General features: G+C 50.9%; 5 protein-coding genes and 1 pseudogene across 6 annotated transcripts; 5 read left to right on the top strand and 1 right to left on the bottom strand.

The window, feature by feature from the left end:
* Positions 1–11,285: 11,285 nt before the first annotated feature.
* Positions 11,286–11,667, bottom strand: LOC142437713 (superoxide dismutase [Cu-Zn]-like; annotated as a pseudogene).
* Positions 11,668–31,908: 20,241 nt separating this feature from the next.
* S100A2 (S100 calcium binding protein A2) lies at positions 31,909–37,406 on the top strand. 2 transcript variants are annotated; one of them, XM_075540383.1, is made up of 3 exons: positions 31,909–31,966; positions 35,128–35,275; positions 37,181–37,406. In XM_075540383.1, exons 2-3 carry the CDS (start codon positions 35,135–35,137, stop codon positions 37,322–37,324), a joined length of 285 nt encoding a protein of 94 aa, XP_075396498.1. In that variant the 5' UTR covers positions 31,909–31,966; positions 35,128–35,134; the 3' UTR covers positions 37,325–37,406. The 2 variants fall into 2 exon arrangements, with proteins under 2 accessions (XP_075396498.1, XP_075396497.1); XM_075540382.1 differs by lacking the exon at positions 31,909–31,966 and adding an exon at positions 33,521–33,636.
* Positions 37,407–50,273: 12,867 nt separating this feature from the next.
* S100A3 (S100 calcium binding protein A3) lies at positions 50,274–51,198 on the top strand. The gene is made up of 2 exons (XM_075540381.1): positions 50,274–50,414; positions 50,882–51,198. The coding sequence occupies exons 1-2, from the start codon at positions 50,274–50,276 to the stop codon at positions 51,044–51,046; spliced, it is 306 nt and encodes a 101-aa protein (XP_075396496.1). The 3' UTR covers positions 51,047–51,198.
* A 1,517-nt stretch (positions 51,199–52,715) lies between these two features.
* Positions 52,716–55,322, top strand: S100A4 (S100 calcium binding protein A4). Its single transcript, XM_075562241.1, has 3 exons — positions 52,716–52,810; positions 53,701–53,856; positions 55,024–55,322. Exons 2-3 carry the CDS (start codon positions 53,716–53,718, stop codon positions 55,186–55,188), a joined length of 306 nt encoding a protein of 101 aa, XP_075418356.1. The 5' UTR covers positions 52,716–52,810; positions 53,701–53,715; the 3' UTR covers positions 55,189–55,322.
* Positions 55,323–55,845: 523 nt separating this feature from the next.
* Positions 55,846–61,863, top strand: S100A5 (S100 calcium binding protein A5). Its single transcript, XM_075562253.1, has 3 exons — positions 55,846–55,997; positions 59,501–59,652; positions 61,601–61,863. Exons 2-3 carry the CDS (start codon positions 59,515–59,517, stop codon positions 61,742–61,744), a joined length of 282 nt encoding a protein of 93 aa, XP_075418368.1. The 5' UTR covers positions 55,846–55,997; positions 59,501–59,514; the 3' UTR covers positions 61,745–61,863.
* An 855-nt stretch (positions 61,864–62,718) lies between these two features.
* S100A6 (S100 calcium binding protein A6) lies at positions 62,719–64,337 on the top strand. The gene is made up of 3 exons (XM_075562229.1): positions 62,719–62,871; positions 63,664–63,817; positions 64,114–64,337. The coding sequence occupies exons 2-3, from the start codon at positions 63,680–63,682 to the stop codon at positions 64,246–64,248; spliced, it is 273 nt and encodes a 90-aa protein (XP_075418344.1). The 5' UTR covers positions 62,719–62,871; positions 63,664–63,679; the 3' UTR covers positions 64,249–64,337.
* The last annotated feature ends 4,772 nt before the right edge of the window (positions 64,338–69,109 follow it).

Below are 69,109 nucleotides of genomic sequence, written 5' to 3'. Positions count from 1 at the left end.
TTAAGTCCCAGAGCTTAAATGTCGCACTACATGCCGTGTGAGGTAAGGGTCCAACTTCATTATTTTGTTTGTGATCGTGGCAAAGTTAAATGGCTTACTATGCCTCCTTTATCCACAACCTTTGCTAACTCCCACCCATTCAGTGAATTCAGTGAATGGGTGGGAGCATGTATAGAGGACTGTAGGTCAGGAATGGGACAGGTCAGGAATGCCGTTGGGCCGAGTAAGAGTGAGACATTTCAGCAGCAGGGCTAGGACATCCTGCAACCATCAGCAAGAAGAGTCTCCGACCCAGAGCCTGGATGGTGGAGGCACCAGAGACACCAGGCAGCAGGGTGGAGGAGCAGCACCAAGACAGTAAGGCTGGGCGGTGGGAGAGCTCCCTGCTCACGGAGGCTGAGAAGCCGAGGACCAGATGACATGCTTGCCAACATGGTCGAGAAGAAACACCGTGGACCTAAGAACTGGATGCGTCCCACTTCGTGTCCTAGTGAACCCCCACAATCGTGAATGTGGTCTGTGAGTTCTGTTTGGCCACTGTAATTAGTTATTGAAGCCAGCAGCGAAGTCGAGTGCCATGGGTGTGGGTGGTTGGTGTGTCATAATAGTGTTTGGGAAGATGGAGGGGTCCCATGTGCCTCCAACTCGATTTTCTCAGTGACCATCCAGGTTTCCCAGGACCATTTGTTGAGAAGGTTGCTCTTGCCCTGCTGAAGAGTCTTGACACCATGTCACACATCTCTTGACTCTGTATGTGCGGGCTCATTTGGGGGCTTGTTATTTTGTTCTAACATACAGTTACAGATGTGTCTGTTTTTACGCCAGCACCACACTGCTATGATTTGTAGCTGTGTAGTTTCCTGACAGGTTTGAAATCAGAAAGTGGGAGTCCTCTGGCTTTGCTCTTGTTTTCCAATCATCCTTTGGCTGCTTAATTTTTAATCTGCTAGTAGGGTGGTTTGCATGGATATAGTTTCCATTGTTAAAACCATTCTTGCATTTATGACAGAAACCCAATTTAGCCATCAGGCACTTAAAAGTCTATGACACTAGATTCCCTCTTCTAATATTTTATTTCAGGTTTTTCATCTAGGATCATCACTGGGTTGGCGTTCCGTTTTCTTCTCTTGTGTGCTTCGCTTCTGGTGCGAGAATCTCAGATGGCCTCCTTGGCGCACAGACGTACATGAAGGCTATCATGTAACAGAGACCCAAAATAACTGTGACTTGAACAAGGCAGAAGCTTAACTTTCTTTTTAAAAAATTTATTTATTGAGGGGAAAAAAAGGGAAAACGAGCTGATTCCAGGAACCCAAGTGGAAGGTGAATTATGAGAGTGACGAGTGCAACGAATGTATAAGGGTGCTTTGCTCAATTGATGTATGTACAGATTGTGATAAGAGCCTTATGAGCCCCAATAAAAAGATTTTTTAAAAATTTATTTATTAATTAATTATTTTTAATTGTTGTATTAGGGGCTCCTACAACTCTCATCAAAATCCATACATACATCGATTGTGTAAAGCACATCTGTACATTCACTGTGCAGAAGTTTAACTTTCTGTTATGCTCTGCTGTCCTCAGTCTGTATGGTCCAAATAACTCATCCAATTTCTAAGCAATAGGGTGGAGGAACATATATAGAGGACTGTAGGTCAGGAATGGGACAGCTCTGCCGTTGGGCTGAGTAAGAGTGAGCCATTCAGCAGCAGGGCTAGGACATCCTGCAACCGTCAGCAAGAAGAGCCTTCCTTTTTCCCAGAACTTAGTCGTGCAGCTGCACCTAGCTGTCAGGAAGGCTGGGAAGTGTGGCCTTAATTTGAACTTAAAAACAGGAATTCTTTGGCTGTGAGAGAAGAGGGGAAAGTGAGTAATGGACTACCTAGAATTATCCACCACCAAGTTATTTTATACCTGCCTTACAAGATCGAGTGGACAGGATTTCCAATTTCTCTATTATTTTCCTTTGATTATTTGGTAAACTTCTCCATAAAAGCCATCCGGGGCTGTTTGATTTTTAATATTTTGGGGGGTAGATAAATAGTCCTGATAAATTTCTTTGCAATTTCTCTTTCTCAATCAGTTTTGGTAAGTCATGAGCAACGATATGTAAGAAGCAATTCCCCCAGGACCCCGGTTCGTACAGCATGGATCCCTTCCAAACAAAGCAGGCTTCAGGAGCATTGGTGGGCGGCCCAGTAGCAAAGTTCTCTCTTGCCAAACAAAACATGCTTAAAACATGTCTCTGCAATCAGTGAATGGCTACACACCAGCTCCCTCAGTCACACACTCATCTGAGTCCCATTTGGGGGCCTTCAAACAGAACGTCCACTCAAAATAGTGACCTCTGAGGGCATCTTAAATTCAAGGCCAAGAGATCAATGCAGAAGATTATGGCTGCTCTGTTTTTGGATTCCAAAGAAGGTGATCTTGATAGATTTTCTCAGAGGACACAAGGTGATCATGAGGGCTTACTTTGAGGTTTTGAGAAAAATGAAAGCTGCATAGGTAATAAAAAGACCAGGAAAGTGCTGCTGAGGAATTTTCTTCCATCGCAACAATGCACCTACTCATTCTTTGGGTTGTCCTATGAGATTTCTTTTTTTTTTTTGGGGGGGGGTGAAGCCTTATCCCACCCACTCTAAAGATTGATCTTGCCTTTCAGACTTCTTTTTGTTCCCCAAACTCAAAGCACATTGAAAAAGAACACGATTGAGTCTCTCAAGAATGCCCAATCACCCTCTTGGACAGTGTGTAAATCAAAGAATGTAGAGTTTTTCAGTGAAAAGTTAGAGAAGAAAACACTGCATTTAGAACTGTCTGAGCCCCACTCATCTGTGGACAATGGAGCATCCCCCCACTGAGGGGTCGCAGGGACGGAATGAGTCAATCAGGGTGCAGTAGAGCACCGATGGATCACACAATAGACCTCTGATCCCTTGAGGCCTCCTCACCCCCCACTGTCATGACCCAGTGCTGCCTCCCACTCTGGACTGGTCAGTTGTGTGTACATAGGTATAGGCAAGAGATGAAGCTCATGACACGTGGAACCCAGGAATGGGAATAGCAATACCAAAAGGGTAGGTGGAAGGGGGAGAGAGGAGGAGAGAAAGGGGGTACCGATCACAATGAATGGCACATAACCACACCCCCCCATCCAGGGGGAAGAACAACTGAAACCAGAGGGGAAAGGAGACGGTGGTCGGTGTGAGATATGAAGACAATAACTATCTATAATCTAGTAAGGGGCCACGAGGGGGGGAGAAGGCAGGAGCTGATCCCAAGGGCTCAATAGAAAGTAAATGTCTAGAAAAGGATGATGGAATATATGTACAAATATGTCTGATACAATTGATGTATGGATTGTAACAAGAGTTGTAAGAACCCCCAATAAAATGATCTTAAAATAAAAAAGAGTGGTATGAGCGTGCGATGGAAGAGATGAGAGAGCGGGTCAAAACCATGGCCCATGCACACTATGACACACCATGTAACGTTAACGCTGAAGAATAATGAAGGGAAGCCTGAGTGAAATAAACCAGGCACCGAAGGACAACGATCGGATGACACTGTTAAAGAAAGTCCAGAAAATGTTCTCATGCTGAGAGTATCGTAGTGCTTCGACGATGCCAGGAGTGGGAGACGAAGACAGGGCACACCACTGACTAGAGGGTAGACAGGTAATCGTTTTTTCTTTAATTTTTATTTTTGACAGATAATAATTTGAGTCAAGGAGAAAGAAAAAAAAATGGTGTTGGTTGAAAACACCCCACCCCCTAAACATTGCATGATGTTAAAAAATTTGTCATTTTTGTTTGTCATTATGTCTGAGAGGCTTATGTAATTTCTAGTTAATTTGATATTTTTCTTATGTGGATATGGAAAAGAGTAATAAAAGAAGTGTGTAGACCTAGATGAAAGATTTATTGAGAAACAATAGCTCCAGGTTTTGATATTTTTGTTGATTAAAGGTTTCTACAAATTTATAGCAATACTTTTTGACTTATCTCTTTGTGTGTGTGTGTGTGTGTGTGTGTGCGTGCGCGTGTGCGTGTGTCTGTTTCTGCAAAGCGGTCTGTTTTATCCAGTTGTTTAGATTTCAACCTCAGCTGTTTCTGGGATGATCCTGGCTGGTCTGATTTAAGGGAGTGGCCTTTAAAGCTATTCTGCTTTAGACGTCTGTCACCACTGTCCCAGGGTCATTGCTAGGTGACCACTTTATATTGGCTTCTTGACTTGGAGTTCTCTGAATCATGACAGTCATGTAAATTCAAATCCCAAATCTTCAGGAAAGGAGGTTGTGTTAGTCTGGGTTGACTAGAGAAACAAATTCATAGATACTCATATGTGTATAAGAGAGAGCTTTATATAAAAGAGTAATTGTATATTAAGAACACATCCCAGCCCAGTCCAGATCAAGTGCATATATCTGATATTAGCCCATATGTCTGATATCCATCTGTAAATTCCTCATCAGACTCACGCAACACATGCAATGACATCGAGTGCAGGAAAATCAGAGGCCAGTGGGTGGAAAGACTTGTGGATCCAGTTGTGGTGGAAGCATCTCAGTGCTGGCTCTCCACATGGCACCTCCAGATCCAAGGCTCTGGTTCCATCGGGGGTCTCCATGTGGCTTGTCAGCAGGAAGACAAGCCTGCCCTCCAGTGAGCTATTTCTCTCTTTTGAGCCTCCAAATGAGGTCATGAAGCTGTGACCTGATTGACAGACTAGACTCCACCCCTTCACAAGTTGACAGGAGATTATATAATGACCACAGAAGCCCATGATTAAAAATTTTTAAGGAAAACTATTTTCCCCCACCCATTGCCCCATGGGAGATTTTTCTTTTAGCTTACACTTCATTAAGGGGGTAACCCTTCGGCATTTTGTTTTGTGTTGGGGTCTTTGCAACCCTAGCTATTTGCAGATATAAAACCCAAACCAAATTCACCTCTAATCAATTCTGACTCATAGTGACCCTTTCCGGTGTAAATTTTTACAGGAGATGATACGGCTTCAGGGTTTGAACCACAGACCTCAAGTTTAGCAGTTCAATGTTTACCTAACAGCATTACCGGGGCACCTTTGCAGATAGAAAGATTCATTCCAATTTGTTATTAAGCATGGGATCGATCCCTGTGCTTCCTGATGCTGGAAGCCATCCCTGTCCAAGGTCAGCTGCAGCATTAGCTAATAGTTACTTGATTCTTAGTCCTCTCTTTGCTTTGGCCTCCAAGGATTTTCTTGACTTTCTTGTGAGTTCAGCTATTAATTAAAAATATAAGTTGGTCATATAAGCAGAACGACTGGAAATGAAATATAAACTTTTTCCTTAAGCGCAGTAATTAAATCAGAATATGTGTTGGTCAAAGGAATTGGGACAAACCTAAGAACTTTGGCACAGGGAATACATAGGCTAACTTAAATAGGTGAAGCTGAAATCAGCAAGTGGAATATACTAAGGATAAAACACTTGGATGTGTCAAAAGACTTCACCAAGAATATCGAGAGAGCCCACAGACCAGGAGAGGATTTTCAGCACTGACACAACAGACAAAGGGCATATTACTAAATTTTATAATACCCTCCTAGCCTGTAAAAAGAAGAAAACAGTTAACCCCAGAGTGTGGGGAGAGGTCAACCGCTTACAGACATCCTCCCCAGGGTAGTTAGTCACCAGACTGCAGGGTAGGCCTCTAGGGTAGTTAGTCAAGCAGACTATATGGCAGGCCTCACAATAAACTTCCTCCTTGAGGCCTGAGACCAAGCGTTCACACCCTACTGATAATGGTTCCTATGGAGATCTAGGGAATAGGTCAAAGTTAGGCCGCCATCCTGAACCTAGAATCCCTCCCTTTCCTATTGCGTGTGTGTCCCTGGACCACCCCCCTCTCATTACTGTATTACCTATAGGATAGCCCCTTCCAGTGACATATGTCCTCACCTGTACTTAGGGGGCTTGCATGTCCCCAGAGAATATAAAAGGGGCCGGGGCTACCATTAAACTCTCTCTCTCTCTCTCCCTCCACGTGGACCATCGAGTGGAGCGGAGGTGAGCTTGCTATCATGAAACGTGTCTGACTCCCATTTATTTCAATACTTCACTTCTGTCTCTCATGCTCTCTTTGACTTTACTATGATCTTTACTTATTATCGCTGTACAATTGCGCCTACCGGACCCGTAATGATGTGTTAGGGGCTGGCTTCCCCTGACATAGGGCGCCTATTACGTGGGCCCTGTAGGAAAAGAACTCTTTTGAGTTATATCTCATGTAACAATTGTACGGCCTCATCGGACAGTGAGGGTGAATCGGGACATTTGTTTGAGGTTTTTTTTTTTTTTAAGTGTGTTTTAGTCCGAGTGAGATATGGGTCAGGCAAAGAGCAAGGATACAGAGTATGGTATCACTCTTTGCCACCTCTTGAAGAAACAAAATGTATTGGTAAAGAATAAGAGAAGGAAAGAGTTTCTTCAATTGGTAAAGAAATGTAATCCTTCTTTTCTGGAGTCAGGAACCTTTGATATGGAGATCTGGGAAAAGGTAGCCATTAATTTAAGAAAAGCTCACAGGGAAGGACAGAGCATGCCCTTGAAGACCTGGGAGCTGTGGGTGCAGATTGAAGCAGTGTTGGAGCCACTGCAGGGTGAGAGAGTGAAGGATCAAGACCAGCAGAGCAGTGAGAAACCTCTTTCTAAGCTACGCAGACTTAAATCAGGTGAGAAGCAGGCAGAATGAGTTTCAGGCTGATGAGAAGAATTTAGGTATAGCTAGGAAAATGAAGTTCGAATCAGGAGATAGCAGAGTAGAAGCATCTGCCCCACCAGAGTATAGCGCAAGGAATTACAATACTACCAAGCAAGCCAGTGCTGGAGGAGAAGAGATTAGATCCAAAGGAATGCAAATAGAGAGATTTAACCTAACAAGTGAGGCTGGGAAAGTGAGAGGCAAAGCACCTTTGCTCTCAGGGGTGGAGAAGAGTATAGCTCAAGAAGCAGACTTAGAATTCAGAATGACTTATCCCGTTAGAATTATAGTCAAGGAGCCCGATGAGCAGTACCCCGAAGGGAGTCAAGAAAGGCGATACACTGCCTTTCCCTTTAAGCTACTGAAAGATCTCAAGCAAGCAGTATCTGGTTATGGTCCAGATTCACCATTTGTAATTGGTATGGTCAAGAATATGGCAGATATGGAAAACTGGATCCCGGCAGACTGGAAAGCTTTGATGAAGGTGTGCCTTTCCTCTTCAGAATCTTTGCAATATCAGATGCTGTGGAACGAGGCAGCCCTCGCACGAGCACGCAAAAACGCAGAAGAGGGCATAGATATAGGGGTTCATCAGCTGCTAGGAGATGAGAATTATATCACAACTGAGGCACAGTTAAACTTCGATGAGCAGACTTTTGCTCACGTTCGAGAAGTCTGTCTTAAGGCCTGGGACAGATTAATACCATCAGGAAGCAGGAGGCCTAGTTACGCAACAGTAAAGCAAAGGAATGATGAGCCTTACATAGATTTTACATCCAGGTTGCAGGATGCTGTCCACAAGAATGTAACGGACGAAGGGGCAGCGGATAATCTTATTCTTACATTAGCGTTCGAGAACTCGAATACCTCGTGCCAGGCTGCCATACGCCCTTTCAAAAAACAGCACGCTGTTTGATTATATCAGGCTTTGCAAAGACGTAGGGACAGATGAGCACAGAGCCAACCTCATGGCTGCTGCTTTGGCAAGTTACACCAGACCTAAAGGGAGATGCTTTACATGTGGAGCAGAGGGACATTACCAGAGAGACTGCAGGCAGATATTACAAAAGAACAGGACGATTCACAGCAGAAAAGACCCAGGGAAAGAGTCCGAGGGTACTGGACTTTGCCCCTGCTGCGAGAGAGGTAGTCACTGGGCAGAGCGTGGTCACCCAAAGTTTAGCAATGGAGGACATTTACCTGGATGTAATGCCCTGCCAAAAATCGTGCAGCGGGGCGTGCTCCGAGCCCCTTTGAACGGAGCGCAGGTCATAGAGAAAGGAGCTTGATCCAAGTCCTGCCTAACAGAGCTCAGAAGGCAAGGCCTCTGCCTAAAACAGCAGGAGTGTCTTTGAATGGCAGAACTCACTGGTATCTCCCAGCCTCACAGCAGGAGACCCGACCTAGCCAAACAGGCAAAAGCCCAGCCTCTGTTCTTGCTGCAGTTGGTTTGAGTAACCAAGAGAAAGCTCAGATTATCGCTGTACAATTGCGCCTACCGGACCCGTAATGATGTGTTAGGGGCTGGCTTCCCCTGACACCAGAGGAAGTGGGCAAAAGACCTGAGCAGACGTTTCACTAGGGAGGAGACCTGAATGGTCAATAAACATGAGAAGATACTCCTGATCATTAGCCATTGGAAAAATGCAAATTAAAACAATCACGCAATACCACCTAACTCTCTTGAGGATAGCCCAAATCAGAAAAACAGAGAGCAACAAATGTTGGAGGGGATGTGGCAAGATAGGAACTCTCCTCCACTGCTGGTGGGTGTTGTGCAGATGCGTATAGCCTCTGTGGAAAGCAATCTGGCGATATTTAAAGCAAATGGAGATTGAGCAACTATCCCTCTACTGGGCATAGACCCAGAAGAGGCAAGAAATAGACCACGACCAGTCATCTGCACTCCAATGCTTATTGTGGCACAATTCACAATCACAAAGAATTGGAAACAACCTAAATTTCCATCAATAAACGAGTGGATGAGTAAACTCTGGCACATACACACAATGGAGTACTACACAACACTAAAAAGCACTGATGATCTCATGAAGAGTTGGAGGAAATTATGCTAAGCAAAGTTAGCCAATCACAAAAGGACAAGTACATGAGTCCACTGAGGTAAGTAAAATCAGCACAGTAGGTATAGAAGAAAAGCCACTTATCTCCCACTAAAGGGGTTGAGGTACACAGGCAATCTGGGGGACAGACCTAACTGAAGGATGTACATGTTATCCCAACACAAAGAAGGGGAGGAGGAGGGGGGGAAAGAGGGAGACAATGGACCTGGGGGAGCAGGGCACTAATCCACAGGGGAAGGGTTTGTCTATGTCTCCACAGAAATGGGAGTGTGAGTGCAGACCCCACTAGGGCACGCCAAACCTTGAGGGCAACATAAGCATGTGAGCAACTCATGAACAGAGTGGGCTACAGGGCCAGCCCAACCAGAGCCAAATCGAGCCCTCCTAGAAGTCTGTGCTACAGAGGACAGCACTAACCTGCAGGTTGGGGAGCGGAGCCACCTGCCACGCCCACATGGAAGCAAACTAACAAGGAGAAAGAGAGAGTGAGGGACTCCACCCACACTGGCACGCCAAGCCCTGAGGACGATGTTCCTGCTTGGAGCTGCTAAGGCACAGAGAGGGCTCTAGGGCCAACAGCAGTTCAAGACGCGATGTCCCCTCACTGGAGCATACCACGACAGAGGACAATATTGGGGACACATGGCGGGGAGTGAGTCCTGTCTGACCCCTGCTCCTCCTCCCCCCAGGCCCTCAGAATGGGGCAAACCAAGAAGGGAACACAACAGATCAGCAATGGGAGCAAAGCCAAGCCACAAAGCCCCTGAGGAAGCCCCCAGATAGACTTCAGGCTAGGAGGGGCAGTTCCCCGAACCAGTAGGGAGAAAATCATAAATGTCAGTGCACAGACCTGGAATTATGTATCCTTTTTCATTTTTTTCTTTTCGCTTTTTATTCAATCTTTTGTTTTGTCCCCTTACTGTTGTTTTGCCGATCTATATAAGATAGGCATGGGAAGTAAGCCTGAAGAGAACGCAATGGACTGAGGTTCTGGTTCTGGAGGGACTTGGGGAAGAGGAGTTGCAGGAAGGAGCCATGAGCAAACAACACCATAGACAAGGGAACAACCAGGGAACTAAAATCAACAACGAGGAGAATGTAGAGATCCCGGTGGTGCTGGAGCTACAGTAATCTAGCTGAGAGGAATTACTAAGATGCAGAAGGGTAAGCATATTGGTGTTGCAGGAGTTAGGTAAAAGGAAACAGGAAAGATCTAGGAATCAAAGTTATAGATAGAGGTATAAACATAGATGTGCACATATGTAAATATATTCATTCATTCATAAAAATAGAGGCATTGGACTATGTATAAATACTTATATGACAATATATTGAGAAAGTGGATAGATGTTGGGACTCTGCTCAAGTCTTCCTTCAATGCAAGAAGACTTTGCTCTAACAACCTGGCTTTCTGTGATGCTCACTCTCCCCACACGATCACTGAAGACAAAATGTGTACTAAGCAAATGTGGTGAAGAAAGCTGATGGTACCCAGCTATCAAAAGATATAGCGTCTGAGGTCTTAAAGGATTGAAGTTAAATGAGCAACCATCTAGTGAGAAACAAACCCACATGGAAGAAGCACACCAGCCTGTGTGATCATGAGGTGTCCATGGGATCAGGTAATAGGCATCAGAAGACCCCCACCCCCCGAACAACAACATATTGTTGAGAACAAGGGGGGGGGTCAGAGCAGAGACCCAAAACCTATTTGTAAACAATTGGACACCCCCTCACAGAAGGGTCACAGGGAAGAGAAGAGTCAAGGCACAGTATAGTACTGAGGAAACACACATTGTTCCTCTGGTTCTTTGAAGTGTACTCACCCCCCATTATCATAACCCCAGTCCTGCCTTTCAGTTCTGGCTAGACCGGATCATGTGCACTGGTACAGATAATTGCTCATGAGACACAGAATCCAAGTCAGATAACCCCTAAGAAACAGAAATGGGAGTAGTGATTCCAGGAGGGAAGGGAGAAGTGTGTGTGGGAGGGGGTGTTGGAGAGGAGGAAGGGAGAACCAATCTAAATGATCGACACATAACCCCCCACCTTCTCACTCCCCCATCCCAGGGGACAACCAACAGAAAAGTGGGTAAAAGGAGACAGTGGTCGGTGTAAGATATGAAAATAATAATCTCTAATTTATCAAGAGGTCATGAGGGTGGGAGTAGGGGAGGGAGGGAAAAAAAGGAGTTGACACCTAGGGCTGAAATAGAAAGTAAATGATGATGGCAACATATATATAAATATGCTTGATACAATGGATGTATGGATTGTTAAAAGAGCTGTAAGAGCCCCCAATAAAACTATCTTAAAAAGAAAAAAAATAGTATCTGTTGGTTTTGATAAATCTGTATTATTTGTTTCCCCTTGGGATATGGTAGGTTCTTTAGATCTGAAGTCAAGTATTTGTTTTATTTTTCTGAAGGAATGTTTATTGGGAGAATCCGGATTACATCAAAGTCAAACGACTTCCATCATTTCCTGTCTGGGTTCTTCCTTCATTTCCACCTCAGCCCCAGTCATCCTCTTTTTCTTGGTTCACCTTGGCGTGCTCAGTGATGGATAGGCGTCTTCAATAAGCATGTCGGCCACATGTTGCCCAGGTCTCCAACCTGCCTCTGTGTATCCTTCGGCCCACCGTGTTTTTTGGATAGAGGATTAAAGTGAGGACCAGCCTGGTGTATTATCTCCAAACCGGTGAACCTGGAATCCGTGGATCCTTGTGCCAACCGGGTGATGCAGCCCGAGACCACCACCTGCTCGCTTCCCCTCTGCTCGAAGTCACCCTGCACCGGGCCGCCCTGCAGCAGGCGTATGGCTTTGCTTGCCATGACTTTCGGGGTGCACGTGGGGTCGGCTTCCTGAGGACTCCGAGAGAGCGTGACGCAGATGCAAAGCCCAGAGCTGCCGGGACTGCCGGGCGACCCAGCCAAGTGTTTGTTTTTAGATGATTGTTTCCGGCTTGGGCTGCATTCTTCTTCTTCACGGTCACAGCTATACGCTGGTGGAGGTTCCTGTTTTCCACAATGGCATTTCCACTGTGCGTTTCCATCTAATCTCTCTGTCTTGAGCCTGTGCCTGATGTTCCTGATTTTATTTCCAATTGTGTTTTAAAATATTTCCCGATAAGAATTTCATCTTTGTAATGTTTCGCAATTTTCTATTTCTTTGTTGAACTCTCCCACAGCCACCTTCTTCGCAGTTTTACCTTTTCTTTGAATATTTTTCTGTTAAAAAATGACTTTTTTAAACTTTAAAAACAGAGATCATGCTATCAGAGGTGTATTTTGAGACTGTGTAGAATTATGTCTCTTAGCTCTTCCTGAGTTTGTTTTTTCAGATATCCTCTTTTGAAAACGAAACTTGATGGTTTTCCTTAGCTTACATTTATTTGTTTTATCCATTTCCCCTCTTAAAACAAGCCAGCCAATAGCCAACAAACAAACAAAATTTGAAGCAAATTTCTCAAGCGCATTAATTTTTGGTGTTTATTTGTGTTGAATGGTGCGAGTCTTAAGAACTGTGTTGAGTAGACTGGGGTGGAATTCAGTAGGCGGGGGTGCCTCTTGGCACAGAGGAGTGCACCCCTTTTCAGTGTCTGGAGTTTGGAAGGTGGGGGTTACATCTCGGCAAAACATGGGAGGATGTGGTCTGATACTTTATGCCTTCTCTCCTGCTCCGCCCTGGTTCACTTCTGGTGGTTGTCCCTGGCAAAGAGGCTGCCTGAGTTATCCAACGCTGCTGTAGCAGAACTACTGCAGGTGGAGGCCTTCATGCTGCAGGTGGAGGCCTTCATGCTGCAGGTGGAGGCCTTCATGCTGCAGGTGGAGGCCTTCATGCTGCAGGTGGAGGCCTTCATGCTGCAGGTGGAGGCCTTCATGCTGCAGGTGGAGGTCTTCATGCTGCAGGTGGAGGCCTTCATGCTGCAGGTGGAGGTCTTCATGCTGCAGGTGGAGGCCTTCATGCTGCAGGTGGAGACCTTCATGCTGCAGGTGGAGGCCTTAAGGCACGGGACTGCATCGCCTTACAATGAAGGAAGCCAGAGGTGCAGATTCAGGTGTCAGCTCTAGGGGAAGGCTTCCTTCTCTGGTCGTCTCTAGGGCGCAGGCAGATCCTTGTCTCCACTGGACATCTGTGGGCCCAGTGTCCCTTGGAGATCTCCATGAGTCTTTGCAGCTACCTTCCTCTGGGTCTAGAGCAGCAGTTCTCAACCTGTGGGTCTCGACCCCTTAGGAGGTTGAATGACCCTGTCACAAGGGTCGCCTAAGACCATTAGAAAACACATATTTGCGATAGTCTTAGGAACTGAGACACTGCTCCTTTGTCTCCAGGTGGGTACCATATGAGTACCCGGCATGATGACATCATCGTGCCAACCGCATCACATACACCCTTTGGGAAACAGAAAGATTTCTCCCAAGTTGTCTCCCCCAAATAAATGCCAACTCAGCTGCTTGCTACACGTGGCATATGACTATACACTTGGAGGTCAACAGAAGTAGGTCAGGGGTTGTCCTCCCTAAAGGTCATCAGCCATCCAGAGCAAGCAGTCACCACTGTTTATCCCACAACTAGTGCCCACTCCCTTCTGATAAGGATTGTAGTTGATTGTTTGCCTGAAGGAGAGCCCAGGGAGGTCAAGCCCACCCAAAGGTGACCAAGGTTAGGCCGCCATATCGAATCGAGGGTCCGCCCCTTCTGTCACATGTACATCCCTAGTCCCTCCCCTTCCTATCATGTGAACATCCCTAGCTCATCCCCTTCCTGTTACACCTATGCCCATTGTACATCCCCCTCCTATTGCTTGTATGCCTATTGTACTGCCCCTTCCTGTGACGTGTGGTTACCTGTAATCACACCCCCCTCATTAGATATAACCCTTGGTTAGCAATAAATGAGGTCTCCAGCTGGCTGCTGGGTCTCTGCCCCACCTCACCTAGGCCCACGTTCTGTGCGGACCTGGTTGGTAAGATCATGGCCATCCAGGAGGTGAGCGTGCTATCATGAAATGTGTCTGACTTCTTTATTTCAATCTCTCTTTTATCTCTCATGCTCTCGATGACTTTATTGTAATCTTTATATATCTTAACTGTACAATTGCGCTTACTGGACCTGTGATGATTTGTTGGGAACCCTCTTTTCCCCCACAACACCCTGTACAGATACAGGTTCATGTGACAGGGTTGGCACCATAATGTGCTTATGTGGACCAGTCACACACATGTAGGGAGGAGCTACTATGTAGAAAGCAGCTGCCGTGTTGAAAACAGCTATTCTGTTAAAAGCAGCTACTGTGTTGAAAGCAGCAGTATTAGAGGTAAAATACCACTTTATTAATTATAATTAAATGTAAATGGGTAAATGTAAAATCATGTACTGTAGAACCATCAACTACTGCAATGTATATACCATGGGAGCTTAATCTGGATATTGATGGGTCTTTACACATTCAGCTGTGGTTGATGTGAATACTGCCCCCTTGTGATAGTAACAGGTATGTAAAAAAATCCAGAATGGTAAATCATAGGAAACGTAATGAACTGTATTGACTGAACTGTGCCGTGTATCGTCTTTTGTAGTAAGCTATTGTTATGTATTATTTTCATTAGCAAACCATATCATGACAGTGGATCATGTAGAGAAGAACATTAGGAAAAGCCAATATAGTGAGGATTTTTACAGTATGGTTTTACCTCAATAGTTACAGCAGGAATTGAGAAACCACAATGTGTTATTTGTTGTGGAGTTCTATCAGACGAATCTATGAAGCCAAACAAATTAAAACGCCATTTGGTAGCAAGCACCTGAGCTTTGCCGGCAAGGATGCCGACTATTTTAGAAGCAAAGCTGATGGACTCCAGAAAGCCAGACTTGACACTGGTGGCAAGTACCACAAACAAAACGTAGCAGCCGTTGACGCTTCCTATTTGGTGACACTCAGAATCTCCAGAGCTATGAAACCTCACACTGCTGAGGATTTACTGTTGCCAGGGGCCAAAGACACTGTTCCAGTTATGATCAGAAATGAATTTATTACAAAATCGAGTGTAATTCCCTTATCTGACAACACTCTCCACAGAAGAATAGATGACATGTCTGCTGATATTCTTGATCAGGCAATCCAGGAAATTAAATCTGCTCCACTGCCAATGTTTAGCATCCAGCTTGATGCATCTACAGACGCTGCAAACTGTTCACAGTTACTGGTCTACAGGAGGTATATCAATGATAGCGACTTTAAAGGTGAGTTTGTTTTTTGCAAACCTCTTGAAATGACAACTACTGCACGTGACGTATTTGACACAGTGGGTTCATTTCTGAGGGAGCATCAGATCTCTTGGGAGAAGGTTCATGGTGTTTGCACAGATGGTGCTCCAGCTGTGCTAGGATGTCCATCTGGATTTCAATGCTTGGTACTAATGAGTCACCAATGGTCATCGCTAAATCATCCGCATTCATGTATTTCAGTCCTGATCTTGAGGTCAGTTCTGTGCCTAGTGTGGTTTGTCCAGCCCCTTGTGTTCCGGTGTCGGCTGCCGACACATTTTTTTGAGACACAATTTAATCCATGACCGAGGCCATGCCACAAGGCCATAGGGTTCCCTGCCAGCATGCTTTCTTCATTAGTCCCCTCCTCTGCTGTCCTGAGTTGTCCAACAGTCTCCACAGGGAGACGCTTCCCTCATCCCACTCTCAGCCTCAAATATCATGGCTTCCACCAAAGAGCCATTGGCTATCTCTTTCAGGGGAATCTGTAAGGCTGTGTTCTGCCCAAGAGCTTAGAGCAGCGGTCTTCAAACTTTTAAACAGGGGGCCAGTTCACTGTCCCTCAGACCCATTGGAGGGCCGGACTATAGTTAAAAAACAAAACTATGAACAAATTCCTATGCACACTGCACATATCTTATTTTGAAGAAAAAAAACAAATGGGGCAAAAACACGCAGCGGGCCGGATAAATGTCCTCGGTGGGTCGCATGTGGCCCGCGGGCTGTATGAGGACGCCTGGCATGTTTCTGTTCCACTCCACTTCCTTGCTCAGGGCCACACATACTGCATTTGGCATGTCTCCTTCAGGATTTGTGGCTTGGAATTGTACCGGTTTCCCTTCTGTCACTTACCATGGTCTTTGACCCTCAGCACTCTGTTCTGTTCAGTTGATTTTATTAGGGTTTCAAGGTGGAGACAGAAGTTACCTCCCATCTTTTATGGGAAGATCTACAGACTGATCTTTACACTTTACGTCAGATCACGTCACTCCCTTACTTAGACATTTCCAATGCCTTTCTGTGTGTAAAATAAAGCCCTGACTTCCACTGTTCTGCCTGGTTTGACCTCAGGTAATTTGTCCGCTCCTGTCTATGTCATCTCTCTCTGACCTTCCTTGCTTCCTTCACACCCAATCCATTCTCACTCTGGGTTCCTGCTGGGCACAAGCATCCACACGCTCTCTGCGTGGGCAGCTCCTCATACTTCAGGTCGGCGATGAAAAGGCTTTCTCCTCTTTGAGCCCTTTCCCGAGAACCTTCCCAGGAGATGACCGCAACCCCTCGTGGTTCTCCATCAGCGCACCTGCTGGGTTTGGTCTCAGCACCTGCTGCGCTGTGGACTTACACACGCGCTCCTAGTTTTTTACTTGACTAGATACTCCACCAGGGCAAGGACTCTGTGTTTCATTCAACCACCTGTCAGAGTGCCTCCCCCAGAGTCACCACTCCCTAACCATCTGCTGAATATGCGAGTGGAGACAGCATTGAAGAGTTGTGTCCTGGAACGCCATGCTGAAGAGTCAAATGGGGTGATCAGCAGAGCGGCCGGACCTTTTCGTGTGTGTGTGTGTGTGTGTGTGTGTGTGTTAGCGAGCAGCACAGGAAGCACCGCACTGGAAAGGTTAGCTGGACCGTCAGGATGGGAAAAGGAGAGCCTGGGGCCCAAGAGGAGACTGGACAGGTGCTGGCTGTCCCGGGGCAGGGTGGGATGAGACAGTAGCTACAGGAGCAGGGAGAAGCATTCAGTGAGATGACCGTCATGGAAAACCCAGCAGCGCTTGGTGTGTGTCAGCGAGGCCTCAGAGTTGTCGGGCCGGATCCGGGTCTCTGGAGCAAGGCGGAGGGGTGACCATGTTGCGGCCTCAATGAGTGGGGGAGCAGTGAGGCCGCTAACAGAGCCTGGATCTCAGAGGTGGAGCTGGCTGAGTGCAGATGTACATTCTTTGATTTTTTAAAGAATTAATCCCAGAGAAGACCCCTGGTGGCACTGTGGGTTAGGCATTGGGCTGCTACCCTCAGGTTGGGGTTCAAGTCCAGCAGTCACTCAGTGGGAGAAAGATGAGGCTGTCAGTTCCTGTTACGATTTACAGAATCCCCATGTGACCTCTCCATAAGGCCTGGGAAACTCTCTGCAGGGTCATCATGCATCTGAATCGACTGGACGGCCAGGGATTTTTGCTTTGGTTGTGTGTGTGCTGGGTTGTAAACCAAGGGGCAGTGTTGTCTGAGAGTGAGGGAAGACAGTGAGAAAGGGGACAGATGGGAGAAAAAAAGACTAAAGGGCAGAGGACTAACAACAGCCCCACGAAGGAGTAGGGGGGAGAAGAGGAACCTGGCAAGTAGCCGGGAGAACTGTGGGTGAAAGAATGTCAAGGCCAAAGTGCTTCCGGTGTGGTGCTCAGTTACCGGGCTGACCAGAGTTCAAATCCAAGCTGTGCACTTAATCTCCTGAGCTTCTGTTTCCAGATTGACTAAGCACACACAGTGGTCACTGTCAAGGTGGATTGGGAGGATGAAACTGGGTTATACATACTCAGTACTGAGTGCAATGCTTACTCAGAGCCAGCAGTCAGCACATCTTACTGTCTTTCTGCCTACCTGCCTTCTTCGCGTCCTGGAAACTTAGGTTTCTCTTGCCAGGACTGGATAGGCCCAAGAAGTCATTCTTATCGCTTCACTCCGGGATGCAGTGGCATCCCTCGGGGGCAGGGGGGCAGGAGAGACAGATTATAGCGAGTGACACTGTCAGAGGGGGCGGTACCTACATGGCTGCCTGTAAGATTATTTGTAGTATTCAGCAGAAACAGTATTTTAAAAAAAAATACCTCCGCGGTTAGGTATGACCACAACAACATTTCTGTAAGCCAGCACACATGTATGCCTATAAGGCACAACCAAAACCAAACTCCCTGCCACCAAGCCCCGGTGCCGGCTCCCTGAGCCCCGCAGGGACCGGGCAGACTTGCTTCTGTGAGTTTCTGAGATTGTACAGCAGAAAGCCAGCCTTTCCTCCCCGAAGACTAACGCTCTGCGCTGCTTTATTGTCCCCCAGCTCCAACCTTCTCATGCGCTCTGGTCTTACCAACTGCGAACAATGATGTTTTTCATCAGGTGGTCTCCTGTGCTGGTCTGGCTGCAAGCATGCGCTGCTGCTTTGTTGCTGCCAGTGGTGTTTTGGTTGTTGGTTTAAAATAATTTTACTGGGGCCTCTTACAGCTCTTATAACAATCCGTACATCAATTATATCAAGCACACTTGTACATATGTTGCCATCATCGTTTCCAAAGCATTTTCTTTCTACTTGAGCCCTTGGTATCAGCTTCTGTTTTTTCCCTCCCATCTCCACCCTCCCACCCTTGTGAACCCTTGATAAATCATACATGATTATTATTGTTTTCATATCTTACACCTTGCGCTGTCTCCCTCACTCATGTTTCTATTGTTCATCCTCCTGTGTGTGTGTGTCAGGGGGTGGGCAGGTCGGTTATGCACTGCCAGTTTTAGCTACAATATTGTGGTAATTAGTATTTGTGATCTTGTATCAATAACCTTTCTTAGAATGAAGCAGTAGTTAAAGAAACATTTTTAAATGGCTTCTGTTCAGTTACTAATGTTACTGTTAAACAACCAGTAATATTGTAGCTCAATGTAGAAAGTTTTTATCATACAATTTACGGTTAGTAGTCAAGGGATCTAAGAAATATTATGATTAAGCAAATTACAACTACATTTGATAATAAAAATGTATTTCTATGATTAATGTTGATAATAACAACGACTAAAGATTCTATATGATCTAGTACTGGGCAAGGTGCGTAGGTGGGGGTATGACATCACTTACCTTAGAGGGTGACGTCAACCTTAGTTACATCACTGCAAGGATGGGTCTTGTTCTGTGAGACTGATTCTTGCTCATTCTTCTGACTGCATGGTAAGAATCGTGCAATTTCTTCTCAGAAAAATTGTCCCTTAGAGAATACAAATGCAAATCCGATGACGGGTTGATGAGTCGAGAGTTACGTGCAAGATCTAAAGAGGCAGAGGATCTTAAAGAGACTTAACAGTGCGCTGCGGTGACATGTCTATTCCCACGCAAGGATCCAAGGGATTGGTCTGGGTATCACCAAACTTCTGGATGCTTTGCCAGCTATGATGGAGACCATGCAGCGGTTTCCAAATTGGGAAAAAGAATGAAATAAGACCTTTTGTATTTGAAAGGCATCCTCATTGTTATTTTTTCCTCAAACTGTTAACATCTGCTATTAGCAGGTGAAAAACGGGAGCGCAAAGGGCCAATATTGACAGGGAACCAAACATCGTTTTCCTCGGGTCTTAGAAGGTGTACGGGGTTGGGATCATGGCTTCATGTTACCGAGGGTCACATCTTGGTAGTGATATCAGTTCCCATGGAATATCATGGACCTCTAGTAACACTCATTGAATGCCCGCTATGCATGTTACACGCATGAGCTCACTGACCTGAGAGGTAGCCCATGCTACAAAAGAGGAAACGGTGCTAGAGGGAGGTTGAAGGACGTCTGGAAGGTTACAGGACTAGTCTAGGGACTACAGTAAATTGCTTCCTTTTTCTGGACAGAAACTTTTAGGAATAGATAGTGCTGGGAACCGGGTCCACAGAGTGTTCGGCTGGGTTGATGAGAGAAACAAAGCCAGTGACACTCATAAATGTTTAAGAGAGAGCTTGATATCAAGAGGTAGTTATCTGTCAGGACAACATCCCAGCTCAGTGCAGATGAAGTCCACAGCTCCAATACTAGTCCATAAATCCCTCTGCAGAATCACGCAGCCACCAACAATGGGGCAGAGCACAGGAGATCACACGCGGGTGGGTGCAGAGTCATGTGGACCCAACGGCAGTGGAAGCATCTCTGGGGCTGGCGCGGGTCTCCGTGTGGTTTGTTACAGGAAGGTGAAGATAAAGGGGTGGGGGAGGTTCCCAGGACCCTCCTTGAGGAGGTCACTTCCACAAGAAGGTACCATCAGGCTGTGGCCTGATTGACAGGCTAGACTCCACCCCTGTACTTCAAGTTGATGCAAAATTATGTAACTAACACAGCCCTCCCCTTGTCAACTTGACAGTTTTACAATACTCTGTAGCCATACATAATTTTAAAAACAAAGACACTAGTAAAATTATATCTGGGCCTAACAGGATAAAGCTAAGATGCATAATGTATTAGCAAACAAAACAAAAATATTCTATACTTAACAATCCCAATTATGTGAAGACATACACCAAAATCCTATCAAAATATTCCCCTACCTGTGTAAGTTTGTCAGCCAGCCACTTCATGCCCATTTTGGGTTCCAATTTCTATATCGCCCCCTTATATCAACCCAGGGCTCTGAGGAGACAAGCATGTTCTTTGATGTGAAGGCCCTTCATTCCAGTTGGACCCTTGTGAGTCTGCATCCATAAGCAAAGTCAAATCAGGACAAGCAGTGCATAAAGTCAGCAATAATAAGCACCAATTCACAGGCTCAAAAATCTTCTCTTCATCTTGTTGGGTTCGGTTAACTCAACGTGGGCTGCTGCACTTAGCCTCACCGGAGTGTCCATTGGCTACCTCGCCTTTCGACCATGGGCCCCATCGCAAATTCTCAACAATGCTAGCCCCCTTGGCCTAGATCATGCCATACGCTCAGGTTCCTCACAACCCTTTAAATCTACGACCAGCCAGCCTGCTCTCAACTTCTCTAGTCCCTGTGAACCAGGTTCACGGGTGTCAGTGGCCAGACTCAACCTGTCTTTCGATTGTTGCTTTTCTCTCACTTCCATTCAACAAGTGGATCCAGGTGGTCACCTAGTGAGCATTTCAGGCTGCCCACAGGCTTCCTTTAACGTTCAGTCCTAGAGAGGAGAGTTTCTTCATGGCTCCAATTTTTTTTTCCAGGCACAAACCACTAGTTCAAAATTCAAAAATCCTAAACGGCTCCTTTTCCTTTCTTCAGTTTGTCTTATCAAGTCTTTTCAAATGTAAATGTACAGAGCACTCAAGGCACTGGGTGGGGCTTATCTTTTCAGAGCCTTTGCAGGCATGTCCTATACTCATTTAAAGATTGAATTTAATGGCTGAAGGTAGTGGGTTTACAAACTTTATTTATATTTCCCAATAATCACGTACAACACACATTATATGAGTAACAATAAGTTGAAGAAATCAGTATAAACCTAGTATAGTCAGATCCTAAATTCAGTTCTTTTTTTTAAAAAAAGATCATTTTATTGGGAGCTCTCATAGCTCTTATAACAATCCATACATCATTGTATCAAACATATTTATATACATGTTGCCATCATTATTTTCTAAACATTTACATTCTATTTTTTTTCATTTACATTCTATTTGAGCCTTTCCTATTTGCTCCTCTTTTTACCTTCTCTCCCCCACCCCACCCTCATGACCCCTTGATAAATTATAAATTATTTTCATATCTTATACCCATAGCTGTCTCCCTTCCCCTGTGGTTTCTTCCCCCTTCCTCTACCCAGCCTAAACTCAATTCTTAAAACAGTCAAATTCCATCTTATCTGAACTATCCCATTCATATGCAATATGGTCTGAGGCCTCTGGCTGCGGTTTGACCATGCATCATGGTCTCAGAGCTCAAGGGGCCATTTTGCCCTCTGAGCTCAAAATTTAAATTGCTCACATTCATTTTACCATTCAGACAGGTATAACCGAAGACAATTTCCAGCAATCAAAACCTTCACTTCCCATGTCCATTCCAGAAAACAATCCAGCAAACAGTGTGGCCTTATTTGGCTTCTGGCTAGCCAAAGAAAAACTACCCGTAAGGGCGATCTCAAGCAAGCAGCCGCTTTTCCTCTTCATGACGTGTTTCTCTAGTGCCCCACGACCCAGGTGTTAGCCAGGTTGGCTAGAGAAACAAATCCAGTGACACTCATACATGTGTCAGAGAGAGCGTTAGGTCAAGAAGTAGTCATATATGAGGGCAATGAATGTACAAATGTGCTTTACACAATTGATGTATGTATGAATTGTGATAAGAGTTGTATGAACCCCCAATAAAATGATTTAAAAAAAAAAAGAAACTTGGAGGAGGCTTCAAAATGTTTCCAGAAAATAGAATTAAAAGATAATGGATCGTTACACACACACACACACACACACACACACACACACACCACACTGAAGTAGTCATATATCAGGAAAACATCCCAGCCCAGTCCAAATCAAGTCCATAAGTCTCATATAAGCCCACAATCACTCTTCAGACTCAGGCAGCCACAAGCAACGATGCAGAGTGCAGGAAGATCATAGGCCGGTGGGTGCAGGGTTATGTGGATCCAATGGTGGTGGAAGCATCTCTAAGGCTGGCGTAGGTCTCCATGTGACTTGTCACAGGGAAGTGGCGGTAGAGAGGATCCTCTTTATGAGGAGGTCACCCCCACAAGGAGGCACCATCAGGCTGTGACCTGATTGACAGGCTAGACTCCACCCCTGCACTGCAAGTTGACGTGAAATGATGTAACCACCACACACACTAACCAATCACAGCACCTTGTTTCCACGGCAAAAGCAAATGGTCCAAAGGTAAGTTCACAAACTGAGCAGGACCAAACCCGGTTCTTCCCTGGGGTTGGCATATGGGCATTGGGTGTGCGAAGCTGGAGCAGTGTGGCCTTGTTCCTCGTTATATGGAGAGATCCCGCTGCCGTAAGAGAGAGTGAGACCAATAAGCAAAGAGAAAGATTGTTAAACAGCATCGAGCGGGCGATCGAAGGTGGCGAGTCCCCACTGTAGCTCCAAAGACTGTAGCTCCGGTGACTGATAACACAACACATCCTCTTTTTGGCTTCAGTGAGGGCGAGTTGCAATTTTTCCTCTTTTAGCTCAAAGATCTGGATGGACAGGATATGGTGGAATCAAGATTCAGACCTGGAGCCCAGGTCTCAATGTCTGCTCTGCTATAACTTTCTCCTTGTAATACTCATTGAGCTCTTAAAACATTGCTCCTTAAGCCACTTCATCAACACCCTATAATTTAAAAAAATCACTGCTTACTCTCCTGAGTCATCTTTCTTTTTCTGAAGCTGCCGTAAATCTCTTCCTGAGATTTATGAAGTTCCCTGGGTCTATCGACAAGACAGAACACATCTCTCCAGCCCGGTGTTTCTGGGAAGCTTGTCAGTCACTTTGCTTTGTGTTGGTTGCTGCTGGCAGCAGTTTCCATCCCCGGCCCTCCCCTCTGACAGATGACAGAGCCTGGTTGCAGACCCAGCTCTGTCTGACACCAGGCCTGTGTGCTTTCTGGGCCAACAGCCAGCTTCCAGGCCTTGGGAGGCGCCGTAGAGTCAGCAGGCTGACCTGACAGTGTCCGGGGCTCCAGAGTCTGGTTTGGGAATGACAGATTGACTTTTCATAGGGGGTTGTGGGTGGGGGTAGTGAGTCCCCAAGTCCGAAGTCCAGTAGTACAGGGGAGATGGCCTAAAGAAGGGGTACACTCCTTCTGCTCCGTTCCTACTAGATTAGAGAAGGTGGTGGGGTGGACCGTGGTGATCCAAGGCTGGTGAGGTTGGGGACACAAGGGACAGTTTGCTCCTGGCCAAGGCCTCCAGAGGAATGGCCCTCATCAGTGGGGTGGAAGGGGAGGGGTCAAGAAGGAGAAGGCTTCTGGGCTGGGAGGGTCTGGTCAGCGGTCTGTCAGTCCACCTCAGCTCCATCCTGGTCAGAGCTGCCTGGTGGGGCAACCCTTCCCCAACCCCACTTTCTGAGGCAGGCAGGGACGAAGATAAAAAGGAGAGGCTGGCGTATTGTGGGTTCTCAGGATGTTGACTGCTTACTTCGGAAGCCAAGCAGGGCTCTAGAGCATGCCACGTAGAAGCGGAAGCCGCAAGGTCTTTCTGGTTGTCACAGAAGAGACCCGGGGTGGTGGAACCGGTTAGGCTCTAGGACTACTGGCTGAGAGGAGGGTGGTTGGAACTTACCCGGAGGCTGCTGGGAAGGCAGGACTGGTGAGTGATCTGCCTTACAAACCTTAGGGGGCAGTACTTCTACCCCGCACACAAGGGCTCGCCATGAGTTGGAATCGAGGAGACAGCAACTAACAACACTTCTCTCCTGCGGTTTCCCCAACGGACCTTCCCCACCGTGTCGCGTCCCATTGCGTGCACAGCTTCTGGTGGCCGACCTTCCAGGGCTTGAGAAGTGCAAGGGGAGGGGCTCCTCCATTAGGGCCAGGCTGAGAGAGGGAGCTGCCTTCTGGAAGGGCCTGAGCAGAGCCTGCTGGGGGTAACTCCGTCAGCCCCACCTCTTCCTGGGGGGAGAGAACAAGACCTGGAGAAAGGAGAGGGGTGCCTCTCTCCCCTGCAGCATCTTTCTGAGGAAAAGGGGTGTTGGGGGACGTCTTCCCGCTAGCACGTATCTTGGAAGTTTCTGGGGACCCCGGAGAGAGCTGGGTCAACCAGTCAGTCGTGGGGTTAGGTTGGCATGCCGAGCTGTGGGCACAGCCTCGACGCCGGGACACGTGGAATGTAAGGGGCATGTAAGCCTGCAAAGGCCCCATGCCGCGGAAGGCATGCCAGGCGGCCTGGCCAGCGCTCCAAGGGCGCGGCCATTCAGAAGGCTTTTAAGCTGAGGAGGGACACGCTCAGGTTTGAGCTGTGGGAGGAGGGTGGCAGAGCCGACGCAGAGGGAAGCAGGACTACTATAGTCCCAGGGGTAGGGCAACCTGGGCAGAACTGCAGGAGAGTTACAGGGCTGACCCCACAGGCGACTCAGCAGCGAGGCAGCAGGAGGCTAGGATGGAGGCCTGGTTGCCGGTTCCAGACGCTGAGTGGATGGTGGTACTCTCTGGTCAAAGGGGAGGCTGACGGGAGTGGAAGAGTCCGAGGCGTGTCTTCTCATGTGTTTTAAAGCCAGGGAGACCAGAGTGCATTTGAAGGCAAGGGAGAAGGCAAGGCATGTTGAAGACACGGGAGCCAAAGGGCAGGCGGGGGGCGAAGGGCCTGGGTCCCTGGGTAGGAACAAGTGAGACCAGGAGGCCAGGCTGGGGACCCTGGCTGTCGTTAGTTCCTTGGGACTATTGATGTTTGGAGCTTTCCGAGGAGGCTCAACATCGTGACCACCTGTGACTAAGTCATCGTCTCCTGGTGGCATAGTGGGTTATGCACTGGGCTGCCAATCGCAAGGTTAGCAGTTTGAAACCACCTTGAATGATGAAGATGAAGCTTTGTACTCCCGTCAGGCATCACAGACTCAGAAACCCACAGGACCAGTTCCACTCTGCTCTATATGGTCGCTATGAGTCAGAGTTTGTGGGACACAGAGAGATTTCTCCCCAGGTGGTCTCCCCATAATAAATGCCAAACCTAAGATGCTGCTTGCTAACACAGGGTCAATGACTAGGCACCTTGAGGTGAGCTGTTTAAAGATGATCTCCCCGAGGGCATCAGCCATCTAGAGCAATCAGAATCTATAGTCTGTCCCACCCTAGGTGGGGCCCACTCTCTGTTGATAAGGACAGTGGATTCGGAAGAGATGAGCCATTTGGGATGCCCCCCCCCCACATATCATAACCTCAATTCTACCTTACAAATCTGACTAGACAAGACCATGCACACTGCTACAGATAAGAGAGCCCGCAACACAGGGAATCCAGGATAGATAAACCCCTCAGGACCAATAATGAGAATAGAGATACCAAGAGGGTAAGGTGGAGGGAGAAAGTGGGAATCGATTATTGTGATCGATTAACACCCTCCCAGGGGGATGAACAACAGAAAAGTGAGTGAAGGGAGACAGTGGATGATGTAAGATATGAAAATAATAATTTATAATTTATCAAGGGTTCCTGAGGGAGGGAGGGTGGGGAAAGGAAGGGAAAAATGAAGAGCTGATATCAAGGGCTCAAGTAGAAAATGATGGCAACATATGCAGAAATGTGCTTGACACAATGTATGTATGTATGGATTGTGATAAGAGTTGCATGCGCCCCCAATAAAATGATGAAAAAATGTGCTCGACACAATGGATGTATGTATGGATTGTGATAAGCACTGTAAGAGCCCTCAATAATATGCTTTAATAAATAAATGAAAAGTATAGGTGGCTTGCTCCCCTGAAGGAGAGCCCAAAGGCAAGGTCAACCCCACTTAAGGAGGACCAAGGTTAGGCTGCCGTCTTGAATCTAGGGTCCGCCCATCTTGTCACATGTGTACCCCTACTGCCTCCCCTTCCTATTGGGTGCACATTCATAGCTCATTCCCTTCCTGTCACACGTATGCCTATTGTACAACCCCTTTCTGGTACGCATGTGGTTACCTGTAATTAGGGGGGCTTGCATGCTCCCTAAGTATATATAAGTCTTGGTTAGAAATATAGTGTCTCTGCATAGACCTGGCTGCTGAGATCATGGCCATAAGACAGCTGAGCAAGGGCATACCTCGTCTTGTCTGATGTCTCCTTAATTTTACCCCTCAATTACACAACCTCCCCGTGGACCCATTTGATTGTGGGGGCTGGTACCCCACAGGAGTTGACTCCCTGGCAGGAAGTGAGTTTTGAATCCTCTCTGTGCTGTGTACATTTGGACAAACTTCCAGAGCCTCAGTTTCCTCATCTGTAAAGTGATTGAGACTGGGATGGCAATGCGAATTCAGTGGGACAATGTATGAAACTCACGTGGCACACAGGAGAGGCTCCGGCCATCCGTTAGTCTGCGCCCCATGGGTAAAGGGAAGACACAGACCCACAGAGATCCGGAACCACCGGGACCCTGGCTGGCGACACCGTCCTCTTGGGTTTCTCATGCGAGCGGGGTGCTTATACGTCTGGCTAAGAAGGGCTCCGCAGGGCGTCCTCCACTGTGCACTTTCTGAAGCCGTCCTGTCTTCCAGGCTGGGCTTTGCAGAGGCGCTGGGTGGGTACGAACTGCCAACCATTAGGTTACCAGCCAACCACAAACTGCTTATGCCATCCAGGCACAATTCGTAAGAAGGGGGAAGAATTATTTACTGCAGTTTGGTAAGAAAAAAACCCCCAAACATTAATTTTTTGGTGGTGACGGGAGCAAAACACCAAACTCACTGCCACCAAGTCGATGCCAACTCACAGGGACCCTATAGGACCCTATAGGACAGGAGAGAACCGCCCCTGTGAGTTTCCAAGCCTGGCTCTGTAAGGGAATAGAAAGCCTCAGCTTTTTCCCTTGGAGGGACTGGTGGTCTGGAACTGCTGACCTTGTAGTTAGCAGTCCAATGCATAACCACTACTCTATCCTGGCTGCAGATAATGGTGATGCCCATGAAAGAGATCCTTGTGATAACAAACGAAAGCTGAAGAGAGGTGGTGTAACGGCCATGGGTAGCACAGAGTTAGAGGCACGACCAGGACTCAAACCTGAGGCTCCAATAGTGAGGCCCTTGCGGTTCCCTCCTAGCTGCCCGGGGAGAAGGGGGTCAGTGGGCAGAGATTGTCGCTGTCCAGTCTTTCACGTCCACACGAACTTTCCTCCTGCTCTGTCCCTAAGACTTCTAGGTACCCAGCTTCTATCGCAGAAGTCCGCTTGGGCTTCTCCGCAGGAACTGCCCAGGAAATGCCTTCGATGTACGGGTTGGTGTGAGCGGCGCGGAAAGGCTTCTTGGAGATGGCTCAGTACTGGCCCCTACCGTGAGAGTCAAGCGCAGGGCGGGGGGAGGACGCGGGGGCGGGAACCACGGCGAGACCAGTCTGCAATGACACGCATCGACCACCAGAGGTCACACGCCGGATGCAGCTGGAGGAGTGCAGCGGCTGCCATGAGAGGGCCCAGCCGCTCGGGTTGGGCTTGGATGACGGTCCCTGGGCATGCTTGTGGCCTGGCTTTGCACAGAGCTGAAGAATGGCAGTTGGTCCAGGTCACAAGCGAGCTGCTGTCAACTCCCAGAGCCAGTGGTTCTCAACCTTCCTACTGCTGAAACCCGATAATACAGTTTCTCAAGTCGTGGTGACCCCCCAACCATAACATTATTTTCGTTGTTACTTCGTAACTGTAATTTTGCTACTGCTATGAATAGAGCCACCCCTGTGAAAGGGTTGTTCAAATCCCAAAGGGATTGTGACCCACAGGTTGAGACTCGTGTGAATAAGACAACACCTGTCCTGCGTCCCAGAATTGATTGGGGACCTTACCATTGTGATTCATAAGGTTGATTGTTGGATGTCGATTGCCTGGCTCTACTTCCAAGCCAGTCGGCGTCTGGGAGCTCCCAGGAACCTGTTAACGTCTAGCAACATGCAAGCCTCCAGCTACAGATGATGGTGGCTGTGCCTGAGGTGCATGTGCTGGCCATTGAACCTGGGTCTCTTTTGAATTCTACTCCTCCTCCTCAAAGAAATTACTTCAGAGGACAGCTACAGTTCAGGGAGAGGGACATGTCTGATCAGAGCACTCGGGAGGAAATGAAGGGGGAGGAAGAGAGTGGAGCACATCCTGGCCCACCAAGTCCCGAGGATGATATCCCTGCTCAGAGCAGCCAATGTATAAAGAGGACCATAGGGTCGGTCCCACTATGAGACAGGACATCCCTCAGTGACCCTTAGCTCCACGGGAGACAACACTGGAGACACAGTGTGGGAACTGCATCCAATCTGATCCCACCACACCGAGTCAAAATACTAAGAACAGCAAGAGGAGCAGAGCAAGGAAGTCCTGAGAGGCCAGGGTGTGGCACCCCATCAGACTAGATCGAAAAACACTCCTAAAGGTCAACAAACAGACCTTTAACTATTTACAGGTGTTTTTTTTGGTCATTTTTGGGTTATTTCCTTTTGTTGCTTGGTTTTGCTCTATCTTGTTTTTGTGCATATTATTATCTCTGCAGGTCTATCCAGATAAGATAGGCAGGACAAACAATCTGAAAGGGAAAACAATGGGACCAATGGTTCTGGGGGGACATGGGAGAGGGGGAGGTGGGGGAAAGGAAGTCGTGTTAACAAACCCAGGGACAAGGGATCCAAAATCGGTGGTGAGGAGGCTGTAAGAGGCCTGGTAGGGCTTGATCAAGGATAATGTAACTGAGAGGAATTACTGAAACCCAAGTGAAGGCTGAGCATGATAGTGGGACAAGAGGAAAGTAAAAGGAAATAGAGGAAAGAGCTAGGAGGCAAAGGGCATTTATGGAGGTCTAACCACAGGCATTTACATATGTAAATATATTTATATATGAGGATGGGGACTTAGATCTATGTGCATATATGTATAGGTTTAGTATTAAGGTTGCAAATGGACATTGGGCCTCCACTCAAGTACTCCCTTAATGCAAGAACACTTTCTTCTATTAAATTGGTATTCTATGATGCTCACCTTCCCGACACAACCACTGAAGACAAATGTGTGCATAAGCAAATGTGGTGAAGAAAGCTGATGGTGTCCAGATATCCAAAGACATAGCATCTGGGGTCTTAAAGGCTTGAAGGTGAACAAGTGGCCATCTAGCTCAGAAGCAACAAAGCCCATATGGAAGAAGCACACCAACCTGTGCTATCACGAGGTGTCAAAGGGATCAGGTAGCAGGCATCAAAGAACAAAAAAAATCTATCATTGTGAATGAGGGGGAGTGAGGAATGGGGACCCAAAGCCCATCTTTAGCCAATTGGACAGCGCCTTACAGAAGGGTCACAGGGAGGAGATGAGCCAGTCAAGGTGCAGTATAGCACCCATAAAACATACACCTTTCCTCTAGTTCTTAAATACTTCCTCCCCACCCCCACTATTATGATCCCAATTCTACCTTACAAAACTGGCTAGACCAGCAGATGTACACTGGTACAGATAAGAACTGGAAACACAGGGAATCCAGGACAGATGAACCCTTCAGGACCAGTGGTGAGAGTGGTGATACCAGGAGGGTGGAGGGAAGGTGGGGTAGAAAGGAGGAACCGATTACAAGGATCTACATATAACCCCCTCCCTGGGGAATGGACAACAGAAAAGTCCATGAAGGGAGACATCAGATAGTGTAAGACATGACAAAATAATAATACTTTATAAATTATCAAGGGTTCATAAGTGGGGGCAGGAAGGGAAGGGAAAAATGAGCTGATATCAAGGACTCAAGTAGAAAGCAAATGTTTTGAGAATGATGATGGCAACAAATGTACCAATGTGTTTGACATACAATGGATGGAATGTGATAAGAGTTGTATGAGCTCCCAGTAAAATGATTAAAAAAACAAAAGTATAAAGAACTAGATGGAGGATATGCCATGAAACAATAGCTTCATATTGGGTATTTGTGTTTATAGAGTTTTATGTGATTTTGTAACAATACTTTTTTCCTTACCCTGGTATATGGAAATTTCGAAAACATGAGTTCCCAGGAAAATGACTGTGGGGTTAATAACCATATGCCTGTCATCTATTTCAGGTCGATAAGGTTGAATGCTGACTATTTCAGCTGCTTTATGAATGATTTCCTTGAAGAATCTTATTCCTGTTATTAAAAGAAATATAAATTGAATACTTTTTTCTTTACCAGTAAACTTTGATGGCTTATTTAATAATAATTAAAAAAAGAATTCTACCACTGTGCACAACTCTTTCTTGTCTAGTTAAACCACTGAATCGTATAGTGTGTGAATCATATGCAGATAAAACTGTTAAAATTTTAAAAAGTAAGGTTAAAAAACAACAGAGAAAGAATTCTGTCATTGACCCACTAGTGTCATCTCACGGCAGGTTAGTGACAAAGTATGGCTTTCACCAGCCCCAGGAGGGTGGCCTGATGTGGTTTCTGGTGTGGAGACACTCCGGTGACTGGGCCCTTGGGTGCTTCTCCCAGTAAGCATCTGTGTCCTAGGCACTCTCTTGTTTCCTCATAGTCCCTCTGTTTCTGTGACTGGATTTTTCTTTGGCCTTTTCTCTTACTTCTGTTTCAGGACCCCTGCCCCCCCCCAATTTCTCTGGGGTTCCATCTGATGAGCCCCTTTGTCTCCCTGCTCTGTCTGCTGCCCCCCCCCCCCCCTGTCTCCATCCACGCCTGCTGGGGAGTTTGCATGGCTCCCTCAGGGGTCCCTGGAGCCCAAGGTTTCCTGTTGGCGCCTCTGGGATTTGTAGCTCTGTTTTCCATCCTGGTTTCTCAGTTCCACCCCTGGGATCCAGCGATGTTATGATCTGGTAGCATCATTAGTGGTGCCACTTGGGGAGTGGAGAAGACCCCCCCCCCGCACCTAACTACCACCCAGGACTCCTCTCTCCCTTGCCACTCAGTAACCACCAGCGCTCCTTGGCACCAGGCGTGGGCGAGTCTCAGTTCTGCTTGGGTAGAAATGAATAAGACCCTGTCCAGTGAGCTCATCATGGGGGTGTGGGGCGGTGCGGGTGAGGGAAAGCCAGGACCCAGGTGATTCAATCTCAGGCAGACGGTTGTGAGCACAGAGGAGAAGGACAAAAGGAGAGCTTTGTACATGTCAGGACAGGTGGCTGGGCCGTGGGAAGGCCCCACGAAGCAGGTTGTTCTGAACTGGTCTTGGAAGGACAGGGGGACTTTGGCAGAAGCAGGTGTAGGGAGGTGGCGATGCTGAGTGGACAGATGGGCAGGCGGGAAGGTTTGGAGACTGGAGCAGGCATCATGTGTCCAAGGCACTGTGAGCTGGGGTGTTGGCCGCAGGGCTGGAGGGCTCAGTGGGCAGCACCTCACTGCCAGGCTTCTAGAAAATTCTTGTGAGGACCCTGGGGCTTCTGAGCAGGGAGGAGTCTGCGAACGTCCATAGTTAGACGGACAGCAATCAGTGCACCCAATGCCAGGGGCCCCTCCCCCTCGCTGGGCAGGGTTTTCACTCTGAGCCCGACCTGAGAGCAGTCTGGGTGAAAGGAGAAGGCAGCACCAGGGATCAGGTGTGTCAGGGCGGGAGTGAGGGGCAGCGGGCAGGTACAGAGGAGGGTACTCGGGATCCCAAGGCCTGACCATCTACCGTGCCCCCCTGCTCCTCAAGCCCCACAGTGACCTCCTGGGAAGAGAACTGGTCTCTGGCCAGTTCTCACTCTTTGGTGGGCGGTCTAGTCCAGGGGCCTCAGGGGTCTTGGGACTGGGCTGGGCTGGGCTGGGGTTTCCGGCCGCCTGCCCGTTGCTGTTGCTGTGGGCTGCTCTGGCCCTGAGGGACGAGGGCGGTGCCTCTGAGTCACTGCCTGGGCATCTGGGCTTGGAACCAGTGGGTGAGTCACCTAGGATGAGGGGGGCCTGGGGGGTGGGGGAGGGGAGCAGCATGACATCTGGAGGGGGGAGGGGAGCAGGGCGCACAGGAAGGGCGATGCCCAGACTGGGATGCCCATTGACACGGCAGTGGGTGAAGGGGGGGAGGGGCGGGGCACCAGAAAGCTTGCCCTCCCTGACCAGCCCCCCCCAGGGCTGCTCCTTAATGGGCGCTGTTTGTTTGCTTACGGGGCACTGGGAGGGCACATGTGCAGATGGAGTCAGGGGTCACCACCTCAGTCTGGTCTCCTGACGTGGGAAGCTGTCCAGCCCACGATCTTTAGCTCTGGGTTCGGGGGGTCTCCCCCTACTCACAGTGTGCCTGCCCCCCTCCCACCCCCCACTCCTGGAAGCCTCAGCCCAGGGAAGCTGGAGAAGAGGAGGCTAAAGTTTTGCTGTTTTCTGTAAATCCTCTGACTTTTTTTAGACAAAGCCCAGGCCAAGCCTTGTCTCACCCCAACCCAATGCCTGCCCCCCACAAGCCTGCTGAGTTTGTGTGGAGAGTGACCCAGATGTCTCTTGCTCCCCGCATCTGCTCCTCCCGACCTCTGCCTATGGACAGGAGAACTTCCCCATGTTCCCCAGACCCCCAGCTGCTTCAGGACCTCCCGCGCACCTCTTAAAAGTCACTTTGCTTCCCACACCCTCCAAAGCCAGCCCTGCCTCTCCTGGCACCCAGGTTTCTAATGGTGGCCCCTGCTCTGGCTCTCACACCGTCGCCCTGACTACATGTGCCCATGTGGAAAGCCCAGGCCCTGTGCAGGTGGAGTGGCAGGGAGGCGGCCTCCAGCGGGAGGGTACACCTGCGCCCGCAGCCACCCACCCACCACAATGGGCTGCGACTCTCCACCTGGGCTCAGCCCTCCTACAGGGCACCCCACTGTAGCCTGGTGGGTTCAGGGGCTGCCCTCGGCTGGGTTTCCCCATTCTGGAGCCCCGGAGACTGTGGGCTGTCTTCCTCAAAGTCGGTAGTTCAAAACCACCAGTGCTCTGAGGGAGGAAGATGGGACTTTCCACTCCAGGCAAGAGTTAACTGTCTCGGAACCCCACAGGGGCCGTCCTACCCTGTCCTCTAGGGTGGCCATGAGTACACATTGGAATGAGCGTGGCTCCCCCCTCCCCTCCTGGAAGTGGGGTTCTCTGGCAAGGAGGGGTGTGAACGGAGTAGAGGTGGCAGGAGGCCAGGCTTGGCAGGATCAGGTCAGAACAAGTTCAATTTCCTCCAAATGCTAAGCTGCGGGCCAGTGAGGCTGGTATATAAATCCCCACCCTGGGTGCCTGGCTGGTTTTCTCTCCCTGCGACCCGTACCGCCTGGTGAGTACATCTGTGCCCCCCTAGACAGGCACGGTGCAAGCAGCCCAGCCTGCTTCATGGGGCTGGGAGAGAGAGGGAAGGGGTGGGGGCAGCCAGGCCTGTGCTTCTGTCCCTTTGTCCATTAGCCTCCATAGCTTTGTCACCCTGGCCTGAGATATCTTTGGGGCTTGCCATGTGGAGGGCCCTCATGGTGGTGCCCTGGGCTGCTAAGTGCGAGGTCAGTGGTTCAAACCCTGTAGCCGCTCCTTGGGAGAAAGATGATTCTCCCGGCTCCCATAATGATTGGCCGTCTCGGAAACCCTGATAGCGTGGCCCTGAGTCAGAAGCAACGTGATGACCGTGCGTTTGGTTCTGGTTGGGTCTGTGGGGAGTCAGACAGAGGTAGGTCTTATTCCAGGAGCTGTGTGAGTCATGTGTGTGTGTGCGTGCGCACATGGGGTGTCCATCGGTGGGACTCTCAGGTTGTGTATCTAGGAGGGGGGGGTGTCTTCTTTAGGAGTGTAGACATGTGAGTATGAGGTGGCTTTTGGCTGATTTTATTTTCCCTGCAAAATCCTGGATTCTAGCAGTGCTGAAGAACAGAGCCCGGATCTCAAATGCTCGGTCTTCCTGGGGCTTGGCCCTGAGTAGCCACACAGCTCTGCCCCCTTGCTGCCCGCTCCTGTCTTGGGGAAGGCAAGGCTGCCAGGAGGGGCCAGGGCTTTCCCTGCCTCGGGCACCAGCTTCTCTGACCTCACTCTGGGACCTAGCCAACCTTCCCAGGCCAGTCTGAGCAAGCTCAGAGGCAAGGGCTTGGAAAAGACGACCCCCAGGCCTGTGCTTGCGTCTGTCCCCAGACTGTCCTGCACCCAGGGTGCTGGATGTGTCGTTTCTTTGGTTCCAATCCCAAGACCAGGAGCCTTCCTGGTGGAGAGAGTGCTTTGTTGGCCTTCCCTACATAGAGAGGTCTCTGTGGCCCAGGGGGCCTCTAGTGTCACCAGAAAGTATAGTTCCCATCCTCTGAAAGCCCCTCCCCATCCCAGGGAGAAGACAGTCCTGTCTCAAGAGAGTTAGATGAGAGGGACATATCTCTGCCTTTAGGAGAACCTAGTTTGAGTAGGAAAAGGAGTTCTCAGCCAACCCAGAGGGGCCACCACTGTTGCTAGGCAGCCCAGGGAGCCCCACCAACTAGCCACAGAGATGTCCACAGACCCCAGAGCTTGTCCTGTGGGAGGAACTGCACAGAGAGGAATTAAGAGAGGGGACACTCTATCATTTCCCTTTCTTCAGAGACTATAGAAATGAGGTGGTGGTGGGCAGGCATGAGGCCCTGGCTGTGGTGAGCCTCTGACTTCCTGTGAGGTGGAGGGTTTGGTCCCTGCCTCCATGGAGCTGCCGTCTAAGCGGGTGAGGCAGCCCTGCCTGCCTGCTCAGAAAGGAGTTCCAGGGGAGATGGGTCCTGCATGTTGGGTGGTGGCAACCTCAAGAACCTAACGCATCTTGTGGCCCTAGCTCCACGATGTCCAGTCCCCTGGAGCAAGCCCTCGGTGTGATCGTCACCACTTTCCACAAGTACTCAAGCAAAGAAGGCAACAAGTTCAAGCTGAGCAAAGGGGAGATGAAGGAACTTCTGCACAAGGAGCTGCCCAGCTTTGTCGGGGTGAGTGGGACAGGCCTGGGTGGGAGAACCCCCGAGGGCTTGGGATGTGAAGATGGAGCCCAGAATAGATCTCTTCCCCACCTCCCCTCCTCACCCTCATGTGGATGTAGACACCAGGGTGAGACCAAGACCTCTCTACTATGAACTTCTGCTCCACGACCCCATGGCAGTGGGTGTGCAGGGCCATGAATCAGTGGTTCTATTAATGACTGTTCTCTCTGGCTTTCTAGAGAACAGAGGTGCTGTTAGGGTGCTCACAGTCCACCTGTCTAATCTCACTGTACAGCTGAGCAAATCAGAGCCCCGAGAGGTGAAATAGCTACCCTAAGATCACAGCTTGCTCTTTCTCTGTCTTCTCCTAGTTACCTGCCGAGTCAAGGTATGTAGGGCGAGGGGGGCTGGGAAGGAATTCCTGGTAAGATATGCACTGTGGCATCTGGAAGAAAGATGCAGTCAATACCACACCAATGCATTCATGACCCACAGTCAGGTCTCAGGTTTTGAACTCAGGAGGCATGCCACTCTGTCCTCCCCCTTATTTTGCTTAAAGGCTTCTAATGTGGTTCCATTTTAGCTCGTGTTAAAAAGTTTGCCTTTTCATTGAAAGTCATAAACTCTAAGATCGGAGGAGGGAATGGTATTAGAGTATAATCCTGAGCACCCAGTTTTCCAAGGGCTGTCGATGACAGTGAAAGCCTTAAATCCATGTGCAGGGTCCCCACAGGGATGACGTCTCTGATGAATCCCCTCTGACCACGGTCCAGGGGTGTGAATAACCTTGTCCTCAGACAGAGCACAGTGGAAAGGATCTTATTGCAGATGTCCTTAGGCTAACATTGAACACCTTATCATTTTATCTCCCTTTGGAGCCCTTTAAAATTTGTACTAGTCTTTAGTATATTTTCTGCTTTCTTTTCTAGTGCGTTTTTTCTCTGTTTTATTTTGTTATTGTTGTTTTGTATTTTTCATTTTGGTATAGGAGATCCGGGATAGGTAAATCTCTGGACAGCTACTGGATCAATAGTTTCTTAGGGGAGGTTGGAGGAAATAGGGGCCTAAGAACAACGAGTACCCCCAAAAAGAAAATGTTCTAAAACCGATTGGGGTGATGACTGCACCACTCTTTTTAAGAAGACTTAATTGTCGAATTGTATGATATGTGAATGGTACGTCAACAAAGCCATTTTAAAAGTTTGCCTTTCAATACATGCCACAATGTGGACGAACCTCGAAAACACTGGGCTGAGCAAAATAAATTAATTGCGAAAGGACAACTACTGTAAGATCTCACTTCTATGAGCTAAGCAAACAGGGGGGAGGGAGGGAGAAGGGAGATGGGGAGGCGTTGCCTGAGGGACATTGAATGGATGTGAATGGTGGCGGAATATTTTTCGCAAAGGATACGATGATGGTGGCACACGTGGAAAAGTATAATCAGTGCCATTGAATTGTGATGTGGAAGTTATGTTGGTGCATGTTTCGGTAGATTCTGCCTCACCACAAGGCAGCACATGCACCCACAGAGCTTGTCCTTGCTGCATTCACCCTGCTGGTGAGGGGGGCCTTGGTGGCACCAGAAATCTTTAGTTCTCTCAGCAGCATAGTGGACGTAATGATACCTATTCATTAGAGTCCTGTGAAGACTGACGTTGATAGTGAACTTGGAGAAGTGCCTGGCATGCTTCCCACACCCAGCAAGGCAGGGCCCGAGGCTCTCACCCATGAATGTCTACCTGGCCCTCCTCACTCGGCCCTTTTAGTGGTAGCTCCTTGGGGCACCTTGCTCACCGCTTGCCCAACAGTCCAGTGGAGAGCGAGCTGGACACTGGCCAGTGTCTGTGGGCGTATGGGGCACAGAGACAGGAGTGAGGGCTGGCTTGATGACCACATTCTCTCTTGCTTCAGGAGGAGGTTGATGAGGAGGGACTGAAGAAGCTGATGGGCAACCTTGACGAGAACAGCGATCAGGAGGTGGACTTCCAGGAGTACTCCGTGTTTTTGGCCCTCATCTCTATGATGTGCAATGACTTCTTCCAGGAGCAGTCCTGAAACAAGACTTAACTCCCTGACCATGGGTCTTTCGGGCCCAAGAGGACTCTCTTGCCTTTCAGTTTTGTGCTCAATAAATAAATATTCCTTTTGAAGATAGTGCTTTAGTCGCTGAGTGACGTTGCATAGCCTCACTGGCTCAGTTGAAATGCTCGTGCAGTTCATGGCTGTTCGGTGTGGTTTCTTTTAGTCCTAAGACTTACCAACAGTACACCCAACAGGTGATGGGGGACCAAGATAGACAACTGGCACAGACACACCTGTCCATTAGAACGAGGGACGCGTGGATTGGAGGTGCAAAGTGCCAACGGCCCATAGCAATTCTGAAATTGAGTTAGTGTAAGGGAAGTCAGCCCCTCACAAATCATCATGGGGCCAGTAGGTGCAATTGGACAGCGGTAATATACAAAGATTATAGTAAAGTCATAGAGCGTAAGAGCGACAGGAGAGAGTGGAATGAAGTAGTCAGGCACATTTCATGGTAGCGTGCTCATCTCAACCCTGATTGGGGATCCATGTGGGGATGTGGAAGGTGGGAAGGGCAGGAGAGGGAGTGGGGAAGGGGGACTGGAGGAGAGGGGACAGATCTGGAGAGGGAAGAGGGCTGGAGAGAGGACCAGAGAGAACGATTTATTTCTAACCAAGGCTTATGTATCTTTTGGGGCGTGCAACCCCCCTGATTACAGGTAAAGTCATATGTCACAGGAAGGGGTTGTACTACAGATAGTACAGTAATGAGGGAGAAATCTAAGGGTATCCAGCAGGAGGGATTGGGGGTACCCATGTGACAAGATGGGCCAATCCTAGATTCAGGAAGGCAGCCTAACTTTGGATGTCACTGAGCAGGTTTGACCTGTTCTAAGCTCCCCAGGGAAACCATCTCTATCCTATCAATAGGGTGTGAGCCCCACCTACAGCAGACCAGACAGCAGTCTGATTGCTCTGGATGGCTGAATGCCTTCAGGGAGATAACTTGACAATCATTTTCCATTAGTTGCAAGTAGTGTGATCTAGTTCTGAAATATATTTGGGGGAGACGAGTTTGAGTTTCGGGACAGCCTTTTTATATCCCACAAGTTAGATACATACCACTAGGTTCTTCATTAGGGCTCAATTCTGCTCTCTTATCAATGGTTCTCCGGGGCGGGGCAGGGCAAGGCGCAGGCTCCATAGCCAATGCTCTTGCCTTTGTTTTCAGCATTGACTGTTTTCTTTCATTAAGAACAGGTCTGTAGCTGAGCATCTTTCTCAGCTTGCTTCCTGACTACAGGAAACTAAAGACTCAACAACTTCTTTCTGTTTTCATTCACCTCTGTCCTTTCATCGGAGCCAATATAATACCTTTAAAAATGTCACAAGCTCCCTGCATCTTAAATTACTGAATCCACTTAACTAGACAAAAGGCATACTGACAAATATCTTAGAACTTGACTCCTGCTACATTAGACTGGGAATTGAGATTTTCTGAGATAATCCCCTTAAGATTCTTTTTTTTGTTGTTGCTATTTTTGTGCATTTCTTTTTTATTTAATCATTTTATTAGGGGCTCATACAACTCTTATTTCAATCCATACATACATCAATTGTGTAAAGCACATTTGTACATTCATTGCCCTTATCCTTCTCAAAACATTTGCTCTCCACTTATGCCCCTGGCATGAGGTCCTCATTTCCCCCTCCCCCCCTGCTCCCCCTCCCTCATGAATCCTTGATAATTTATAAATTATTTTTTGGGAGAACCGATCTCGGAGATCTATGTGTAACCTCCTCTCTGGGAGCTGGGCAATGGGGAGGCGGGTGAGGGGAGACGCTGGGGAGTGTAAGATAAGATATAATAATTATGTATAAACTATCAAGGGACCAGGGGTGGGATCGGGGAGGGAGGGGGATGGGGGAAAAAAAGGGAAACCGAGCTGATTCCAGGAACCCAAGTGGAAGGTGAATTATGAGAATGACGAGTGCAACGAATGTATAAGGGTGCTTTGCTCAATTGATGTATGTGCAGACTGTGATAAGAGCCTTATGAGCCCCAATAAAAAGATTTAAAAATATATAAATGCATTAGTATACTCATAAGCTTGTTCATGTTGCTCTTTAGAAGAAGAGAAATACCATCTCTGCTAGCACTTCTAATTTGTATGCTTATGGGCCAGTGATTAAAAATGTGTAGTTCTGCAAAAAAAATTATTATTTTGTCATATCTTGCCCTGTCTGACGTCTCCCTTCACCCACTTTTCTGTTGTCCGTCCCCCAGGGAGGAGGTAACATGTAGATCCTTGTAATCGGTTCCCCTTTCCAACTCACCCTCCTTCTACCCTCCCAGTATTGCTACTCACACCATTGGTCCTGAAGGGATCACCTGCCCTGGATTCCCTGCATTTCCAGTTCCTATCTGTACCAGTGTACATCCTCTGGTCTAGCCAGATTTGTAAGGTAGAATTGGGATCATGATAGTGGGGGAGGAGGAAGCATTTAGGAACTAGAGGAAAGTTGTATGTTTCATCGTTGTTACATCACACCCTGACTGGCTCATCTCCTTCCCGAGACTCTTCTGTAAGGGGATGTCCAGTGGCATACAAATGGGCTTTAGGTCTCCACTCCGCACTCCCCACCTCATTCACTATGATAAGATTTTTTGTTCTGATGATACCTGATACCTGATCTCTTCGACACCTTGTGATCACACAGGTTGGTGTGCTTCTTCCATGTGGGCTTTGTTGCTTCTGAGCTACACAGCTGTTTGTTTACCTTCAAGCCTTTAAGACCCCAGATGCTTTCTCTTTTGATAGCCTGGCACCATCAGCTTTCTTCATCACATTTGCTTGTTCACCTATTTTGTCTTCAGTGGTTGTGTTGGGAAGGTGAGCATCACAGAATGCCAGTTTAATAGAAGAAAGTATTCTTGCATTGAAGGGAGTACTTGAATGAAGGCCCAATGTCCTTTTGCTACCTTAAGACTAAATCTATAAATATAGGCACATAGATCTATTTCTCCATCCTCATATAAATATATTTGCATATGTACATGCCTTTATTTAGACCTCTATAAATGCCCTTTGCCTCCTAGCTCTTTCCTCTATTTCCTTTGACTTTCCTCTTGTCCCACTATCATGCTCAGTCTTCATTTGGATTTCAGTAATTCTTCTTGGTTACATTACCCTTGATCACACCCTACCAGGCCTCCTACACCCTCCTCACCACCGATTTGGATCACTTGTTGTTCCCTTGTTCCTGGGTTTGTTAACCCCACTACCTTTGCCCCCACCTCCCCCTCTGCCATGTACCCCCGGAACCATCGGTCCCATTGTTTTCTCGTTCAGATTGTTCATCCAGCCTATCTTATTTGGACAGACCTGCAGAGATAATAGCATGCACAAGAACAAGACAGAGCAAAACCAAGCAACAATACACAACAAAACAACAAACCAATGACACAAAACAAAACAAGAAATAAAAGCTTGTAGTTAGTTCAAGGACTGTTTGTTGACCTTTAGGGGTCTTTTCCAGTCCAGTCTGTTGGGGCACCACGCCCTGGCCCCAGAGTCTACCTTCAGCATTCCCTGTGGCCCTCGCCACTCCGTTCCCTTGTTGTTCTGTTGCACCCCCTTAGTGTTTTGCCTCGGTGTGGTGGGATCATATCGGGCACAATTCCCACACTGTGTCTTGGGTGTTGTCCCCTGTAGGGCTATGGGTCAGTGAGGGACATCATGTCTCATAGTGGAGCCATCCATGTGGTCCTCTCTGTGGACTGGCTGCTCTAGTGGGCCAGGATGTGCTCCACTCTCTCCTCCTCCCCCTTCATCTGTTCCCGTGTGCTCCGATCAGATATGTCCCTCTCCCAGATTCAATGATGTCCTTTGAAATAAATTCTTCTGGGGGGTGGGGCAGGTGTCCACGTAGTAGTTGGGATTGGGGCCGGCCCCTTAGCCCTTAAGATTTTTAAAAGCCCACTTGTATGGTAGATAGAAATGATCTAATAATCTCTGACCCATTTCCACACTTCTACAAACCTATTAGAAATGACATTGTTCAACTGCGCAGATCCACGGGGCTTGCCCGGACATCTTTCTGAGGTCCCTATGGCGGTCTTCCTTTCAGCCTCACCTTCGCTCCAAAGGCCTTCACATTGACAGGCCCTGGGTTTCCTCTTAGCCCTGGAGTCCTTGTTTTCAGAGTCTTGCCAGAATCGCTCCTGTGTCCTTGATCTTTTCTTGAAGATTTTCTTAAAAATGGCAAAACCCCAGCTCCTTCTTTAGTTCCTCTCTCTCATTATATTTTATCAGAGGTAGCTAGAGTTAGCCAATTAGCACTTCAAATATGTTGCCTGAAAACTTCATCAGTCAGATCTGTGGGTTTCCTAGGGCTCCCTCCCACTTTCCAAGTGACCTCCGACACGGCCGCTGCCGGACATTCTCCCATTATTCAAGAGCTCCCCTTTCCTCTGGCCTCTAGGGACAATCTCCCCACTGTCCGGCCACTTATTTTGAGTGTGTTCTTCTAACTTCCACCCGTTGCCTGGTTCCAACACCAGTGACACATGTTTCAGTTTTTACAGTCGCAGGATCCCACGCTTGTAGGTGTGTTGTTGAAGATGCAAGAACCCAACTCATCTGAACTTTCTAAAGGTTCACGGCCACCTCGCTATCGTTAGACCTCGGTTTCCATCTGTTCTGCATCCCAACATGAATCAGAGGACATTTTGACCCAATAGTTTTCTATGTCCCACCAAGAGTCATCAACTGTTTAGCTTGCCCATGGTAGGTGCTCAAAGCTCCCTGCTTTCCTGGCCCACCTTCACTCAGCTCTTTTCGGTGAGTGCTCCATTCTCAGATGCCAGATTCTCCACCCAAACTCACTGCCATCGCGTGGATTCTGACTCAGAGCGACCCCATAGGACAGGGTAGAACTGCTCCGCTGGGTTTCTGAGATCTTAACCCTTCATGGAGTAGAGAGTCTCGGTGGCTGGTGCCTTGCCCTGCTGACCGTGTGGTCCGCAGGCAGATGCATGCCCCGCTATGCCACCAGGGTGCCTACATTCTCGACCGTAGCGATGGATTCAGCTGTAAGGTGCAGGAAACGTGATGAGTAGCAGCGGCTTTAATTGCTTTACAGAACAAGTCTAGGGTGTGCTCTTCTGAACTGACTCAGGGGCCCGTGACGCCATCTGGGACCAGAGCCTTTCCATTCTTCTGCTCTGCAATTCATAGTATGTTTTAGATGTTTCATGATCATAAGACGGCTGCTGTTCCCCCAGGTCTCTCTGTCCATATTCTAGGCAAAAGTTGTCCCTAAAAGAGTCATTCACTTTTTACTGTAGAAGGAGTGTCTTCCCCAGGGAATGTGTGTATATATATTTGGCCTCCACTTAATAATATGTCTGTCCTAGTGGCATGGTGGTTACACACTGGGCGTCTAACCTCGAGGTCAGTAGTTTGAAACCACCAGCTGCTCCAAGAGAGAAAGACGGGACTTTCTCCCCAGAGTCGCAGAGTCAGGCATGTGCCACCTTGAGAGAGAGAGAGAGAGAGAGAGAGAGAGAGAGAGAGAGAGAGAGAGAGAGACATCAAGGTTTTAATAATAAAGTGGAAGGGATGGATAGTAGGAAAGCAACAGGCAGTGTTTTCCTGAAGAATTCCCTTACTTTTCCTGCTTCCCTGGGAAACGCTGATGATGGACACCACATCAAGACTAACTGAGAAGGAGGGACTGAGTCGGAGGCTCCTGGGACTGCCCACTGTTCCCCTGACCGCAGTCGGGCCTTACTGGCATGTCTGTGGGGGTGGGGTGGGGGTGAGGTGGGGTGGGTGGGGAGGGGTGGGGTGGTGGGGTGGGGGTGGGGGCAAAGGAAGGGCAGGCAGGTCTCTTGTCAGGAATAACAGGAGGAAAGCCCCCTTCTCCATACCCTGCAGGAAAGGGGCCGTAAATACAGGGCAGGGAGCCGTAACCGTGATGATGGTGATCAGCATTTCTGCACAGGTCTCAGAGCTCCCTTGCTGCACTCTGTCATTTCAGCCTCCTGGTAACTCCGGGGGCTATCATTAGGCCCCTCTACAGATGAGGAAATGGGGAGGGAGGAGCATCTGGGCCTCTGGCCAGGCTCTGGGGGGCCTGTTCAAGCAGCATCTCTTTTATCTGCCCCCTTCCCAGTGGAGGAAACAGAATCCAGGAGAGGTGACATGTGGCGTAGCCATCGGGACTTGACCCAGGTCTGTAAGAAAAGTCCCAAACTCAAACACCAAACTCACTGCCATCGAGTCGATCCTGACTCCTAGCGGTGCTGTGGGACAGGGGGGAACAGCCCCTGTGAGTTGCTGACACGGTAACTCTTTACTGGAGTAGAAAGCCCCGCCTTTTCCCCAAGGAGCGACTGGTCGTATGGAACTACTGACCTTGAAGTTAGCAGCCCCACACGTAACCACGACGCCACCAAGGCTCCCACAGGAAAGCCCCACTCCTCTGGAAAATTGGCTTGGCAGTCTGGGTCTTCCTCCCCTTCTCCCCAACCATCCTCAAAGCCCTGGGCCTTGCTGGACTGTGCGGTCTCTGCTGGGGGGCGGAGCCCACTTTCGGTGGTGGTGGGGGTGTTGTTCAGGGGATTGCAGTCTGAGTTCTTTGGGGCGCTTGGCTTCAGCGTAGTTTCGGCGTCTCCTGGGGCTCAGGTCCAGGCCCTGGGGCTGTTTGGGCTCCTGGAGACTGGCCCCAGCTGGCTGCATCTGGAGCTGTTTCCAGGTGCCGAGGCTCTGAAAGGTGCTGGTCTTCTTGCCCTTGGTACTGAACACCCTAACAATCAGCAGACTTTGCGGGCCAGCCTGCAATTGCCTCCCAGACCTCTCCCCAAACCTCTGAGTTGAGACAGAGAGGAAGAGGGTCTCCCAAATGCCACTGCTCAAAAGGCTGTCCTGCGTGTGACCCTCTGCAGTGGAGAGAGGGTCTTGAGAGTACTTAGCTCACCTCCCTTCATGTCCTGGCCCTGTGGCCACTCGGGCCCCTGTTCTGTTGGGTCCGCCCCTAGACACTCAACAGCCCTCCATGAAAAGAGAGCGTGAGGACAAAGGTGGATTCTGTGGCAGGGGCATGTCTGAAACGGGACTCCGTGTGCCCCTGTCCTCAAAGTACTGGGCCTTGCTGCTTCCACCTGTGAAGTGGGCACAGTCATGCGTGGGCTGGGCAGTCCAAGGAGATGTTCACACCAAGCCCGGCTTCATCTCCTCGGTCCTAGGTCAGATCTTCTTCTCTCTAATGCTAGATCAAAGCTCGGCATCTCCAGTCATCAAATACCCCTTCTTACACCATCCCTAATGTGGCGGAGAAGACGAGAAAGGTCAATCAGTGTGACCAGGCTGGTTGGCCACACAGGGCTACGGGGCTGGGGGGTGGTCACCCACCGCTGGAGCCCAGGCCCTCTTGGCACAAGCCCATCAAACCTCCAGAAGCTCCCGGGCAAGGAACACTTTTGTCAGAGGTGCTGAACCAGAGCCGGAGCTGGGGTGGGGAGGGGTGGAGATGTGGTGGCAGTGGGAGGAGGAGGGAGAGGAGGGAGAGGAGGCCGTTGGTCAGTGCCTCAGTGCCGTGAAAGCTCTGAGAGATCAGATAGCACCGCTCCTGCCATGGGAGAGAGATCCTTTCCCTCCAGCTGCTGATGCATTTCTCAGCGGTCAGCTTCCCTCAGCAGGGGAGTGGGAGTGCCGTGGGGATGTTCTGCGGAGGTGAGAGGCCAACAGGACTAAGCTCTGCCCAAGGGTAAGAGACTGAGTGTGTGACCCATCAACAAAAACCCACAACAAACTCACTGCCATCGAGTCAAGTCTGACTCCCAGTGACCCTACAGGGTAGGGCAGAACTGCCCCCGCGGGTTTCTGAGGGTGTGCAAATCCTTCTGGGGGCAGACAGCTGCTTCGGTTTGCAAGCCCTGCCCTTGTCGAGGCCTAGCCCACCTCTCCTCAAGGGGAAGATGGTGTTTGTCTGGGCACAGAGGGGACGCGATCGTGCTAGGTGTTTGGAGCCACGGCTGAAAGCGGGGATGCAGGGGAGATCCTGGGGGAGAGTTTCCTGCAGGGCAGGGAGCTTCCAACCGCAAGCAGCGTTTGGCCACCAGAGAAGAGAAGCCACAGCTCTCCTGCCCACCTTGGTGAAGGTGCTAGGTGGCACGGCGTGGCGTGAGCTGGTGAGCAGGAACTGACTCTGCCCCCGCCCGCCCGCCATGGCAGTGACTCAGTCTTTGTGGGCTGAGTTTGACTCAGAGGCTTCTGCCCAGACATTGTCTGCAAGAACAGCAAGTGATTCAAAGCACTTTCACAATCCTTGTTCCATTTACTACTTCTTGGGGTGAGAATTTTCTGGGCCCATTTTGGAGGAAAGTAAATTAAGGCCCCAACAAGGTCAGGGATATGGCTGGTGGCATGTGTCAGGAGGGCGGTCAAGCTCGTCGGAAGGTTAAGGGTTCCTCTCTTGACAGACCCCAAGCCCTAAGTGCCCCTTCCCTCAGTTCCCCCTTCCTAGAGTGAGCTCCTGCCTCCTCTGTAGTCCCAGCCCCTAAACCGCTTCTTTCATGTGGTACCTGAAGGTGCTGCTTCAACAAGGGCGGTGGCTGCTGTGCTGGGCGCGTGGAAGACGAGTGGATAAGGACGTGGGCTCCGGCGCCTCTACTGAGTTCTCCTCTGACCACCATATATGGAAAAGTCTGCCTGTCCGTGAACTCTTGAAGCCTTTTGGAAAGGTGTCATTTCCGTAGTCCTGTGTCTGCTTTATTTCTCTCCAAAGATCACCTGGTTATTGCACATTGACTTTTTACTGTCTGCTCCCCCCACCAGAGTGTCATCCCCGGGACTTCATCCATAGCTGTATGCCCAAGGCCTCGGGGACTCGAGACCGAACTAATGGCTGTCAAATTGGGTTTGACTCAGGGCCGGCCCACGTATGTCAGAACAGAGCTGTTCTCCGTAGGGTTCTCTCTGACTGCTGTTTCCAAAGTAGGTCGCCAAGCGTTTCTGCTAAGGTTCCTGGGGTGGACTTGAACCTCCCACTTTTTCATTAGCAGCTGAGTGTCTGAACCATCGCACCACCCAGGAGTGCAGGGCCCAGTCAGCCAAACTCACTGCCATCCAGTCGATACGGACTCACAGCAACCCCTTGGGATGGGCCCCTGTGGGTTTTCAAGGCTGTAAGTCTTTACAAGAGCAGAATGTCCCATCTTTCTCCCTCGAAGGGGCTGTGGGATTCAACCGCTGACCTTGCAGTTAGTTAGCAGCCCAACTCTCAACCCACCGCACCACCAGGGTTCCTATGCTTAGTAAGGATACCTCTAAATAGTCATATGAACCACGAATGAATCGGAGGCCTGCCCTTTACTGGCTATATGTCTATGGGAACGCTACCAACTTCTCAGCCTTTGCTGAGTCCTTACAGGGGGCTGGGTACTATCTACTCTCTGAGGTTTTGACGAGAGAGCTCTGAAATGTTTGTGGAAAAATGGGATTGAAAGATAATGGAGTTTCGCACAAGCTTTTGGAAGCTCCGTTGTGAATATGAACACACTTGAGTCCCAGAGCAGCCCTGTGCAGGAGTTGCTCTTAACATCCTCCATCATTGACAGGTGGGGCAATGAGGACTGGAGGGATGCGGCCTGCCTGAGGGGAATGGTGGGGGTTGGGGGGTTGGGGGATCTCAGGCAGGAATACGTGCTTGACCTACATCTGGATTAATTGCTGGTCCGGGCTGTTTCCCACTTCTGCTGTGTGACCATCCTTTGTTCTCCACACCACCCTCATTCCCATAATTCCATGCCAATAAAACACGTTTAATCACAGCTCGCAGCTCCCTTCTGCCTCCCCAGGGCCAGCTCCCATCACCCACATGAGGCCGAACCTTCAAGGAGGGCATGGTCAGGCCAGGCTTGGGCGCTTGGGGCTGAGATGAGGTCAAGGCTGCAGCCAAGGCTCCTTCAGACGCCGGAGGGTGATCCCTCCACCCACACTCTCCTGGACCTTGGCTTCTTTCTGTGAAGTGGAGGGGTATTTTTTTTTTTAAGGTTTAGAGATGGGAGATAATAGGAGGGCAGGATGGAGGGATTTCCATTTCTGGAAGCATCTAACAGCTAAAATGTGCTGCAAATGCTGGATAGAATTTTTTAATCTTTTAAAAACAATTTTTTTAAAGCATTGACATGCTGACAAGACAGTCAGGAACAAGCAGACCACCAGCAGACCATACACAGAAGTGGGCACTGAAGCCAGTGGGCAAGCTGGACACCAGCACCCCTGGGGCCCTGGAGGCACTGGCCCACCCAGGGCATCTCACCTTTAGCTTTGAGGAGGGTGAGCCCAGGGTTCTCCTGAGGAGTGGGAGACCCTCCCATCATGCTGGGCTCCCAGAGAGCACCAGTTATGAGGACAGCCAGAGAACACCTCACCCCCCCCCCCCTGGCCTGCAAGCAAAGTTGCCTGTGGGCAAAGAAGCAGGGAGGAAAGGAAGCCCCTGGGGATCGCTGGGCACATGGCCATGGTGGCCACACTCGTTCCTCTCACTTGCGGGTAGGGGCGGCGGCGATGGGGGAGGACAAAGCTTCAGCCCAACTCTCTGGAAGTGCCCTGGGAGGGACACTTGAAACACGAATTATTTTCCCCAGGGAAATGAGCATCTCAACAGCTGGAACAACTGGGAAGTGAGCTGGGGATGAGGCTGTGTGTGTGTGTGTGTGTGTGTGTGTGTGTGTGAGAGAGAGAGAGAGAGAGATTTTAGCCTCTGGATGTGAGAGGGTTCACCTAGATGCTCCTGAAGGTCCCCTTTGACAAGGGGGTTCTCTGTAGGGCCAGCTCAGTGAGGTGTGTCTCCCACCCCCTTTGTATCCTGAAGGTACATCCTCAGAGCAACAGGATGGAGGACTGGGTCAGTTCAGCCTGTGTCCTCCACATGACGCTGGAAGCAAATGGTCAGGAGACTGTGCTCAGTTCTGGGGGAGGGCTAACTGGGGTGTTGTCCGGGGCCCCAGCCTGGGCCTTTGATGTGTGCGTGGTCAGGTGGGCGGGTGGGGTTGTAACTGAGGCTACTGAGGAAGGAGGTAGGGAGCCCCTGAGGCACCCCCAGCGCTGACCTAGTTGGGCCCCCATAATTGCTCCCTTCCTCCCTGGGAGGCTACAAATAGAGAGGTCCGGTCTTCAGGCTCCTACAGCTGCAAGGACAACCTAGTGGTGAGTGCCAGCTCCTGGGGTCCTGCCCTGGCTAGGCTGTTGGGGATACTCAATGTGCCTCCAATTGCCTGTCTGTCTCCTGGCTCAGGGTCTGGGCTGCGGGCAGCAGGCTGGCTCCAGCAGGGACCGACAGAACGAGGGATGTCAGACATGCTAGGCTTGGTTGAGGGTTCCTGCAGGCAGTGAGGGTCTAGGAGAAAGTGGGGGCTAGAGCGGTGCCGAGCCGTGATCTGTCTGAGGTGGAAGCAGTGGGCTAGAAATATGGGTGTCCCCCTCAGCTCCCATTCCCTCCCCCCTGCTTCTTTGCTTCATTCCTGGGGACACGCTGAGACAGGCCAGGGCTGCCAGTGAGGAGAGGCTTCCTAGCCTGTCTCCTCCAGGTTCCCGGCTTCTGGAACAGTCATGCTAGTTGGGCCGGGGGCTTCCATGCTTGGATCATGGCCACCTTCTCTCCTGTGCTACTGGACACCCTGCCGCAGTCTTAGAGTTAGGGTCAGGGGCGGCGCCAGCACCACCCTTGTTTCTGCAGAGCCCAGGTGGTGCAGTGGTTATGTGTTGGGCTATTAACCACAAGGTTGACAGTTCAAAACCACCAGCGGCTCCTTGCGAGAAAGACGGGGCTTTCTAACTCCTGTAGAGTTAGAATCTTTACTCACCGGGGCAGTTCTACAGTGTCCTATAGGGGGGGGGCTATGGTTTGGCATCGACACGATGGCAGTGAGTTCCACCACCCATCAGTTCTGGGGACCTTGGCTCCCTGGGGCCCAGAAGGGAATCATGAAGGAGACAGCCTCCCATCATCATCACAGGACTCCTGTCCCCTGGGAAGAGGCAGGAGTGAGCCATCAGGCACACTTGGAAACAACTCGATCTTCCTGCTGCCTAAGGGCTTCCCCAGCCTGGAGGCCTCTCTCCCAGAAGGGCTTTCCTGCCAACAGAACCAAACCTTCGACTTCAAGATCCCTGGACCAGGCCTCTGGGTGGGCAGATTGTGTGGAGCTGACCCCCTGGGTCAGGCCCCTGACCGGGCCTGTGAAGTGGTATCCAGATAGGATCAGTGGCCCAGTATTCCAGAGAGAATTCAAACCGTTTTCCTTCTGGATGGAGCTTCCTTCAGTTTGAGGGAGAAGGGGCCAGTAGGGGAGGGGTGTTGAGGTGGGGGGGCTCCTCTCCCTGTGACTGCCCACCCTCTCCATGGCAGCGGCAGCAGCGGCAGTGCTGGGTGAGGGTCGCCTTGTGCAAGTCCCTAAGGAAGGCATTCCGGGGGCCCTGAGGGGGGAGGCTCCAAGGACCATAGACCACATCCCATGGGGGTGGTGCCCAGGCGAACTCGGGGCTTCCAGTGAAAGGTGGACAGCGAGCCTGTCGTCCAGGGAAACAACACCTGGGACATGAGGGGGACCAATGAGCAGGGGCTGCTGTGGTCAGAGGGAGCCCTAGTGGTGCTGCTGGTAAGTGTTGGCTGCTCACTGTGAGGTCGGCTGTTCAAAGCTCCCAGCTGCTCTGAGGAAAAAAGCTGTCTGCCTGCTTCTGTAAAGATTCTGGGCTCCAGGAACCCTATCTAGAGGAGTGGGCAGATCAGGATTGACTTGATGGTAGTGGGTGTTTGGGGCTGCCCAGAGGTGGGGTAGCTAGCTGGTGGCTGAAAGCTGGGGGTGATGAAGTCGGTCTGGGTCTGGGAGCAAGCAGTCTTGGGGGAACACGGAGGATGGGGTGAGCAGGGCCCCTGCCGTGAGTCGCACCCTCTTTCGGTAACAGTGAGGATGACCAGACCTCTGGAGCAGGCCGTGGTGGCCATCCTGTGCACCTTCCAGGAGTATGCGACGCGCTGCGGCGACAAGCACAAGCTCTGCCAGGCAGAGCTGAAGGAGCTGCTGCAGAAGGAGCTGCCCTCTTTTACCCCGGTGAGCACCCAGGGCCTGCCCTCCCCCCTCCTCCCTCCTCCCCCACCCGCGGGAAGTGCTGCCACGAGGTGAGGGCTGACCTGGGGACAGGCCTGAGCTAGACCAGCAGGAGCATGGAGGAGACTTCATGGGGGTGGTAGACACGGGGAGGTGGGGGGTTGACAGGGCAGGAGCCTCCGTGGCCTCCCCCGCGCAGCAGGAGGCCCTGCCTGCTGGGTGGCTGCCTGGGTCGGTGGTGAGCCCGGGGGGAACTACCTGGCACGTGAGCATAGCATGCAGCACGGGATCCCCGAAGGAGGCTTTGGGAGGGAATGGAAACAAGTGCCCTCCGGACCCGTAGGTGTAGGTTGAGGCTGGTGCTGGGAAGGATGTGGCCTGGGACCTTGGGGGGGGGGGGCGGGGGGAGAGGAGTGCATGAATCTGTTGGGCTCTGCCCAACCTGCCTTCCGGGCCCCTCCCTTGCACAGATGGAGTTTCGAGAGTGTGACTACAATAAATTCATGAGCCTGCTGGACACCAACAAGGACTGTGAGGTGGACTTTGAGGAGTACGTGCACTCACTGGCCAGCCTGTGCCTCTACTGCCACGAGTACTTCAAGGACTGCCCCCCTAGGCCTCCGTGCTCCCAGTAGCCTCTGCTCCAGAGGGATGGGCTGCCTGGAGGACAGGGGTCTGCTCCACTGCTACCCGGAGGCTTTCCTGGGCAGGTCACCATACTCTTCCCTGCCTTCTCCCCTCTCCGTCTGCACTCCCCCACATTCACCTCTGCTATGCCAACCCAGAGCCGGAGCAGGCCTTCCTTCTGAGGAGAGCCCCACAGCAAGGGAGGAGCAGAACAGCTACTGGCTCCATCCTGTCCTCAGAGGCCTGCATTTCCTGCCCAAGGCCGCTGGCGGGAGAGGATAGGAAGAGGTGGGGGCCTGTTTGGAGGAAGTGAAGACCCGCCCAAAGTGGGCACTTGCAGGAGATGATGGTGGGCAAGTGGCTGTTAACTCCTAATAAAGAACTGGCTACAGCTGGGCTTGGATTGGTTCTTCTGAGAGGATGTGATGGGACCTGGGCACCAGTCCTATTGAGAGTGTGTCCTTTGTTCACTCTGGTCTTTTCCACCCGAGGGAGGGAAGGAGGGAAGGAAGGAGGGAGGAGGCTGATGGGAGGAGCCCTGAGCTCTTGATGGGCCCCCTGAGGGTAGTTTCTGACCCCACAGAAATGAAATGGGCTCCAGGTTTCAGCAGAAAGGGTGGGTGGCACCCGGGCGGGGCATCCAGTCCTGAGGGCACCGGAGAAGGTTTCTCTCTCTCTCCAGACTTTATGATAGAGAAGCTCCCCTGGGCTGTCCTGGAGGGCAGGAGGCAGTCCAGGGTTCCTTGGGGACCACGGAGCTCAATTGAGCTCAGTCCTTGTGACAGGATGTTCTGAGGAGAAGGGGAGGGGGATGGCAGAGCATCAGAGGGTGTTTGCCTCCCACCCTGGGCTGTGGGGGCCCAGTGAACAGCACTAATTGGATTAGGGTGTGAGGACTATCTGCTCCCAGCCCGAGAGGATGGTCTGAGTTGGCAGGGGCAGGAACCTGGGGGTGAGCCCCCCGGCCACGGCCACCTTCTTCCTTGAGCTTACACACCCACCTTGGGACCTTAACCTTGATCCCGGGCTCCCCGCTGCTTGATACCATACCCTCCAGTTAGGTCTCCCCCGAAACCTGACACCCACCAGAGCACCAAGCTCCTGACAACCTATCCCTATCCCCCCCACCCCCCTGTCCCCTTCCATGATTCCTTGTCCCCCTGCTACGCCCAGACCCAGTGCACTGCACCTTCACTGCCTCCTCCAGGGACCTGCTTTGGGAGACCCTCTCCTGATCGCTGACTCCCCAATCTCCAACTCCCTCAACCTGCAAGAGCCCCCTTCTCAAGGTGGGGGTGGGGTGGGTTAAGGCAGTGGAACACACCTAGCTGTACTGGGCCTGGGGCTCCCATCACCTGGTTTTGGGCCTACCCACCGCCCCTAGTGTACCTCCTGCCTGGTGGGAAGACCCTCTGGCCAGTCTTCCCCATGGAAACCAGCCGGCTCCTCCCTCTAGTTTCCTACAACTCGATATGATGGGGTTAAGCTCGATAGGATGGGGCTGCCCACCAGGGAGGTCCTTGCAATGCCCACCGTGCCCACCCACTGCCCTCTGTGCCTGCCCCAGGCGGGAGGCCCCATCTCCAGGTTGGACTGGTGCAGGGGGGCCGGGACACTTACATGGGCAGGAGGGCTGTCTCTGCTCTCCCCCGTCCCCTGCCAGGGGCAGGGCCTGTGCAGGGTATAAATAGGTCAGATCAGTCGGGCCTCCCCCATTTTCCTCTCTCCCCAGCCCTCTCTCTTCTCTTCAGCACTTCCTCTGGGTTGGTCTGGTGAGTCGTGGTGGCCTGCCTGGCACGCCAGGGAGCTGGGTCAGGCTGAGGTTCTGGGGCCCGAGAAGGGGAAGTGAGGGGGGCTCTGATATGCCGAAAGGACCCAGATGGGAGATTACATGTTGTGGGGGCTCTGGAGTGGGCTGTGCTTGTTTGTGTGGGTGTAGGGGAGAGACAGACAAACGCACCAATGGTTGCAGGTGGCTGGACTTGAGCTAACGGTGTGTGGGGAGGGGTGCGGTGTTGGGGCGGGGCTAGGATGCTGGCTCGGGCTGCACATGGTGCTGCTTCAGTGTGTGTGTGCACGCATGTGTCCGTGCCTAGGTAGACTGACTTGTGTTAGCTGGGCTGCTCCCGCTGCTGTGTGCACACTTGGGTGTGGTTGGCTAAGTGGAGGCCTACAGCAGCTGCTGGGGGGCAGGCTTCTGGGTGGTGCACTGTGGGCCCCGCAGCCCTGTCTGTGCCACCTCACCCGGCCCCGCCCTAGGCTAGGCACAAAGCTGCTGGGTTTTTTCCGCTTGCAGGGCCCTGGGCAGGCTTCCAGGGGCCTCGCCCAGCCCTGGGTGCGAGAAGAATGGGGCTAGGGTGGGGCTGTGGGCTGGGCGTGGGAGTGCTGAGCCACTGCCGAGGGAGCCCCAGGGAGCTGGGCCTGAATGGCCAGAGGCAGTGCAGTGCGCCCTGCACCTGTGTGCTGCGTGAAGCCTGTGTTTTCTGCCCCAAATGCCCACCCCCACCTCCACCTCCACCTCCAGAAGCCCGAAGCAACCTTCCTGGGCTCTCCACACTGCGGGAGCAGAGTCCCACCAAGGGGTCTTTGGAAAACGGGGAGTGGGCATAGAGCTGGGGCTAGGGGTGGAGATGGGAGGGTCTCTGTGACCTGTGCCCCCCAGATCCTGACTGCTGCCATGGCAAAACCCCTGGAGAATGCCCTGGATGTGATGGTGACCACCTTCCACAAGTACTCGGGCAAGGAAGGGGACAAGTTCAAGCTCAACAAGTCGGAGTTAAAGGAGTTGCTGACCCGGGAGCTCCCCAGCTTCCTGGGGGTGAGTGGGAGCTGCCTGGGAGGACTCCCCCAAGAGGGGTCTCCACCGAGGAAGGACCGGGCCTTAGAAGGCATATGCATCTTTTGTGGACCATGAACTCTGGTCGGTTCTACCGCTGGACTGGGGAAGTGGGCGACTGAAGAGAGGGCTCTCATCAGAAGCCGAGTACAAACACAGTGCCCACCCCCTTCTCTTCCTGTGCCCGGCAGGAGCAGGCTGAGAACGAACAGGGAGGTGACGGGCCAGACACTAGGCACCTGTTACATAACCTAACTGGAGGGAAACCTGAAGCCCCAAGAGTTTAGACAATGTCCCAAGGTAGTCAGTTGCACCCCACTGAGATGGGCACAGTGGCTGTTGGGGTCTTGCTGTCACTCCAGCACGGTCGTGGAATTCTGGGGACTCCTAGGCCCACAGACCTGGCCCCCAGGATGACAGCTTCCATTTGTAACAGATGTCACACAGTGTCTGTCTTGTTGTCTGGCCAGCACCTAACTGGATTCTTTAATGTTTACGTTTTTAAAAATTATTATTGTAGTGAAAGTAAGCACAGCGAAACAGCCAATTCGCCAATTTGTACTTGCATAATTCAGCGACTCTGACGACATTCTTCAAATTGTGCTACTCTTTGCCAACTGATTCCGCCGCCATTAATGCAAACGCAGTGCCCCTAAACTGAATTGGAGTCTTAAAAGGATCATGGGAGAAGCTGGTGTGGCCCCATATTTCAATAGACAGCACCCAAATATTGAGCAAACACTTTGTCATTCAAGAGACGCCCTTCTTCTGCTGGAGTGTAGCTTCAAGGACTGGATTTCCAACGGCAGGGCTTCCTAAAGGAGTGGCTATGTAAGCCTCCAGGGAATCCTGGTGGCGTAATGGGTTACGTGTTGAGCTGCTGACTCCAAGGTCAGCAGTTCAAAACCACCAGCTGCTCCTCGGGAGAAAGATGAGGCTTTCTACTCCCATAAAGAGTTACAGTCTCTGAAACCCACAGTGGGGGGGCAGTTTCACCCTGGCCTGTGGGGTGGCTGAGTCAGAATCAACTCGGTGGTGAGAGAAATGTAAGCTTCCAGAGCTTTGAGCCAGAGGTGGGAACTGGGTCTAGTCTTGGCTCAACCACCTTGCTTCAGTTAGAAAACCTGCAGCTGCTGCTTCTTCTTCCAGAAAAAAACAGATGAAGCTGCTTTCCAGAAGCTGATGAGCAACTTGGACAGCAACAAGGACAACGAGGTCGACTTCCAGGAGTACTCGGTCTTCCTGTCCTGCATCGCCATGATGTGCAATGAGTTCTTCGAAGGCTACCCCGAGAAGCAGCCCCGGAAGAAATGAGAGCTCTTCCCACGGCAGGGGCTCTGCTGGCAGGGTTCTTCCCTGCTAGTGGCTGGGGGGCGGGCACCTCGCCCTGGCTCCTCCAGACATATGCCTGATGCAGAGAAAATCCAATAAAGATATTTTGGAAACTATGAGGCTGCTGATCTGCGAGATGTGGGGCACTGAGGGGGATGCCAAGGGAGATGAGGGCTCATGAACTGATGTGGGGGGGGGGGCAGGGCAGGTAGTTGAGAAGTTTGGTGGGGAAGGAAACAGGACGACTTGTGTGTGTGTGTGTGTGTGTGTGTGTGTGTGTGTGTGTGTGTTCTTGAGGGCAGAGAGAGAGCTGACTGGAGGGGGTGAAGGGAAGGAAAGAGGCCACCAGAGGCTTGGAATGCCCAGCTGTGGGGACTTAGCCAGCCCGCTCTCCCCTCCCACCTCATTCCAACCTTGCCTCTGGCAGAAGCTCTAACTGAGGGGGGAATGGATTTGAAGGTCACATCTGCTCCTGGTTGGGGTCTGGAAAAGAGTTTGGGTGTCCTGGGGCAGAGGAGTGGGGAGGGACTAGGGCTGAGTCACAGAGAGGCCAGGGTGCGTGTCAGGGAGGTCTGCCCCAAGCCAGAGTGGGATGGGGAGGAGGGTTGGCTCTCAGGCCTGACATTTTACAGTCCACTGGCTCCAAACTACAGGAATGTGTTAACCCATTTACTGCCCATGGTTGGGTCGGGGAGGCTGACCTGGAGGGGGACTAGACTATTTGTAGTAGCATGAGAATATAGCCATTCTCTCCAATCCACTGTCGCTGCTCCAAAGGCCCATGGGATAAGGTCTGTTACCAATTAGGGATCATGTGTTTCAGGGGAGGAGGAGAAACCTTGGAAAGGCTGAGTGGAGGATGGTGACTGGGGTGGGAGTGAGGGGGATGGTGGGGGAAGTGGTCATAATTTTGAGCCAAAATTTCAGACAAGATGATCTGATTAAATGAAATGGAGGTTCTCCCCGCGCTTCCCCACTTCACATATGATGTGGCTTTGTGCAGAGCTGGGAGGTGAAAGGTCAGCAGTCCACTGGATGCAGTGGGTGGGCGTGGGATGAGACCTCAAGGCCGTGGCTGATGATGTGGGGGCGCTTGAAGAAGAGATGAGGGGAGGTCAGGGTCAGAGGCAGGGCTCTGTCACTCAGTCACACTGTTTCTCTTGCACGTTTCAGAAGTGGGTGACTCACATGTTCCCTCTGAGTTTTGACACAGAGACTTGGGTAGGATTTTGGTCCAGGAAAAAGCTTGCCTCCCTCCCTTCTCCTCCACCCCGGGGTTTCTCTGCCCATCTTCCCTGGGAGCACCCTCCCCTGAGTCTCTTCCTGCATCACTCTCTACATGGAAACTCCCGTTACCTAGCAATCAGTCTTTGCTGTCTTTCCAGTCCTGTCAGCTGGGGGTGAGGGTAGTGTGGGGGTCAGTGGGAGTGCTGGGGTGGGGGTGAGGGGGTGGAGAATCCAGGCCGGCTAGAGTGATTCTGTGGAAAACTCTGGTTGCTAAGTCCCTTGCTTGGTTCTGTTCTTGTGCTTGGGTTGCTTGGTGGCAGACCAGTGTCTGCTTCTTTCCTGGGATACAGGCAGTTATCCATTCTCCCTACCTGATCGGTGACTGCACCCTCAACCTGGACTCTCCATCATCATCAGGACCCGATCCTTTCCTGGATTCATTCTCCAATTCCTGTTTCTCAGGCCTTCGACCAAAGGGTCTCCAACAATCCTTTCCCCATGGAGATCAGTGAGGTTTAGAAGACATCATTTAGTGAAAAGGCACGAAACACCTTTGACTTTGTACTGGACAACGGCCTTGACCATGCCCTTGACAGGGGAAGCGCTTCCCTCACTGATCGCCATCTCCAGATGTGTCTGCTCGACTCTCCGGCCGGGTGGCAGTGTCCTAAAGTGGAGAGAGGTTCAGAACACGGGAGAAGACTCCTCATGTGACAGCCCCTCACCCCCTCACATCCTGGGGTTTCTTTCCAGGTAGCCGGGCTTGCCTTCTCGTGCCTGGCTCTCCCATCGGGTTTGTGGGTTGGAAAATCTTTGACGGAAGATGTGTGTGTGTGTGTGTGTGTGTGTGTGTGTGTGTGTGTGTGTGTGTGTGTGATGACGCATTCGGTGTGTCCCCATCCATCCTCTTTGTTTGCAAACAGCGAAGATGGAATTGGTGGAAGGGGTTTCTCCTCACCTGTCCCAGGAGGCTCTGGCCTGGGCCTCCTCATGTCCCTGACCCCTTCTCATTGGCTCTCTCCTGTCTCTGGCTTCCTGGGGACTGGACCAAGGGAATAAAGGCCAAGAGCAGTGGGAGTGAGCCTATTCCTGCTGCTGGGAGTCTTTGGGCTTGCTCCTTCCTTTGGTGAGTCCTCCCTCCTCGGCTCCCTGTTCCCTTGGTGAGGCTGAGGGGTGACGAGCTGTGTGACCCTCTGCAAAGGGAGGAAGGTGTGTGTGTGTGTGTGTGTGCGCGCGCACACGCGCTCAGGGTGGAGTGGGTAGAGTATGTAGAACGGTGATTATCGGAACATCGAGGGGGATCAATGCCAGCCAGGATGCTTCTGCAGATGCCCAGAGACTCCTGCCTCAGACTGTAGTCCTGGCCGAGTCTCCCTGAGGTGGGAAGAAGCTGAGGCTTCTGGGGGGTGGGAGGCCAATGAGAGGTCCGGGAAAAGAGTTGTGGGTGGGCTTTGGGCAGGAGGTGAGGCCATTGGCTTCCTTCTTTCTTAGGAACCTCCGCTGGATTTACCTTTGGCCACCGGGTTCCTTGGGTGTTGCCTTCTTCCTACTTCTCAAGAAGGAAGTGGTTTTTAAGCCTGAGTCACCGGTACTCTAGCTGCCCCCCACTCCCCCCCCCCGCCCGCCCTTGGGTGAGGGTGGCTGTGCTGGTGGGACTGAAGACCCAATTAAACCCACCCTCCAGGTCCAGAACTCAGAATGATTGAGAGATGCTACAGGCCCACTTCCCAGGCCTTTTGGCCATCCTATGTGGGTGCAGCTCTCTGGGCCTGAGTCTGGAAACCGGCAGGGTGAGTCCAATGGCCTCTCCTCTACTTCCTGCTGAGACCTTATCTTTGTGCTCCAGCTCTGCCCCAGCCCTCTCCAACCCGGACTCTCTTTCTGCCCTGGCCCCCACTTGTATAATGGGACACTCCCTGATATCAGGTCATTCAGGCACTAGGGCACAGGGGTTGGGTAGATTGGGGACTGCCTAAGGAAACCAGTACCCACTCAACAGAGCAGAGAGAACATCCTGATTTCTTATGTGGCCCCCACCCCCTGCATCGGTCACTAGTTCTTTTTTCTTCAACAATTGTATTGGCATATAATCCCCATATCCTACAACTCGATAGGCCACTCCCACAAGATGAGTTGTGCAGTCATCCCCACAATCAGTTCTAGAACACTGTCTTCATTCTTGGACTCATTGTTATTAGCCTCCCACTTCACACCCCCCCAAAACCTTCCCCACTGCACCCCCAGGAACCATTCATCCAGTACTGTCTTCATAGACTTACCTATCCGGGCTTTCATATACATTAAAAACAAACAACCAACCGAACAAAACCTACCGGGCATAATAAAGTACAACGATGTAAGCCTCAGTAGAAAAGAAAGGAGACAGTATTAAAAACTAGAGCAAATTTAAATGCATCATCAGGGAGGTCAAATGATAGGGTGCAGGGCAATGCATGTACAAGTGTGCTTAACACAACTGATGTATCTATGGATTGTGATAAGAGTTGTATGAGCCCCCAATAAAGTGATTAAAAAAACTAATGAAATAAAATAAAATATGGATATTTAGATAATAACAATGTTGTTAGATAATAGCAATACTACTCCACCAATTGTAAATAAATAAAAGATGGTAACAACAACAGAGAGGGTGCTAAATTTTAACCAATGTGTACCTGCCACGATCGACCTTACAACGCTCTCTGTCTGGTCACAGGACTACTCAGAACTCTCCACTCTGATTGGTGGGGTTCAATCCAGGTGTGGACTCTGCAGATCCATTTTGGGCTTCCTCTGTCACCAGTTCTTTGTGAGGGCGGTCACCGTGCCCTTCCTCTGCCCCAGGCCCTTTGCTCAAACATCTCGAACCGACTGTCTCCTAGAGGGGCTGGCCCTTCTTCTGGCTCTGGTTTGCCCTGAGCCCACGGCCTGGTGCACTGTGGTCCCACCATGGGCTCCAGTCTCTGGGTTTAAGGGAGGGCCTCACCGGTGCGCTGGTGATGGGGGAAGCAGAAGATCAAGGTCCCTAAAGAATGTGATTGCTCCCCCCCCACTTCCAACCCTCCAGCCTTGACAACTGCGATGGAGACCCCTCTTGAGAAGGCCCTGAGCACCATGGTCACCACTTTTCACAAATACTCTGGGAGAGAGGGCAGCAAGCTGACCCTGAGTAGGAAGGAACTCAAGGCGCTGATTAAGCAGGAGCTGTGTCTTGGGGAGGTAAGTGACTGTCTCCGCACCCTCCGCTAGAGTCTGGGTGCTTCCTGCAGGTCGCTCAGGGCAGCCTGTCTTCATAGGGACCTAGTAAGAAGGGACAGTGAGAACCCCCTCGGGGTTCGTGAGTCTAAGGCATAGCAGAGCTGCCAGAGGGAGAAGAGACGGAAGAAGCGAGTGGACACTGTACCAACTCAGGCCTGATCTCTGGCCTCGGGATGCCTTAGAGTTTCACAGAGGAGGGGCTGTGTCTCGAGGGGTGTGTGACACGTGGGTGAGTGTCTATGGAAGGTGAGCGAGACACCCAGGGCGTCCAAGTCGAGTGGTGTACAACCCCGGGGACAGGGACGCTGCCTGAGTCTCCCCTGCGTGGCTGGCACCTCCAGGGCTCTCCAAGGGTGCCGATGTGGGAACCAACAGGAAAGGTTAGTTCTGCTCATTAATGAACGCAGGACCGAGAGCAACTGGACTGAGTCTAAGCAGATGGAGCGGTGGGAGGCAGGAGCCGACAGAGGGTCGGCCCATGAGTCAGACATTCTATTATTTTTCTGGTTAAGAAAATCAATGCTCGATGTACGTATATGTATGAACTGTGATAAGAATTGTATGAGCCCCTAATAAATTGTTAAAATTTAAAAAAAAATCAAAAAAAAAAAAAGAAAATCAATGCTCACATAATGTCTCAATGACCGCGTGTTGCTGTAGCAACACAAACACCACCCGCTCGCTGGTGGCTTTAAAGACTATCTGTTTCTTTTCTCGGAGTTCTGGAGGCTACCTGTCCAAATCAGGGGGTGTCTGTACAGAGTGCTGGGTGTTCCTGGGTCCTTTGGAGGTCCTCACAGGCCGCTGGTCTCCTCTCAGGGGCTGGGGTGCTTCTGCGTGGAATCTGCTTTTTCTTTTGAAAATTCAGAAGTGATTAGACTCAGCACCCCACTACTTGGGGATGATGTAATTAACATAGCAAAGAAAACTCTATTTCCAAACAAGATGAAATCCACAGGCACAGAGTATCGATTCGAATACATATTATGGGTGGGACACAAGTCAACCCATACAGGTAACATTTACCTAAAGGAAGGCAGAGTTGAAATTTCAGGCCAGGCCTCTCTCCTGCCTTCCCTTCTCCCTTTAACACCCAGCCTGCGGTTGGTCCTCTCCTGCTAGCTCACGTCCTGAGCCCTGGTGGGCCCTGTGGGCCTCCTCAGAGCGAGGGTCCCCAAAGCAGGCATCTATGGGCAGGGGACTGAAGCAGGTGTGTGTACCCGACCTGCTCTCTGGCCTTCCCGCCAGGCATTCTGCATCCTGGAGTTAATGAGGACAGTGGGAGGGGCCGTGGGCCAGCAGGTGTTAATTACCACCAGACTGGGACCTGGGGAGGGCCTGGCTATAACAGGAGCCCAGGCCAGGGACCAGAATCACGTCACAGAGAGCAGTTTCCATCTCCGCGTGTCCCGGGATCTGTCTCCTGTGGAAAACACGGTGCCGAAGGCAGGTGCCGCCTGTCTGTGTTTTCTTTCTCTTCCACCCTCGGGCCCTCTCTCCCCGTGGGAGGGAGGGAGGGCAGGGCACCAGGCGGAGGCGCCGCCTCCCTAGGAGATCTTCCAGCAAGTTCTGAGGGATGGGTGGCCTCTTCGCTTCAATACACTGTTTCCGTGGAGAGGGCTTGTCTGGGTATCGTCCCTTAAAGCGGGACAGAGTAGGTCAGAGACCTGCCCAATCCTCAGGACTGCTACAAACTCTTTACTCTCTCTCTGTATGGGGGAAAGTGCCCAGGGCCAGAGTGCCCAGCTGAGCCTTCCTATTGTAATTTACGGAGACTTGGGGGTCTGGTCACTGAGCCCTCCATATTGCCAAAGAGGTCTCTGGGGGCTGGGGGCTGAGTGGGGCCATGCAGGGGTCAGGCCGGGCGGGGCAGGGTGGCTAAGCTGTCCCTCCACTTGGGTCCCCGCAGAAGATGAAGGAGAGCAGCATCGATGACCTCATGAAGAATCTGGACAAGAACAGTGACCAGGAGATCGACTTCAAGGAGTACTCGGTGTTCCTGACCACGCTGTGCATGGCCTACAACGACTTCTTCCTGGAGGACAACAAGTGATGGGCGCCCTCTGATCTCTCACCCAGGCTCCTGGCCTCCAGGCTGCTCTCACAGGCCCTCGTTAGACGCCCGCCTCGCTCCACTTCCCAGATGCACCCCGCTCCGGCCTCTCCCTTCCCACAGAGGAAATAAAGATTTTCCTTTCCCAGGTGGCTGGGGCTTGGTCTTGAAGTTCTCTCGTGTCCACTTTGGCTGTGAGGGGTGGCAGTCCCTAGCTTGCCCTCTTGCAAAACGGGGAAGTTGGGTTAGGCTTCTGTTTGCCTCCCAGAAAGGCTACAAAGAGGCAAACAAACCTGAGGGCAGGTGTTTGGAAGAAGGGCAAAGAGGGAGGTTGGGGTGTGGTCCCTGGGGGCAATGATGGGCAAGCCAGTCAGACTTGTCTCTGGCTCCCATGAGGCCAGGACCTGGTTCAGGCCCGCGTGCACAGTACCGCTGGTGCAGAGGGTGGCATTTCAGGGAGCACTGGGGTGGGGTGGGGGGGTGAGTGAGGGGTGGGGGCTTTTCAGTGGGGAGTGGGCACTTCTAGAAGGCTTTTCCATCTTGTGGCTCACGGATCCTCCGCCCTGACCACCCTCCGGGAAGGACCAGCATCCTGGGAAGACACACACACACACACACACACACACACACACACACACACACCCTCCGGGAAGGACCAGCATCCTGGGAAGACACACACACACACACACACACACACACACACACACACACACACACACACACACACACACACACCCAGGGCCATGCCAACACCCCTCATCCCCTTTTGCCCCATCCTGCGTCACTCCGCAAATGGGGGGTGGGGTGGGGTGGGGGGCGGGGCGGCAGTCAGAGAAGCTCGGCCTGCAGCGGCATCCGACCAGCCAGTCTGCCTGTCCTCTGTCCTTCCGCCAGTCACCACCATTCGGCCCCAGCCGGAACTGCCCCGGGACAGGAGGCGTGGAAAGTTGGGAGCGGGACCGGAGCTGGAAGCGGAGTGGGAGCCCCAGCGCGGGGTGGGGTAGGGCGGGGCGCGGGGTGGGCGTTGGAAGGGCCAGCCCCCTGGACAGGACCCCTATAAGGCTGGCCCGACTGCGACACGGCCGCACCCCTTCACCGCTCCTTTCTCACTTCGCAGCGACCTTGAAGTAAGTTCTCACCAGGCTGCCCGCCCTGGGCCTGGGACCCGCGTTCCGTAGGCAGCCTGGCCACGGGGGTGGGGTGGGGGTGGGGGGTGGTGGTGGGGGACTGCTTTCAGAGCCCCTGAAAGGCGAGAAGCCCCAGGCATCTCCATGGGGCTCCAGGAGGGTGTGTCTGAGTCACTGTGTGTGGCCCTGTGTGGCGGTGCCTGTGTGCAGTCCCCTGGGCCCCTCTTCGGGCACACTCCCCAGCTTTCTCTGGAAGTCCCTGGACCAGGCGTCCTCAAACTATGGCCCGCTGGCCACATGCGACCCACCGAGGACATTTATCCGGCCAGCTGGGTGTTTTTGCCCCATTTGCTTTTTTACTTCAAATAAGATATGTGCAGTGTGCATAGGAATTTGTTCATAGTTTTTTTTTTTTTAACTATAGTCCATCCCTCCAACGCCGGTCTGAGGGACAGTGAAGTGGCCCCCTGTTTACAAAGTTTGAGGACCCCTGCCCTGGACGATGGGTCTCAGCTGTGCCTAAAGCTACTGGGCCTATGTGGTGCTTGGGACCTGTGACTTGCTTCCTTTGTTTTACAGCCTCCCACCCCCCAAAGACAGACAGAGATATAGAGGCAGAGAGAGAGGGGAGAGGGGGAGGGAGAGAGAGGAGGAGGAGGAGAAGCAGCAGCAGCAGAAAAGGGAGGGGATAGGAGAGGGAAGAGAGAAAGGAGAGAGGACAGAGAGAGAACCCGGGACAGGCTCTTGGGTGTGTGGAGCGCCAGTCGCCCATGGCCGCTCATGTGTCCCCAGCTCCAAGACCTTTGCTATGGCGTGCCCCCTGGACCAGGCTATCGGCCTCCTGGTGGTCATCTTCCACAAGTACTCTGGCAGGGAGGGAGACAAGAGCACCTTGAGCAAGAAGGAGCTGAAGGAGCTGATCCAGAAGGAGCTGACCATCGGCGCGGTGAGTGGGCCTCTCCCGGGACACCCGCCTCTGGCCCTTTACGGACAGAAGGAAGAGACAAGGAGGTGCCCAGAGGCATCTGATTGGCATTTATCCACATTTTGGGGTCCGGGTCTGGGTCCCTTCCTAAGCTGTGGACCCACTCTCCTGAAGGGGTGGGGTTGAACACTCCCAGCCTGGGATTCACTGCCCCCTGGGGGAGGGTGGAGCAGGGTCGCTGAGGCAGCAGAAAGGTAGGGAGTGCACTCAGGGTTCACCCCACCACTGAGTCTGGGCCTTCTGTCCTCACACCTTAGAAGCTGCAGGACGCAGAGATTGCCAAGCTGATGAACGACCTGGACCAGAACAAGGACCAGGAAGTGAACTTCCAGGAATACGTCACCTTCCTGGGGGCCTTGGCGATGATCTATAATGAGGCCCTCACGGGCTGATAATCAACCATGTTAGGGGCCCCCACTGAGTCCAATCCAGTGATGGGGAGTTGTACAATAAATATATATCTTTTTGGGGGTCGAATCTACACCTGTGTCTGGCTGTGCAATTATTTCTGCCTTCTTTTTTGTCCTGAGGCTAGTCAGAAGGCCTACCCAGTCAACCTCCGGGAGAGACTCCCAGGCTGGAGCCTGGTGGGAGGGTCCACAGGAGGGGGCCCTCACCCTGACAAGGTCCATGGGTTAAAAAACATGTCCCCTCAGAAGCCATTTTCAGGAAAAAAGCGCCCATGGTGCCCAGCTGAAAGTGTCTGGGGCAAACTTAGGGAAGGAAATGGTGTCCAGATGAGCTGCCACCAGGGGGAAGGGGGATGGCATAGCGCGTCACTCAAGTTCTGGGGAAGAAGTGAGTTTTGCTCTGGGTGTGGTGAGAGGGGATGGGCCAAGATGGGCCCTGGAGCAGGACAGATGCACGTTGTTACCAAGGTGGAGGAGGGCTGAGGAAAGCACATTGGAGATGTTCAAGGCCTGGCCCTGGGAGGCTGGAGACCAGTGAGGACACTGAGGGGCCCCCTATAGCTGCCCATTCATAGCGACAGGTGGCGGCAGCTCACTTTAGGGGTCTGTCCCTGAAGTCAGGGGTGAGGTTTTCTTTTCTTACTGGGCTGGTGGTCCGAGGAGCTGTGAGCTGTGGGAACACGCAGTCAGGGGCTCATAAACATAGCTTCAAGTCTTTTTTCGTCAATATTGACCCAACCCAGCTCTGCAGTCTCAGCGGAATGAATCACCCCAGTTATCCCATTGGAGCTCAGCCTGGCCTCCCCATCACCCTTTTCCCCTGCCCCTACCCCTAGTGACTAATTGTTTGCATTACTGTCCATTGTCTGGAGGAGGGTTTTCAGGGCGAGGGCGAGGGGAAGGAAAGAGGATGAACGGCTCCAGGGCCAGCAAGCATTGCCTTGGCTCTGTTTCCTCTGGAGTTTCTTCTGAGTTGGGCAAATTGAGGAGGTCCTGACGTCAGACGGAGATGAGATCACGCTGCCCGTTCCTTACCTCTTGGTTTCCCTTAGGGCGCAACCTGGTAGAATGAAGTCTTCTTCCACATTTGTTGGGTGGGGTTCCGGGAATCCTTACCGGAGGGCTGGGAGCCGCTCCTTAGCGAAGGCCCTCCTCCTCTAGGTCCCTCCTCTTCCGCGAAGGGGAGTTACAGAGGACAAAGCTACCTGTTCAGCTCTCTCTGTGAAGGTGCTCCCCCCCCCCCCCCCCGTGTGGGGCGTGGAGGGCGCGCCCCCGTGTGGGCAGACAGCAGAACGCGCGGGGAGAGCTGGGTGGTGGTCTTGATTCCTGGGGGAGGGCCCATGGCGGGAGGTGTGGGTGGTGGAGGCTGCTAGGGAGCCCTTCTTAAACAGGAGATGCAGGGTCGTTTGGCTCCTCTAGCTGTCATTGAGTCAACGCTGACTCTTAGAGACAAAGCCCACTGGCTCCCACGGAGCTGCTGGTGGTTTCGAACTGCCGACCCTGGAGATTACAGCCCGATTTGTAACCACTACACCACTAGGGCTCATTCAAAACTCACTGCCATTGCACGGAGTACCACTTAATAGCGACCCTATAGGTTCCTAACAGTCATCAAAACAAGACGAAACAAAACGGCACCCAAAGCAAGCTCACTGCCGGTGGGTGAGTGATTCACTAGTGATTCACAGCGACTATATAAGGACACGATTGAACTGCCCCTGTGAGTTTCTGAGTCACGGGAGTAGAAAGTCCGATCGTTCTCCTGTGGAGCCGCAGGTGGTTTCCAGCTGCGGATGTTGTAGTTAGCAGCCCGATGGGTAACCAACCACCAGGCCCCTGCCTCCAGTGGACCTGCAGGAACCGGACTTGCTGTAAAACATTCCCACCTTGAGCAAGTCCACGAGGGCTTGTCCGAACAAATGGATTCACTGCTCCATCCTTCCTCCTGTGTGCAAATCAGTGCTCCCCTAGGTGAGGGCCAGGAGTTGATTCAGGGGCTGAGCCCCTGCTGTGGGGCAGAGGCACCCCCTCCTCTGTTCCTGACTCTTCTCACTTGTGGAATGGGAATAGTAATATATTCTGTACATCAGTCTTCTGAGGCTCACAGTCATTGGATAGTGTCCAGGGAGCTGTGGTGAGTGGGTGGGCACCGGTTGCTAAGAAACCACCAAGTGCCCCGCCCACCTGCTAAATAAACAGAGCCGCCCCTTCAGCTTGTGCTTCTTCAGGAATGGAGGGCAAGGGAAACAAGGATTAAAAAAAGAAAAAAAAGAAATGAAAACAGTCAACTAGCAAATCTGTGTTTGCCTGGGGAGCATTTTTGTGTGTGTGCGTGGGCGGTGGCAAACAGTGACCTGGTTGTAATTGGTGGGTACAGCATTCCAAGGATGGAAGTGAGTGTGGAGGGGCACTCAGACTGGCCATTAAAAAAAATCATTTTATTGGGGGCTCCTACAACTCTTATCACAATCCATCCGTCCATGCATTGTGTCAAGCACATTTGTACATTTGTTGCCATCATCATTCTCAAAAACTTTTCTTTCTATTTGAGCCCTTGGTGTCAGCTCCTCATTTTTACCCCTCCCTCCCTGCACCCCTCCCTCACCAACTCTTGATAATTTATAAATTATTATTATTTTGTCATGTCTTACACTGTCCGATGTCTCCCTTCATCCACTTTTCTGTTGTCCGTCCCCCAGGGAGGAGGTTATTTGTAGATCCTTGTGATCAGTCCCCCTCCCTTACCCGTTTCCCTTATCCTCCTGATATTGCTACTCTCATTATTGGCCCAGAGGGGTTCATCTGTCCTGGATTCCCTGTGTTTCCAGTTCTTATCTGTACCAGTGTACATCCTCTGGTCTAGCCAGATTTGTAAGGTAGAATTGGGATCATGCTAGTGGGGGAAGGAAGCATGTAAGAACTAGAGGAAAGCTGTATGTTTCATCGTTGCTATACTGCACCCTGACTGGCTCTTCTCCTCCTGTCGACCCTTCTGTATAAGGGGATGTCCAGTTGTCTACAGATGGGCTTTGGGTCTCCACTCCATACTCCCCCTCATTCACAATGGTATGATTTTTTGTTCTGATGATGCCTGATACCTGATCCCATCGACATCTCGTGATCACACAGGCTGCTGTGCTTCTTCCATGTGGGCTTTGTTGCTTCTCAGCTAGTTGGCCGCTTGTTTACCTTCAAGCCTTTAAGACCCCAGATAGCTGGGCACCATCAGCTTTCTTCAACACATTTGTGCTTATGTACCTGCTTTGTCTTCAGCAATTGTGTTGGCAAGGTGAGCATCCTGGAATGCCAGTTTAATAGAACAAAGTATTCTTGCATTGAGGGAGTACTTGAGTAGAGGCCCAATGTCCATCTGCTACCTTAATACTAAGCCTATAAATATATGCACATAGAAGTATTTCCCCATTGTCATATATAAATATATTTACATGCATACATGTCTTTATAAATGCCTTTTGCTTCCCAGTTCTCTCCTCTATTTCCCTTTACTCTTTTCCCACTATCATGCCCATCCTTCATTGGGGTTTCAGTAATTCCTCTTGGTTACATTCCCCTTGATTAAGCCCTCCCAGGCCTCCTACACTTACCTTGCTATCAATTTTGGATCACTTGTTGTTCCTTTGTCCCTGGGTTTGTTAACACTCACTTTCTTCCTCCCCTCCCCACCCCTCTCTTTATGTCCCCCTTGAACCTTTGGTCCCATTGTTTTCCCCTTCAGATTTTTTATCCCACCTATCTTGTCTAGTTAGACCTGCAGAGAGAATAATATGTGCAAAAACACAACAGAGGAAAACAAAGCAACAAAACAAGACAAGAACAACAACAACAAAAACCAATGACAAAAAAAAGAAAAGCCTGTAAATAGTTCAAGTTCTGTTTGTTGGCCTGTAGAAGTGTTTTCTGATTGAATATGATGGGTGCCAAGCCCTGGCCCCAAAGTCTATTTTTGGTATTCCCTGGGGATTTTGTTGCTCTGTTCCCTTTGCTGTTCTATTGCACACCCTTAGTGTTTTGCTTTGGTGTGGTGGGGTCAGATCGGGTGCAGTTCCCATACTGTATCTCCAGTGTTGTCCCCAGTAGGGCTGTGGGACAGTGAGGGATGTCATGTCACATAGTGGGGCTGCAGACTGGCCATTTTTATTGCATTTGCTTCCAGCTGACTTAAAGTAGGATTTGAATTCCTGGAACTCTCTCCGTTGAGGAGTTGTCATGGCGTTGAGGAAAAGGAGAGGCCTGGCCCTAGGAAGTCCAGTTTACCACAAGGCCTGGCAGAAGGAATGACTCTGTGCTCCCACCACACCCCTCAATTGAGTCTCGGATGGGGACCAGGCCCTACTCCAACTGGGTAACTAACATTAATCCTACAACCTAGTCTCTCAGGGTACGTTGGGGGGTGGGGGTGGGGGGTGGCCCGTAACACTGGAACAGGTCCTCAGGGGCGACTTTACCATTGTGGAAGGTAATAGAGACAGACATACCATGGGGGCACAGGGGCTCCTCATCCCATGCCAGGACCGAGAGAGTGAATACATTTTCCAATGACTACATTTCCAATGTAATCTTTTATAAGGCACGCACATCATAGAGCTAACACAATGCACAGTCAATGGGTAATATCATAAGTGGATAACATAATAAAGAGGCAATGAGGTGAAGCATCGTCTTGACCTACTGCTAGTGGAGCTCGAGTTCTCCTGAACCCTCCCCAGGAGTTTGCTACATTTTACAGTTGTTTGGTTCTTGAACCTGATGGCTCTTTTCTGCAGATAACCTCCAGGCACAGAGAGTAGTCAGATGAAAGTGTGAGCCATCTTTTATGGTTGCC

This window comes from Tenrec ecaudatus, chromosome 1 (genome assembly GCF_050624435.1).
Source record: "Tenrec ecaudatus isolate mTenEca1 chromosome 1, mTenEca1.hap1, whole genome shotgun sequence".
NCBI lineage: Eukaryota > Metazoa > Chordata > Mammalia > Afrosoricida > Tenrecidae > Tenrec > Tenrec ecaudatus.
The sequence above is the reverse complement of the archived record's forward strand: the minus strand, read 5'-3'. Positions and strand labels throughout refer to the sequence as shown.

Coding starts and splice junctions, on each gene's coding strand:
- S100A2 (XM_075540382.1), top strand. CDS start 33,548: ATGCTAAGCTGCGGGCCAGTGAGGCTGGTATATAAATCCCCACCCTGG. Junction 33,637..35,127: donor CCTGCGACCCGTACCGCCTG/GTGAGTACATCT, acceptor TTGTGGCCCTAG/CTCCACGATGTCCAGTCCCC. Junction 35,276..37,180: donor AGCTGCCCAGCTTTGTCGGG/GTGAGTGGGACA, acceptor CTCTTGCTTCAG/GAGGAGGTTGATGAGGAGGG.
- S100A6 (XM_075562229.1), top strand. CDS start 63,680: ATGGCGTGCCCCCTGGACCAGGCTATCGGCCTCCTGGTGGTCATCTTC. Junction 63,818..64,113: donor AGGAGCTGACCATCGGCGCG/GTGAGTGGGCCT, acceptor CTCACACCTTAG/AAGCTGCAGGACGCAGAGAT.
- S100A3 (XM_075540381.1), top strand. CDS start 50,274: ATGACCAGACCTCTGGAGCAGGCCGTGGTGGCCATCCTGTGCACCTTC. Junction 50,415..50,881: donor AGCTGCCCTCTTTTACCCCG/GTGAGCACCCAG, acceptor TCCCTTGCACAG/ATGGAGTTTCGAGAGTGTGA.
- S100A4 (XM_075562241.1), top strand. CDS start 53,716: ATGGCAAAACCCCTGGAGAATGCCCTGGATGTGATGGTGACCACCTTC. Junction 53,857..55,023: donor AGCTCCCCAGCTTCCTGGGG/GTGAGTGGGAGC, acceptor TTCTTCTTCCAG/AAAAAAACAGATGAAGCTGC.
- S100A5 (XM_075562253.1), top strand. CDS start 59,515: ATGGAGACCCCTCTTGAGAAGGCCCTGAGCACCATGGTCACCACTTTT. Junction 59,653..61,600: donor AGGAGCTGTGTCTTGGGGAG/GTAAGTGACTGT, acceptor GGGTCCCCGCAG/AAGATGAAGGAGAGCAGCAT.